The sequence below is a fragment of the Miscanthus floridulus genome, chromosome 2 (genome assembly GCF_019320115.1).
Source record: "Miscanthus floridulus cultivar M001 chromosome 2, ASM1932011v1, whole genome shotgun sequence".
In the NCBI taxonomy this organism is placed as follows: domain Eukaryota; kingdom Viridiplantae; phylum Streptophyta; class Magnoliopsida; order Poales; family Poaceae; genus Miscanthus; species Miscanthus floridulus.
In genome coordinates, this window is record NC_089581.1 from 42,572,255 (window position 1) to 42,642,508 (window position 70,254).

The following is a 70,254-nucleotide window of genomic DNA, read 5'->3' on the forward strand; positions in this document are numbered from 1 at the left end:
GTACCAAGTCTATAGGGGGTACCATGCCACCATGAGGATGTCTGGGGGTGCAGTCTATCCATAGCACACCTCATGGAGCCTGACTGGCTGCTCCTAAAGCCTAAGAATCTCCCTGACCCTGGTGCTCGTCAACCGATAGTCTCTGCCACCAAATGCAAAGTGAATGAACCTATGGTGGGGGTCAATCCAAAGAGATGCGTAGAACTGACGGACCCAAGATGGAACATATAATCCGGTCCATCCAATCAGATCTATCAGCCCTGGCAGATATGCAAGGAAGGGGCGAATATGCTCTCCAGCTGCTGCAACAATAGACTCTATGTTGCATACTCTCTATGGTCTGAAGACTGCTCCACTGTTCTAATAAGCATTATAGAAGTCCTCCTGTAGGGGTGTATAGAATCCCTCTGCTGCTCTCTCATCCCTCCTGGGTGGAAACCATACCTCAAAGTCAACAAACCTCAACTGTTGCACCTGCTTGGCTGTGGCGGCCCTCAGGTCAAGATGGGTCACTGGAGGCGGACCCTATGGTCGAGGCGGTGGACGAGAACCCCTCCGCTGAGTGACTGGCCTCGATGAAACTGGGACACGAGTACGACCAGAGCAATGTAACTATGGCTATGGTGCCATCTCTATCTCCTTGGCCTGCTGGACCTGCTCACCCTCCTAAGACTGATGTGCCTACTGTGGCTCCTGAGTCTGCTAAGCTGGCTGAGGCTGCTGCTGTGGCTCCCCCTGAGGCTAAACCTGGTCAATGGCAACACGTCATCCTCCAATCATGAGGGTCCCAGCTGGACCACCATGAAGACGCTCAACACGCTGAAGTGTAGCCATCGCCTCTGGTGAAAGTGGATCGGCAATCTAGACTCCACTGCGAGCGCCTCCTCTCTCAGCATGCTCTGCGACCTCTGCAACTGCGGCGGCTCTCAATGTATCAGCATCTGGATACTTACGCTTCCTGACTGCCAGCTTCTTGGTCACCTTGCCTTCAGGTTCTGCAGGCTGGCGAGGCAGGGGCCTCGGATCCTCGTCACCGGGACCACCACCGACATTCTTTGTACGAGCCATCTGAATCAACTGCCTCTGACAAAGATCAACTATCACTGACACTTTTGAGGCTTGGCCTCGTTCTGTACTCGCGAGCTTGGCCCCGAGTTGACTGACAACTGCCACTGACACCTCAACGGAACCGGCTCGCTGCACGATGGAATAGATAGGATATACAAATAAATACAATGTATCTAGTAGATGCGAAACCCTAGGAAGCAAGCAATTTAGATATGAAATTGAAACGCGGGGCTTGCTACCTGTCGAAACGGCAAAACGGTGAGAGGAGGAATAGATCGGGGGGCACCGAATCGGCTAGGGTTGCTGGTCGGCGAGGATCGACAATGTGCGGGTGAATCGATGGCCCTGGATTGCAATGGGTGCTAGGGCACAAATTAGGTCTTTATCGGCACTAGATGTGGGCAACACTGCTGCTGTGGAGGATAGGGCACTGGTGGCGCTTAGGTGCGGGCACACAGCGAAATTGGTGGCTAGGGTAGAGGCGAGCTCGCAGCGGCGCTGGTGCAGTGGAGTGCGGCGGCATGCTGAGCAATGGTGGCGCGCGGGTCAGTGGTGGCGCAGGGAACGGAGGCACGGCGGCGGTTGTGTGGGGAGGCGCTGCTGGTGGAGGCTGCTCGGCGTGAACATGGTGGCAATGGCGTGCGCGGTGGCTCGGGGAAGACAGCGCGGGATTAGGTCATGCGCTGGGATTATATGCGGGTCCCCCAGCGGACCAAAAAAGGTAACGGGAAAAGAGACCTGAAACCGCACGCTTTCTATTGACCGGATGCTTCGGTGGTAGCGACCGGACGCTGCCACCTAGCGTCCGGTCGATTCCAGAGAGGTCCAATTCCTCTGGAATCACGACCGGATACGTCTGGTGGACATCGACCGGACGTAGCCAGAGTCCGGTCACCTAGCCTTGATGTCTTCATGATCGACCGAACGCTGAAGCTCCTCCTGACCAGATGCTGGGAAAACACTGTTTCAGTGTCCGGTCACTCCTGCTCGGCAGCTGTTCACCTCGTGTGAATTGACCGGACACTGGACATCAGAGTTCGGTGCAGCGTCCGGTCACTCCTTCTTTAGCAAATCTTCAAAGTCCTTCACGCTGCATGTTCCCAATCAAGTCCCAACTTGAATAAGATCCAAATAAATACCAATTGGGACTGATGTGAGTGACCTCTCTCAAACCCTCAAGTTTTTCAAAATATTTTGCCTTAGGCTATAATTCTTTTTAAGAAATTAGGCAATAAGAGGGCAATTTGAAGACAAACGACAAACAACAATCATGCATATGCAATGCAATACTCGAAAGTAAATCTAGTTGCTTGTCAAGTTTGATCCAAGGTTAAGCTTCTTCACATGCTTTACGACGGTTATCTTAACCATGTTAGACAAGCCCTATATGCATTATAAAGCATTAAACATGTTGTATATTATAATGCAATGCAAGGGACAATACAAGCTCAATTTTTAGTGAAGTTACTAAAATCAAGCACATTAAGTTCATTCCGCAATCTACAAAATGTTGCATCATCTAGCGGTTTAGTAAAGATATCCGCCAATTGATCCTCGGTCCTTACACCTTCTAGTGATATATCATTTTTAGCAACATGATCTCTAAGAAAGTGATGGCGGATATCTATGTGCTTAGTGCGAGAGTGTTGAACCGAATTATTTGTAAGTTTTTCCGTACTTTTATTGTCGCATAAAAGAGGTACTTTATCTAGAACTACACCATAGTCTAGGAAAGTTTATTTCATGTAAAGTATTTGTGCACAACAAGCACCCGTGGCAATGTATTCCGCTTCGACGGTGGACAAAGCCACACTATTTTGTTTCTTGGAGGACCAAGACACAAGTGATCTACCAAGCAAATGGCACCCTCTGGATGTGCTCTTTCTATCAACTTTGCAACCGGCATAGTCCGAATCGGAATAGCCAACTAATTCAAATATAGCTCCTTTGGGATACCAAAGTCCAATACTTGGTGTGTGCTTAAGATACCTAAGGATTCTTTTTATGGCAATTAAATGAGTTTCCTTAGGATTAGCTTGAAACCTAGCACACATACACACACTAAACATGATGTCGGGCCTAGATGCGGTCAAATATAACAAGCTACCAATCATAGAGCGGTAGAGAGTTTGATCAACCAGGTTATCTCTCTCATCTAGGTCGAGATGTCCATTGGTTGACATTGGTGTCTTGATTGGCTTACATTCATCCATCTTGAATCTTTTAAGAAGATCATTAGTGTATTTCTCCTGAGAGATGAAAATCCCTTCTCTCATTTGCTTGACTTGAAAACCAAGAAAGAATGTAAGCTCTCCAATCATTGACATCTCAAACTCCTTCGACATCAATTCACTAAATTCTTTGCATGAATCTTCATTTGATGATCCAAAGATGATATCATCAACATACACTTGACAAATGAAGATATGCCCATCAAGCTTCTTGGTGAATAGTGTGGTGTTGACCTTCCCAATGATGAAGCCCTTTTCAATGAGGAAGTCCCGAAGGCGCTCATACCAAGCTCTTGGGGCTTGCTTAAGCCCATATAGTTCCTTGGACAACCTATAAACATGATTAGGATATCTAGGGTCTTCAAACCCGAGAGGTTGATCAACATAGACTAGTTTATTAATAAAGTCATTTAAAAATGTACTTTTCACATCCATTTGATAAAGTTTTATTTCATGATGTGATGCATATGCAAGGAGGATACGGATGGCTTCTAATCTTGCAACCGGGGCAAAGGTCTCTCCAAAATCTAAACCTTTAACTTGAGAGAACTCATTTGCAACTAGTCTTGCCTTGTTCCTCACAACAACACCTTGATCATCTTGCTTGTTTCGGAACGCCCACTTTATTCCAATGACTCTTGCACCTTTTGGCCGCTCTTCAAGAGTCCAAACTTTATTGCGTGTGAAGTTATTCAACTCTTCATGCATGGCATTGATCCAATCTGAATGTTGAAGAGCTTCCTCTATCTTAGTAGGCTTAAAGCAAGAGACAAAAGAGTGATGAATAATAAATGAAGCAAGTTTTTGAGATCGAGTCATTACACCCTTTGATGGACTCCCTATGATGAGATCTTGTGGATGATCTTGAAGTAGGGGTGTATTTCTTCTATTAACCACTTGAGGAGAAGGTTGTGGAGCATCAACATCTTGTGCTTGTACCACCATTTGTTCATGGGAGACATGAGTATCTTTATTTTATACTCTTCCATCCTTTTCACCATCTTGTGGCACACTTGATGAAGAAGGTGGATCAATCACTTGTATATCATCTTCATCATCTTTAGGCTTGAAGTCTCTAGCCGGAATGTTCTTCATAGCCTTCCTCAATGGTTCATCACCTACATCATCAAGATTCTCATGTGCTCCTTAGGAGCCGTTAGATTCATCAAATTCCACATCATATGTTTCTTCAACCAAGCCGGTGGCATGATTAAATACTCTATATGCTTTGGACGTTGATGAGTAACCAACAAGAAAACCAATATCACAACGTCTTTGAAACTTCCCTAGGTGTTGTCGCTTCTTGTAGATGTAGCATTTGCAACCAAACACCCTAAAGAAGGAGACATCCGGCTTCTTCCCATTGAGCAACTCATAAGATGTCTTGCCAAGGAACTTTTGAAGGAATAGGTGGTTTGATGCATAGCATGCGATGTTGATTGCTTCTGCCCATAGAGCTTCGGAGGTATTGTACTCATCAAGCATTGTTCTTACAAGAGTGATCAATGTCCGGTTCTTCCTCTCAACTACACCATTTTGTTGAGTATATGTTGCGGAGACTTCATGTTTAATTCCAACTTCATCACAATAAGCTTCTATGTTTGTGTTGTCAAACTCTTTTCCATTGTCACTTCTTATCTTCTTGAGCTTCACTTCAAATTCATGTTGTGCTCTCTTGGCAAACTTCTTGAAGCAAGATGTAACTTCGGATTTGTCATGAAGGAAGAATACCCATGTATACCTTGAATAATCATCAACAATCACAAGACAATAAAGATACCTTGAAGCATTGAAGGCAAAGTGTCTAGCATGCTTGGGCAAGGGTTGTGGTGGTGGAGTTTGGCACTCATGAGCAAAGTGACCTTCTTGTCCACACTCAAAGCATCTCTTTGGCTTTGGCTTTGGCTTTGATTGTTGTTGTTGAGCTTGAGCCTTCTTCTCTTTGTTCGCCATGTATCCAATGCCACTTCTATCCATCTTCATGACGGTGTTCATTAGAAGCTCACTTTGAAGATACTTCCCTCTAGTGAACTTGCTCAATCCAATCTTGATATGCTCTTTCTCTAACTTGAGATTCTTGTTTTCTTCCTTGAGAGTATCATTGTCCTTTTCTTCCTTGAGCTTCTTGTTCTCATCTTTGAGCTTCTCATTCTCAAGGATCAAACCATCATCATGAACAATAGTTTCTAGCACAATAGGCTTGGTGGTTTTGAGTTCTTCAAGATATTTCTTGAGCTTTGCATTGTCATTCTTGAGCTTGACAAACTCATCATAGTCATCGGCTTCAACCACTTGCTTGCCCTTGCTACTAGAACTTTGCTCAATGCTCTCAATAATCAAGTCATCACATGATGTAGCTATATCAATCTTAACAATATCGTTAGTAGCATCATGTGGCTCATTGGATAAGAATTCTTGAGCAATAACAAGGGTATCATGATTAACCTTAAGAGTGGTATATTCTTCTCTTAGCTTGTTGTGGCTAGTGATGAGCTCATTATGTGTCCTTTCAAGTTTATCATGTTTATCTTTAAGCTCTTTCTTAGACGATTTGAGCTCCATGAGTTTGGATGTTATAGCATCGTTTGCTTCTCTAAGCTCAACACTAGCCTTTTCGGCTATGTCATATTTTTCTAAGAGTGCATCATTTTTAGCCTCTAGCTTTTCATTTTTAGCTCTAGTCTTTATAATGATCTTAGTGTATTGTTTTAACAATCTAGCAAGATCATTATAAGTAGGTGATTCATAGTCATCATTATCACTATCGCTATCATTATCACTAGCATGCTCATCATCACTACTATCATCATTGTTCGATACCTTGCGGTCACCCTTGGCCATAAGGCATAGGTGTGTAGAGGATGATGGCGGTGGTGGCGATGAAGATGATGAAGAGTTGATAACAATTGCGGCCACCTTCTCGTTGTCACTATCATCATCGGATGAGGCACTAGATGAATCAATGTCTGTGAGCCAATCACCGACAATGTATGATTTCCACTCTTCTTCTTCTTGTGGAAATCCTTCTTCTTGCCATCTCTCTTCTTATATGGCTTGTTCTTCTTCTCTTCTTCTTCATTACTTGAGTCATCTTTCTTGCCCTTGTATTTGTTCTTGAACTTGTCTTTCTTGGGCTTAGTGCATTGGTGTGCTAGATGACCAAGTTCTCCACAATTGAAGCAATCCATCTCGAAGATTGGCTTTCTTCTAGAGCTAGTGAAGAACTTCTTCTTCTTGCCATCAAACTTGATGCCACTCTTGTTGAGCTTCTTTAACATCTTGGCGGTCTTCTTCACCATGAGAGCAAGACTTTCATCATCAACTTTATCTTCATTTGAGCTCTCATACTCAAGTCTTGCTTTGCCCTTCTCTTGGCTAGCTTTGAATGCTAAATCCTTATCTTTCTTCTTGGTGGAGGATGAGCCATCTTGTGGCGTGATGTGCATGTACATCTCATGAGCATTAATCTTTCCCAAGATTTGTATCGGTGTAGCGGTGGAAAGATCACCTTGATGTAGCACGGTCACAATATGCCCATATTTTTCAATGGGGAGGACACTCAAGATCTTTCTTACAACATCGGATGGTTGCATTTGAGTAAGTCTAAGCCCATTGACTTCCTCTACAAGAATATTCAAACATGAATATATTTTATTAGCACATTCTTTAAGAAGCATTTCAAAAGAGTTAAGCTTTTTCATGACAAGATGATAGTGTTCCTCACGCTCACTCTTAGTTCCCTCATGGAGCGCACAAACGTCCGACCATAGTGCATAGGTGTCTTTGTGGTTTCTCACCCGATTAAATACATCTTTGCAAAGGCCTCTAAAGATGGTGTTTCGAGCCTTTGCATTCCACTTCTCGTAATTCACCTCATCGCCTTGTAGGCTAGTAGCATCCTGAGGTTTTGGGAAGCCTTATGAGGCGGCTCTAAGTATACCAACATCTAGAGCCTCTAGATACGCCTCCATGCGAATTTTCCAATAAGAAAAGTCATCTCCCTCAAAGATAGGAGGAGATCCATCCCCGTGAGACATCTTGCTCTAGGCGGTTAGATCTAAATACGTGAGCCTGAGGCTCTGATACCAATTGAAAGGATCAAGATGTCCAAGAGAGGGGGTGAATTGGGCTAATTCTAAATTTCTTTCAATAATTAAGTCATATGATTAGCCCAATTAACCCCTTGTGCCTAGAAAGTGTTCCTAATTATTCTACCGCATAAAAGACTTGCAACCTAAGTTCCAATCCTACTCTAGCATGACAATTCTAAGAATATAAAGACATGAATTGAATTGCTCAAAGTAAATGCTCAAAGTAAATGCTCAAAGTAAATAGAGAGGAAGGAACGTGGCGATGTTTTGCCGAGGTATCGGAGAGTCGTCACTCCTCACTAGTCCTCGTTGGAGCACCCGCGCAAGGGTGTAGCTCCCCCTTGATCCGCGCAAGGATCAAGTGCTCTCTACGGGTTGATTCTTCGACACTCCGTCGCGGTGAATCACCCACAACCGCTCACAACTTGAGTTGGGTCACCCACAAGCTCCGCCAGGTGATCACCAAACTCTCAATCACCACCAAGCCGTCTAGGTGATGGCGATCACCAAGAGTAACAAGCACGAACTCTCTCTTAACCACAACAAGCCTAATGAGAAGGTGGATGCACACTATGCTACTCTTGATCTTCACTAATGAGGGCTCTCTTTTGGATACTCAAATCTCAATCACCTCACTAGGACATTGCTCTTCTTGGCACTCTCTAAGGTGTTTCTCAGCTGTTGGAATGAGCAAAAAGTACCCCCACACACGAGTGGAGGTTGTATTTATAACATCAGCTGAAAAACGAACCGTTATGTGCCTCTGCGGGTTGACCGGACGCTCCGGTCATGTTGACCGGACGCTCCGGTCAGTATACCCTGAACTCCAGTGTTTACAGTGTGACCGGACGCTGGCCAGCGTCCGGTCGTTATTTTCTCTCTCTGGAACCTTACTGGAGTCGACTAGACGCTGGCCCTCAGCGTCCGATACCATGACCTAGCAGCGTCCGGTCAAACCAGACGCAATCACCTTGGTCAAATGAGCTGACCGGACCCTGAGCCAGCGTCCGGTTACACCGGAGCTAGCGTCCGGTCAGTATTTGACCCTCAATTCACTTCCAACTCTCGAACATATGTGAATGAAGTTTGCTCCATTGGATCAAAAGGTTGTTGTGGAGCTACCTAGTGCTAGTTTCAATAAGTGTGCACCACACCTAACTCACTAGACTCACCTTGGTCAAGCTGCGCGTTCATACCCCCTTAATAGTACGGCCAAATGAAAAACAAAGTCCTAAACTACTCTAAGTGTCTCTCCAACTCCAATCGACACTTAGAACTAGTCAATCCTTAACCTGGTCGTCCATCCTTTGAAAACCGAAACGATTTCCATCGTATGGGCATGACAACCATGATTGCCCAATTGATCTCCATTACCGTGACCTAACTCAATTGTTTCTGCAAAACACACGTTAGTCACAATAATCACGTATTGTCATTAATCACCAAAACCTAACTAGGGCCTAGATGCTTTCACGGATGAAAAAAACGAATTAAACCAGGTTTAAGAGCACGCGAACAGGACCTGAAAAATTGCCTTTGACCTCCTAAATCTCTCCAACCATAGCTTAACTTAAACTTTTCGTCCTGTTCGTTAATGCTGAAATTTAACACATATTTATACTTATGTTGAAATGTTGTAGTAAGAAAATATTATTTTATGGCTGAGAAGTAGTTTGAAATAAGCTAAACGAACAGGCGTTTATTAAAAACCTTAAAACCGACCACGAAGCTTCTAGCCTTCTACTAAAAATCTTGAGAAAATAGAAAGTCAGAACTAGCTCGGGCTCGAGATCTGAACTCGGCCGATGTCGATGACGTGCTCGCCGCCCTGACCGGCGTCAGAGCCAAGCCGATGAAGCCGCCGCGTGTCTCCGTCGCCCTGCCGCCTTGCCACGCCACGGCCTCGCTTGTTGACACCTCGCCCGCGTCCACGACGGCATGGTGAAGTGGTGAGTGGAAAATGAAAAAAAGGCGCGGGCATGGCGCTCAGGCGCTCACCAATACAAAGTTACAAACTTGACACGGGATGGCAATGGCATCGCTCTGTTTCTGTTTCTGTTTCATTGCAGGTTCATGGCTCTTAAGAACTCGTGCAGCGCCGTCGTAGACGATCCCTCCTCCTGCCGCCTGGCACTCGTCAACACCTCCTGGACCTCCTTGACCCGCCGCCGCATGGCCACCGACGCCACGGTGTCCGCCATCACCGTCTCCACGGCCTCGGCCACCTTGGACCTCTCCACTGCCGAGCTCTCCAGGTTCCCGCGCGCCACCTCCGCGCACACCCCCCACTCCTCCGCCAGCATCCGCGCGTTGTAGAACTGCTCCGCAGCTATTGGCCACCCGAGGATGGGCACGCCGTGCGTCAGGCTCTCCAGTACCGAGTTCCACCCGCAGTGGCTGAGGAACGCGCCCGTGGCGGCGTGCGCCAGGATCCGCACCTGCGGCGCCCACCCGCGCACGACGAGGCCTCTGTTCTCGGCGCGCGCCCGCGCCTCGAACCCCTCGGGTAGCCACTCGTCGCGGAACGCGCCGGCGACGTCGAACCCCACGGGCGGCCGGATCGCCCAGACGAACGGCCGGCCGGTGGTTTCCAGCGCTGCGGCGAGCTCCGTCATCTGCTTGGCTTGTATGGTGTTCTGTGACCCGAAAGAAATGTACAAGACGGACGACTGAGGATGCGTGTCCAGCCACCGGAGAACGCCGCCGTCGTCGGTCTCGTCCATGCTTGAGTCGTTGCCGCAGCGGACGAGAGGGCCGATGGGCCTGACCGGAACCTTGCCGGCAGCACGGCGCATCATTGTCAGCCCCGTGCTCTCGAAATCCTCCACGGTGTTGGCGAGCACCGCGTCCGTGCGATACCCGTGCCGTATGGCCCGCTGGTAGAACGCCGTCCACCGGTCGCTCAACTCGGCGTGGAGGAGGAAGACGGGCGACAGCTGCGACCGGTGGAGCACCACGTCCGGGTACTCTGGCAGGCGGAGCAAGCCGTCGGAGCCGAAAGGCAGCGCCGGCATGTGGTTCCACAGGGCGTGAAAGATGGCCGTCCCGAACGCGCCGCAGGAGACAAAGACCGCGTGCGCGCACCCGTGCCGCCGCGCGACGCCCACCGTCCACGCGACGAACACGTCGGCGACGATGCAGATGTCCGCCTCGCCGCCGCTCTGTCGGCGGAGGCCCGACACGTAGTCGTCGAAGGCGGGCTCCAGGGACTCGAGGGCCTCGAAGAGCGTGACGAACGATGGCACCGGGAGGGAGCTGGTTGACTCGCAGCCGACGGGCAGGCCGTGGTCGGCCGGGACGAACGGCAGAGCGTGGAAGCCGATAGAGATAGTGGTGGCCGACGAGGAGGAGCGCAGGGCGGCGACGTTGCGTGGAGTGGAGACGAGCGTGATGGCGGCGTCCGGGAGCTCACGGGTGAGGAGGCGGGCGATGGCGAGGAAGCTGGCGTGGTGGCCCTGACCAGGGAAGGGGAAGAGAACGACGTGTTTGGTTGTCGTGGTCGCCATGAATGGAATGCGGATGAGGCCACTGAGCTGAGGTAGCTATCCTTCCACGGAGGCGTGTTGGCCTGGTATTATAAGTTGATGAAAGTTATTTTTTTAAGAGAAAAATATTGTAGGTCATAGCTGATAAACCGGCTAATAAATTCAAGCGAAGCGATAGATCATCTCATGTACTCATGTGTGCAAGCTTTAACTTTATTACACGTCTTGATAGGTCAAACACCTTCAAATTTAACGAGTACTCTATCCCTTTGATATTATAATTCGCTTTGACTTTTTGTATCTCTATTTTGCTACGTATATAATAATATATCTACATGCATAGTAAAATGAATGAACTAAAAAATTAAAGTGACTTATAATTTAGAACGGAGGGAGTAAAAGACAGTGTCCAGATCAGTATTTCTAAATAAATTGATTACTCCATCCGTTCTAAAAATTATAAGTCACTTTGACTTTTTTGATATATCAATTTTACAATACATCTAGATATAATAATATATCTAGATGCATAGCAAAATGTATGTATAAAAAAAGTCAAAGTGTCGACAGAATATCGTCGGTAGTCTTCCGAGGGGTACCCCACGAAGGTACATTGATCGGTAGGGGAGCGTGAGATTAAGAACAAGAAGGCAACAGAGACACACGAGTTAGACAGGTTCAGGCCGTCAGTATGACGTAATACCATACTCCTGTGATCTGTTGGATTGTATTGGCTATCGTATAATATTGCGTGACTGCAGATGTATGTATCTTGATGTAGCATGTCCGTTAGGGGACCCTTGCCTCTCCTTATATACTCTGGAGGGGTAGGATTATAAGGAAAGTAATCTATTTGGTACTATACAATATCTTACGGTGCACGTCGAGCAGCGTCATGCACGCCTTGATCTTGTGGGCTGGGCCACCTCTAGTGATGTGGCCCATGTCTTATCTTGTGGATACCGGGGGCCATACCCCCATACAAAGCGGCTTATAATTCGGAACGAAGGGAGTATAAAATATATTCTCCTATCAATACAATGATGCTTATTATAATCATATATATTAGTACTTTTGTATATATAGATGTTTATTAAAATTAAAAGGTTTAACTTCTCGATAGGTGATAGGTGTACTTATTTTGGTATAGAGAGTAGAAAAGGTGTCGCTTTTATTCAATTAATGGGACTATGTAACACCCTCGGTGTTACGTTCTATCGGTGTTTCGAACAAACACCAACTAGTAAATTTATATTTGTTGCGTGTTAGGTTCGGATGGTGTACTAAAAGACACAAGGTTTATACTGGTTCGGACAGAATGTCCCTACGTCCAGTTTACTGTTGGTCGTGTTATTAGTACCAAAAAAGGTTCGTAGTAGGGGGTACAAACGGTCGAGAGAGGAACATGTCCTAAGTTTCTAATGGAAATGTCGAAAGGATGCCAAGAGCTCGGTTGCTGCTTGGCTGTGTGTTGTGTGTGAAATCGATCTGTCCTCTTAGTGGGGTACCCTGCCCTCCCTTTTATAGACCAAGAGGGAGCATGGATTATAGATGGAAGAAAGAGAAAAAAACTAGAGGGTAGAGAAGGTCCTTCGAAGGAGTCGGGTCTTCCTTTTCTCTTGTGCCTGCCCTGCTGACATGGCAAACCGTGTCAGGGATGGCGTGTTTGCTGATCCTTATAGGGCCGTGCCCTGTCCTCATTTAGCAAGTGGGTACGTCCCATCCTACACCGGCGGACGGTGCGGCATGCCGGAAAGCCGAGCTATGACCCTACGTGAAGTAGACGGGGAAGTGACCATACGTCTGTCACTGTAGATGATGTGAGTTTCCTTCTAGATTGTAGTGGTTGTCGTATGCTTATGTTAGGATCTGTGTCCGAGGGCTGACGGCAGCGCCCACAACACTGTAAGACAAAAGTCGATGCCTACAACACTATTCGGGCTCTGTCAGGCTAGAAATGGCTTAAAGCACCCGTCCCATCGTATCCTGATGGTACCTTCTCGTAGGTGCGCAGGGCATGGTCCTAGGTACTACGGTTGACCTGAGTGTCCTGTCCTACCCAGTGTCCACCATTATGAAGGAGCAGGGCGTAGTCGTCGGGCGAGGCAGAGCCAACCCCAAGACGTCGGGCGAGACGGAGCCTGTCCCAAGACGTCGGGCGAGACGGAGCCAGCCCTCTGCTGTCGGACGAGGCAGAGCTAGCCCTCAGCCGTTGGGCGAGGTGGAGTCTGCCTCCGAGGGTCGAGCGAGGCGAGGCCCATCCCTGGTCGTCGGGCGAGGCGGAGTCTGGCCCTCGGGGGTCGAGCGAGGCGGAGTCTAGCCCTCGAGGGTCGAACGAGGCACGGTCGTATGGATAAGAAGTGCAGTTGCGTTCTTATCTGCTTGAGAGCATCAATGTTTGATGGTTATTAGCTCCACCTCATTGGGTACCCTAGTATTAGGTCCCCAACAGTAGCCCCCGAGCCCCCGGGTGATTCGGATAGAATCACCTGGGGGTGTTTTGACTTTGCCAGAGGGTGCGCGTGAGCGCACCCGACGGGTGTAGCCCCTGGGTGATTTTGATAGAATCGCTCGAGGGGGGTTCAATTCGCCAGAGGGTACGCGCGAGCGCACCCATCGCGTGTAGCCCCCGAGCCCCCGGGTGATTCGGATAGAATCGCCTAGGGGTATTTCGGACCCTTCACGGGTATGGCTGTGAGATTTGGTATTTTGACAACTGGATAGCATAAAGGGAACCCTAGTATCCCGTTTATGGGGATTTGTCTAGGGTTAGCCTGGTTGAGACTCAATCGTAGATCAAAATTCCTTGAGGTTCGTGTGCCTAAGTTCTGGCCGCTTGCGGGCCCATCCCTCGTTGGGACAGCTGTCGAAACTATTGGGCCAGCCCTCGAACTCCTAGGCCCGGGCGGGCCAAAGAAATGGTTCTTGACCCGTATCCCCTCCGTGGGAAAAGAGTCCTAGTCTGTCCAGGAAGGCGAAATGTCCGGCGCGACTTTTGGTGGGAAAGGATAGGGATTGCGGGCGCATATCCTGTGACGTCGCGTAGTGGTGTATCATGGTAGGCATGGAGATCTAGAAGGACGGTTGCTCTTCTCGCATCCGTCGCCCCTATAAAACCAAGGGGTTCGCCCCCAGGGTTCCATACTTTGCCATCTCGTCTTTGCATCTACAACTTCCACCGCCAATTGCCTTAGCCTCCCGTACCCGCATCGCAGCCGCTATCAAGCTCGCATCCACCCCCTCCCAATTGTTCCATGGAGCCATGGTGCAGATCCGATATCACCCCTTAGCGCATGGAGGGCCTCATTCACCGTGGCCTCCTTTGCCCGCTGACCGCCGCCGAGGAGTGGTGGCTACCTAGCAATGAGGACGAGCCGTCGCCGCCCGAAGGTTATGTTGTGTCCTTTGCTCGCTTTCACTAATGGGCATTCACCATCCCCGCCCACAAGTTCCTTCAGGGGCTGCTGGATTACTATAAGGTGGAGTTGCAGCACCTTACTCCCAATGGAGTCCAGCACATTGCGACGTTCGTCGCCCTGTGTAAGGGGTTCTTGGGGATTAGTCCCCACTTCGACCTATGGCGGTATCTTTTCGCCGTCAACCTTTTGAAGAAGCAGGTTGGGAAGTAAGAGCTGAGCGTGCCGGTGGGATGTGCCAGCATTCATCTCCGCAACAACCGGTTGAACGAATACCCATCGATGTGTCTGTCGACCTCCAACAAGGGGTGGCATTCGCATTGGTTTTACGTCAAGGACGACGTTGCCGCCCCCTTGCCAGCATTCTCCGGGCGCATCATCGAAGAGGTCCTAGAGTCATGGAAGTGGAGTGTCCCGAACAAAGCCAAGAAGAAGATCAAGGACCATCTCGCCGCCCTACAAATTATAAAGGAGAGGGGCATGAAGGGATCGGGGATCATCGGTGCCTACCATACGCGGTGGGTGGCGCCACTGATGAGCCACACGCTTCCCCTGTACCTGATGGTGCCCAGAGTGTCACTCGAAGGGACGGCGCTCGTCGACGAAGTGCTCCCTCCTCCAAAGTGGTGTAGCACATCAAGGAGGAGATGGAGCCTTCGAACGACAACACCGACGTTGTCCTTGATTTCGTGTATCCGGTGTCGAGGCATCCCCCAATGCGTCTAGAACCGGGGTTCATCGACTTCGTAAATTCTCTTTCCCCATGTCTCCTTTTTACTCGAATTCCCGATCCCTTGATGCTGACCTTGGGATAGCAGGACCAGCCAAAGAGACTTGTCTTCACGGATAGCCCGGCTCCGCTGCCGAAGGACCCGCTCATGGCGACGGCGAACCGCACTGCGGCCGAGTGGGATAGGAAGACAAAGGAGTTCAAGAGGAAGAAGATGCTATAGAAGCAGCAAGCATGGGAGCGAGGAGAGGAGACAGATAGTGACGACGATGACGACGACAAGGAGTATGACAAGGTAGTTGCCGATATTGAGTGGGGCGACCTAGGAGGCGAGGATGCGCTGATAGGTGCCCACTCATCAATGCAGGGACCCTTCCCATTTCACACGGGGGAAGATGCGGCCGTGAGGCCAAGGGAGGCAGGCCAGACCATTGGCCTATCCTCAGGACCAGTGGGAGCAGATGGATCCACCACCATGCTTGGGGTGTTGGTGGAGGGGGGGTGGCTCCACTGTCGTGTCCCACGAGCTGATATGGGTGGATGGATCTACCGTCGTGCCTGAGGTGTTGACAGAGAGGGGTGGCTCCGCCTCCGTGCCCTTGGAGGCAAGGGAGACGAGCCCCTCTACCCAAGAGCAAGGGGCAAGCTCAAAACGGTCCCGCCCAGATGAATTGGAGTAGGAATCTGGGGGTTTGTCCCTAAAACGTCCCTACCGTCCAACAGCGCTAGCGTAAGTCACTGATTCCTTAGTTTTTTTGTTTTTTTTTGTTTTTTAGTGTGACCTTATGCCTTGTAACTCTTGCAGAGTCTTGAGACGGGCCATTCCTTGGCGCTGGCGCCCAAGAAGAGCGTTGCTCTTCAGGCAGGACGGGCATCGTTGCTCGACGTTGCTCTTGTTTCGGGCAGGAGCGGAGCTGATGTTGTGGCCTCATTGGCTAGACAGGCGTCGCCTGCGGCGGTGCCCGTGCCCTCGGCGGGTCAAGCAGACACCGGGGCTGACAGAGCGCCCTCTGGGGTCGCTGAACAAATGACGGTAGAGGTGATTTCACCGCCTATGTCGGAGCGGATGGAGCTGTCGCTCGCGCTTGCGGCACCCTCTGTGGTGGGCACGACGCCACAAGCTGAGGCCCCAGCATCGCAAGCGGAGGTGGCCACGGCCATGATGAGCCAGGCGCAGCCGGACGTAGCCATGGTGGAGTTCGAGGGAGCGGGGCGATCCATGCCACCGGTGGCCTAGGCGACAGCGCCCGAGGCGGGTTGGACGGAGGGGGATAGGGTCAGAGGGTCCCCGAGCATCGTGGCAGTGGTGGAGAGGACCAGCGGGGTTCACCCTTGACCCTAATGTTGGGGGGGGGCAGCCACTAGCCCACGTGGGGTGAGCCGCTGCTCCAGTGGATGGATCCTCAAGAGCCAACGTCGATTCTTTTCTTGCTCGACTATGCTACCGAGAGCATAGAGCGGGAGAGTCTCGATGAAGGGATCTCGGCTATGATGGATGTCCTGAACCAGACTAGGGGCGTCCTACATGACGTCATCGTTCCTAGTGGCCGGGTATCCGCTTGATATTCCCTCTTGTTTTCTTCTTTCTTTATGTATTTTTGACATTGGTCTTCTTTTCAGTCCCTCATTGCTCGTAGCCGAGAGAAATCCTGGTTCCTCCATGAGCAGAAGGTGGAATGGGACCGCCTCATCAAGGAGGCCTGGCTACACAGAGATGTGAGCGCCTAGCTTGCTGTCGCCCAATAGCAGGAAGCTGAGGTGCGTCGGGACGCGGAGGAAGTCCATGGGAAGTTCTAGGATCTATCGGTGAGGGTGCAACAGGATGAGGAGGCGGCCGCCAGGGTCCAAAAGGAGAGGAATGAGCTACTCCAGAAGGATGCCGAGGCCTACCAATAGGCCATCGACCTCCTAGCTGAGCTAGAGAGGGAGCAGGATCTCAAGCTAGAAGCCAAGGAGAGGTCCGTAGCCCTACAACAGAAGGTGAATCTGGATGTCGAGGTGGTTGCCTAGCTACATAGGGAGCGAGACGAGCTACGCCAGACTGCAGAAAGACTCCGCTTGGAGCGTGGTATGGCCCACGAGGAGCGTGACCAGGCCATCTGAGAGCGCAACGAGGCGCGTCAGGGGGTCAGCTCCCTCCGAGCGGATCTTGGAGACATGGTGGCCCAAAGGCTGGAGGCCGAGAGCATCTCTACCAAGCTAGGCACGGAGCTTGCCGAGGTGCGTGGGATTCTTCAGGCCAAGAGTGATGAGCACGATCTCCTATGCGCTGCCATTGGGGTGGTTTTCGATGACCTAGGGGTGGCGCGGCTGGAGGAAAATGGCTCACTTGTGGCCCATGCCGTAGATATTACAGCGTGGGTGCGCCAGCTTGAGGAGAACGCCTTTCATGCCGGGATCACCCAAGCCTTTGCTATTGCCCACTCTCATTATGACCAGGAAATTAACTTGGAGGTAATGAGCCTCGACTTCGTGCCTGGCTACAAAGCCTCCGAGCTAGATGAGATTGAGAAGGCGGTGACTCCTATTGCACGGAACCTGGCAGACAGGATGAAAGACATAGTTCTCCCCCCAAGGAGGTAGTTAGTCGAATAAGTTTGATAAAACATTTATCTGTAATCTATGGACAAGTGTTGGTACTTTTGTGTCCGAAAATAGATTCGTAATTTTGTTTCGCAATTTTGTTTTGTTTGTTTGATCTTACTTTCTTCCCTTTTGTATTCGAGAAAAAAGGTTTATGCGACCCAACCCTTCCGTTCGTTAAGACCATAGGGCCCTAGGTGTATAAGGTGGAAATTTCAATTATGCTGGTGAGCAAAGTTACCATAGCCATCGGGGCGTGGGTTTTTTGTAGTCTTACCAGGCATGCTCGTTTATCTATTCCCACAAACCTTGCCGCTAACCTTAACGCGAGGAAGAGGTCTGACGCAATGACTGTTTCGAAAAAAGGAGGTGTTCATACCTTTATCAGCCCCTGAGTGAGATCCGACCCCTTGCGGTCGCTGGGGCCAGATGTTACTGGAGACCGAAGTGAGGGTAGCGAACTTACTCTTGTACTCGCACGTACCCCTTACTTAGGATTTTAGAGATTGTTCCATCACCGTGCATTTGGTCTCATTGCTGGCCCGGCCTTCCTCGAGCCCCCGTGCGTGGCGGGGATTCGGTCAAGGGTTGGCTTGTTTTATGACTGTCGCTCCGTTCGTGGTTTTCGCAACTAGAGATGTTGAGGCAACGTCGCCTGCCTTGACGGTGCGAGGGACGCGCTTGATGAGCTTGCTAACGGGGATGTTCAAATGGAATCTGGTCCCGTCGCTCATGATAGGGTCGACAAAGCCCTCGGGTGGCATTCTGTTGTTCCATAACCCACCTTCCAACAGATTCCCCCTCAATGGGGATTCGATGGGCTCGGCTAGAGGTTAGATTAAACTAGAAGGTTGAGATGACCCTATCCGCCTCTATGCGGGTTGGGCAAAGGCCGCTGAGGCTCATCTATGTTTTCTCCTCTGGCTCTTGTTCGACGTGAGGTGGCCTCGGGCCCTTCGTGGGCCAGCCTTCGAACCTCGGTCTCCCGATCTAGGATCTGGTGGCTCGAGGCCCCGAGCCCCTTGGGGTCTGATACGGGTCGACCGTGAGTCATGCGTCACCCCATCCTCGGTTTCTACAACCGGAGAGGCTGAGCTAACGACACTTGCCTTGATGGCTCGAATGTCGTGCTCAATGAGCTCGCTAACGGGCAAGTTCATGTGGAATCCAGGTCTGTCATTCGCTGACGGGGTCGATAGAGCCCTCATGTGGCATCCCACTACTTCTTAACCCGCCTCTCGGCAGATGCCCGAGCCGTTCGATAGGCTCAGGTGGCTCGTTGGCCTCTCCTCGATGGAGATTCTGTGGGTTTGGCTTGAGGTTAGAATCGAACAAGAAAGGTCGAGATGTCCTTGTCCGCTTCTGAGCGAGGTCGGGCAAGGCCGCTGGGGCTCATCTTGGTTTTTCTCCCCTAGCTTTCTTTGACACGAGGTGGCCTTGAGCCCCTGATGGGCCAACCTTCGAACCTCGGTCAGTTGCCGCTCATATCGAGTGAGGCGGGTGCCGCTTCATGACGCGACACAAAGCGTTGAGATGCAATGATTGCATATGCAATGTTTGGATGTATGGGATTAATGTATGATTTAATTGAAATGAAAGCGAGGGTCGGTAATGTTACCTTGGTGGCATGAGCGACGAGAAGCTCTTACCAGACATGTTCGCGCGGGGTTCGGGTCTGACGTTTTGCGATAGGGCCGGCGTGACCTGTACGAGCATCGCAATTTTTCATTTATGTCTCTCGGCGGCGATTCGAGCTGTTCGATTGACTTAGGAAACCTGACAACTTCTCCTTGAAGGAGATTCTGTAGGCGGACCCCTCTGAACCCTTCTCAAGAAGGCGGATGCTAAAGCTTGGGGTGTGGGGAACTGTGAATTCGATTATGCCGGTGAACAAAAACATCGTAGCCGCCGAGGCGTAGGGTCTAGCGGTTCATCTAGTTTTACTCAAGGTTTTACACCCACACCCTGTGTCTCCAGTTTTCAACATAAGGAGGGGTCGGGCGAAGAGGATGTCTAAACAAGTAGACACTCTCGGCAGCCCTCGAGCGTTGTCCGTGCCCCTGCCATTGCTGGGGTCGAAGGCTCGGTAATGAAATTAGGACACAAAGTAAGTAAACAGATGTGCTTATCTTTCGTTGGTCGTTCGTTTATCGTTTTACCTAGGCCGTCCGATCGACCCAGGAGGCCCGTTGGGCCCCCCTTGATAGGGGTTCCGTCATCGGGTCCTTCTAGGTCCTGCCTGGGGAAGCGGAGAGTCGCCTGCATGCGGGTGCGCCTTGTTTCTTGCGCTCAGCGTGTGGTAGTGGCGGGCCAAGCCCGGGCCATGTCCTATTTGACCAGGCATTGTATCATCGAGCAGGGTGCGTCCCATCGGTCAAGGCACATCCCCTCGAATTCCCATTAGCATCGAATTCTCATCTGCATTGAATAGGGGAAGGGAGAGGGTTTTTCGTCCCAACCTTTTGCCTTTCACCCACCTCTACATCTCATCCTTAAATAGGGGGGAGAGGAGTTATCATCCCATTCCTCCGCCTATTCCTGAGCTGCCACTTCTCCTCCTTCTTCCTTTTCACCGAGCGCGTTCGCATGTCACGACGGTTCCTAAGTGAGAGATGGTGACACGAGGGAGAGGAGAACTCATAGATCCGTTCGTGAAACCGAAGCGTGATGTCGAGCTGGAGGTCATCCAATGTAGATGAGATGGTGCTGGCCACCTTCGCCGAGAAGGGGCTGCTTCCACTGAAGGAGGAGGCGTACTGGAGGGTGTCGAGCGTCGTCGGCTTTGTCATTGTCCGCAAGGCCTTCACCAGGATGGACCCATACAGGGGCCTCCTCCGGTGAACCTTCGCCGGACGAGCCTTGTTGGTGGGGAAGCCGCGCAGGACTACGTCGATGGGGGGTTTCAGCCTTGCAGCCACTCAAATCGGCCAGTTCATGAAGTTTGATGAGATGCTAGAGACATCCATCAGTCACAGCGGCCTTTCTTTGGTAGGGAGCGCCCCTAGTCCAGGTGCCGTTATTAGGGTTGCGGCTGATCATGATGGTATAGTCCCTAGATGCCCTGGCGAAGGTGCCACAATTACCGGCGTGGTGCTCGATGTTGCAGACGACGGCACCCTCGAGGATCCCTCGGAGTGGTAGGACGTCGCCGTTGGAGAGCGTGGCGCGGCGACCGTAGTAGTACTTAGAGTAGAAACAGTCAACAGATGTAATCGTTTAATTTGTGGGGAGCCCCTGTGTGAACTGTTTTATGTACTCATGAATACATCAGTCCCTTTTCATGATGAAATCACTTTGTAAGCGATGAATTTGTGCAAAAATGAACATGTTCTCAAATTTCATTATGGCAAACAGCTTTTCAGCTCTTCTCCCTCTTTTTGGCAAAAGAGGTTTAATGCCTTCCGACCCTTCCCATAGTTACGGTCGCAAAAGACTCAGAGTGCGGGTGAGTCAATTCTGATCACGTTGGTGAGCAAAGAGACCGTAGCCGCTGGGGCATGCGCTTCCCACAGTCCTACCAGTTATACTCATATTTTGTGCCCGAAATCCTAGCCCTTAGGACTTACCGTGAGAAAAGAGGAAAAACACAGAGAATGATTGCAAGATAACACATAGAATGTTTTTGCAAGGTAAACGTGCTCATACCAGCCCTCGAGTGAGGTCCGACACCTCACACTTGCAGGGGTCGGATGTCATGAAAGATAAGGGATTTTGATGACAAAACTGATAAGAGAAAGTATGCGTTTATTTAAGGGTAAAAACGACATAGCTGCTCAATGTTCCAGGCGTTGGTGAAGACCTCGTCATCGATGGTTTTCAACTTGTAGGCGCCTGTCGGAGTATTTCTGCGACAACATACGGCACCTCCCAGGGCAGGGAGAGCTTGTGGCGGTCCTTGTTGCTCTGCACAAGGCAGAGAACTAGGTCCCCGAAGCTGAAGGCTCGGTCCTACACCCGTCAGCTGTGGTACCATCGCAGTGCCTGCTGGTACTTGGCCGAACGGAGGAGGGTGACGTTACGAGCTTTGTCTAGCTAGTCCATGGCGTCTTTGTGGGATGCCTCAGCTCCCTGTTCGTCGTATGCTCTGATTCTTGGCACTCCATAGTCGAGGTCGGTTGGAAGGATGGCCTCGGAACTATAGACCATGAAGAAAGGCGTGTAGCTGGTGGCCTGGCTGGGAGTCGTCCTTAGGCTCCAGAGCACCACAGGGAGCTCGGTGACCCAGCGTGCGCCAAACTTGTTCAACCGGTTAAAGATCCTAGGCTTAAGGCCCTATAGGAGCATGTCGTTTGCGCGCTCGACCTGCCCGTTTGTTTAGGGGTGCATGACGGCAGCCTAATCGACCCGGATGTGTTGTTCATCGCAAAATTGAAGGAATTTCTTGCCGGTGAACTGTGTGCCGTTGTCCGTGATGATGGAGTTCGGTACTCCAAAGCGATGGATGATGTCGAGGAAGAATAGCATAGCTTGCTCAGACTTGATCACGGAGATCGGCCGAGCTTCGATCCATTTTGTGAACTTGTCTACGGTGACAAGCAAGTGGGTGTAGCCCCCGGGCACCTTCTTGAGAGGCCCAACCAGATCATGCCCCTAGACCGCGAAGGTCCACGTGATGGGGATCATCTGGAGTGCCTAGGCCAGGAGGTGAGTTTGCCGAACATAGTACTGACACCCTTCGCAGGTGCGTACGATCTGCTCAGCGTCAGCTACTATAGTGGGCTAGTAGAAGCCCTATCAAAATGCATTCCCAACCAAGGTTCTAGGCGTGACGTGGTGACCGCCGATCCCACCGTGGATATCGCTCAGCAAAAGCTTCCCCTATTTGATGGGGATGCAGAGCTGCAGGATCCCGGTGTGGCTTTGTTGGTAGAGTTCGCCTTCTACAAGAACGAAGGATTTGGCGCGATGTGCGAGCCGTCGAGCTTCCGTCTTGTCCATTGGCAGCGTGTCACAGAGGAGGTAGTCGAGGTAGAGCATTCTCTAGTCGACCAGAGGGTCGAGCTCTATCGCTAGATCCTCTTCAAGCTCTATGACCTTGGGGCCAAACGGAGCCGTCGGTTGGTTAGCCCCCGAGGTTGGATCGAATGAACCATCATCGGACCATTCTGACCCTTCATAGGGCATCGATGGCTTGTGTTGGTCGCTGGCGAAGACACCCGTTGGCACCGGCTCTCAACTAGACGCTGCTTTTGCAAGCACGTCTGCCGCCTCGTTGAGGCACCTTGTGATGTGATTGAGTTCGAGGCCGTCGAACTTGTCCTCCAGCCGTCGGACTTCTTGGCAGTACACAACCATCTTGGCGTCATGGCAGCTCGGCTCTTTCATGACTTGGTTGACAACTAGCTAGGAGTCACCCTAGATGTCGAGGCGTCGAATGCCCAACTCGATGGCGATGTGTAGGCCATTGATGAGTGCTTCATACTCAGCCACATTATTGGATGAGGGGAAATGGAAATGGACCATGTACCTCATGCGAACCTTGAGGGGTGATACGAAGACCAGCCCCACATCGGCGCCCTTCTTCATCAGGGATCCGTTGAAGTACATCGTCTAGTACTCTTGATCGGCAACCGCCGATGGTGTTTGGACCTCGGTCCATTTCGTGATGAAGTCAGCCAACACCTGGGACTTGATCACCGTTCGAGAGGCATACGTGAAGCCCTGATCCATCATCTCGAGTGCCCACTTTGTAGTTCTTCCTGTGGCGTCTTGGCTCTGGACAACCTCGCTAAGGGGGAACGACGTCATGACTGTCATGGGGTGTGACTCAAAGTAGTGGCGTAGCTTCCTCTTGGTGATGAGGACGGTGTATAGGAGTTTCTAGATTTAGGAGTAGCGGGTCTTGGAGTCGGATAGTACCTCGCTGATGAAGTACACAGAGCGCTGCACCTTGAGGGCATGCCCCTCTTCCTCCCACTCTACTACCAGGGCGGTACTGACCACTTGCGTGGTGGCCACTATGTATAGCAGGAGGGATTCTCCATTGCTTAGAGGAACTAGGATCGGGGCCCTTGTTAGAAGCAGTTTGACCATGTTAAGTGTCTCTTGGGCCTCGGATGTCCACTCGAAGTGGTTGGCTTTCTTCAAGAGTTGATAAAGGGGAGACCTCGTTTGCCGAGGCATGAGATGAATCGACTGAGTGCGATGAGGCACTCTGTGATTCGCTGAACCCCCTTTATGTTCTAAATTAGGCCCATCCTTGTGATGGCTGAGATTTTCTCCGGGTTGGCTTCGATGCCATGCTTAGAGATGATGAAGCCGAGCAACATGCCCCTCGGGACCCCAAAAACACACTTCTCGGGATTGAGTTTGATGCTATTTGCTCAGAGTTTTGCAAAGGTCTACTCAAGATAGACAACGAGGTGGTCAGCCCATTTGGACTTAACTACGATGTCATCGGCGTAGGCCTCAACAGTCTGCTCGATGAGGTCCCCAAAGTATTTGAGCATAGAGCGCTGGTACGTAGCCCCATCGTTCTTCTGTCCAAATGGCATTGAAACGTAGTAGAACGATCCGAAGGGGGTGATGAAAGACGTCGCGAGCTGGTCAGACTCTTTCATCATGATTTGATGGTAGCCGGAGTACGCATCAAGGAAGCAGAGGGTTTTGCACCTTGAGGTAGAGTCGACTATTTGGTCTATGCGCGGCAAAGGAAATGGATACTTTGGGCATGCCTTATTGAGACCCGTATAGTCAACACATATCCTCCATTTCCCACTCTTCTTTCATACAAGAACGGGATTAGCTAACCACTCTTGGTGGTACACTTCTTTGATGAATCCAGCCGCCGAAAGTTTGGCTATCTCCTCATCGATGGCCCTGTGTTTCTCCTCATCGAAGCGACCCAGGCGTTGCTTCACCGGACTGGAGCCCGGGTGGATCTTCAAGGTATGCTCGGCGACCTCCCTTGGAATGCCTAGCATATCCGAGGGTTTCTACGCAAAGATGTCTTTGTTGTCATGGAGGAAGTCGACGAGCGCGCTTTCCTATTTAGAGAAAAGCGTGGTATCAATGAGTACCATTTTGCCCTTGGAGCTATTGGGATCTATGAGGACTTCCTTAGAGCCCTCTGCTGGTTCGAACGACCCGATCGACCTTTTGGTGTCGGGTGTTTCTTTGGTGACCTCTTCCCTAAGGGTGGCGAGCTCTCCAGAGGCGACGATTGCTGTGGCGTGACCGCAGCACTCGACTTCGCACTCATAGGCGCGCTGGAAGGAGGTGCCGATGGTGATGACCCCATGGGGGCCCGGCATCTTCAGCTTGAGGTATGTACAGTTGGGGATGGTCATGAACTTCGCGTAACATGGACGTCCTAGGATGGCGTGGAAGGTTCCGGGGAACCCAACCACCTCTAAGGTGAGGGTTTCAGTCCGGTAATTGAATTGATCCCTGAAGGTAATGGGCAGATCGATCTGCCCGTGTGGCATGGCCTGCTTCCTGGGCACGATGTCGTGAAAAGGTGCTCGGGTTGGGTGGATGCGTGTTCGGTTGATGCCTATCTTGTCGAGCGTCTTAGCGTACATGATGTTGAGGCCACTGCCTCCATCCATCAGTACTTTGGTGAGTCACTTTGGGCCGATGATCAGGTCGACTACAAGCGGATATCTCCCTGGGTGCGGGACGCTATCCGGAGGGTCGGTCTGATCGAAGGTTATGGCGGACTTAGACCACCGGAGGAAGGCAGGTGTGGCCGGTTCGGTCGTATAGACCTCGCGGTGCGTGACCTTCAGACGACGTTTGGAGTAATAGGCCGCTGATCCTCCAAAGATCATAAGGCAGTAGTTCGGTGTCGGAAAGCCATCGTCCTTTTCCTCGGCGTCGTCTATGGTGGGGGCAGGGTCCTTTCCTTGCTCCCCTTTGTTGGAGCCTCTGGACAGGAACCGCTGCATGAGGCTGCAGTCCTTGAGTAGATGCTTTACCAAGAAGGCGTGGTTCGGGCATGGCCCCTTGAGTAATTTTTTAAAGTAGTTTGGAGTGCTTACCTAGAATGGTTAGCTAAGGAAGTAATCATGACTGCTAATAAAACTTGACTGTAATGATGAACTATTAGTAATGCTTTCCGCAAACAAAAAGAAAACAACAAACCCATATTACCTATCATATTCTTGAGAGTCGGAAAACTATTCCCACTAGTCGGGTAAGTCTTGTGAGTACATTGTGTACTCAGGGTTTATTTTACCCCTGTTGCAGGTGCAGCTTGAGGAGTAGCTCTTGTATGGAGGATTCTTCTGGTGGGCACAGATGGATCCTTGTATCATTTCCGCTAGATGTTTATTTTTATTCCGTTGTTTAATTATCGCACTCTGAACTCTGATATTGTAATAAATAATTTCTAAGAACTCTCGTTGGATGAAATGGACTAAGTATTGTAAGCTCGTACTCATTATTGGATCCTGGATGTAAAACATGAATTGTTTCGAGTTCTTCCTTGGGGTGTGCTCGACGGAACTGTCCGATGTAGCTCACTTTTGAGGTGTTTAGTGTTTAGTGGAAGATGAACGCCTCTGAAAGCGTGTTATTTCGGGCTTACAGGTGCAGCTTGAGGAGTAACTCTTGTATGGAGGATTCTTGTGGTGGGCACAGATGGATCCTTGTATCATTTCCGCTAGATGTTTATTTTTATTCCGTTGTTTAATTATCGCACTCTGAACTCTGATATTGTAATAAATAATTTTCAAGAACTCTCGTTGGATGAAATGAACTAAGTATTGTAAGCTCGTACTTATTATTAGATTCTAGATGTAAAACATGAATTGTTTTGAGTTCTTCCTTGGGGTGTGCTCGACGGAACTGTCCGATGTAGGTTACTTTTGAGCTGCTTAGTGTCTAGTGGAAGATGAGCGTCTCCGAAAACGTGTTATTTTAGGCGGTTCTACCATAGACTAGTTTAAATTATATACTTCCTTGGTCAAAAAAAGAATACAATTCTACAGTACCAATTTAAAGTATCTTAGGTTTGACTAACTATATATAAAAAAGATAAATAGTTATGATACAAAATATGTATCATTAGGTTCTCGTGAGATATAGTTATCCGTCGACAGATTTTATATGGTCAAATATATCATATTCTTTATAAATACAACCCATTAGTAAGTTATAGCACAAATCCTAAAGCACAATCAAACATATAGAAATATGACAGATTTAGTAAAAAAAATCTGTCAATAGATAAATAGTAAAAGTCTATACTCATTTGACGTCATAAACATCAATACTTCTTTCTATGTATTTGGTTAGCCTTTGAGCACTTTAACAAGAATGGACCTATAATTCTATCTTTTTTAGACAGACGTAGTACAATATTTTTTTGGCATTTATTGAAGTATAATCAATACTCACACTGTCCAAAATTGAGTACACTTATTGTCTGACTTAGCATTATATATCTAGAAATACATTTTGTCCGTGTTTTTACCACCAACTTTGTGCGCTCTAGTGGACCAAGAGAGTAGATGAAGCCCACATGTTCTCTCTCTTCTTAAAAATGTTAACGTGTCATCAAAAGTACCTATGGCCACGTTTAGATTGTAAATATTTTCAACCCGATAAATAGTAGCACTTTCGTCTTATTTGGTAAATATTGTCCAATCGTGGACCAACTAGGCTCAAAAGATTCATCTCGTGATTTCCAACTAAACTATGCAATTAGTTATTTTTTTACCTACATTTAATGCTCCATACAAGCGGCTAAAAATTGATGTGATGGAGAGAGAGTGAAAAAACTTGGAATTTAGAGGTGATCTAAACAAGGCCTATATATATATGGTAGTCTATTAAATACAGGTCAAACTTACATGAAACTTGTACCAGGACTGACCAGACTATTTAGAGCAAGGCTAATAATACATCCGGCTTGCCGGCTGTAAGATTTCTTGCAGCCTTCTCTCATCCCACTCATATAGTAGTTGACTCTTTACAGTTAATACATGGCCCACTTGTCTCTCTCACAGACTTTTTTGGTTCTTGTGCCCAAGCCGGCTGTAAGCTTACAGCCCGCTTCTCCTCTCTCTCCTCCCATCTCTCCTCCACCTCAGCATTTAGTCGGCTTACAGCCTGCTATTATACTTGCTCTTATATCACACACAACTTTGGTAACCTCTCTGGAGTAATTACCTAGGTCCAGTCCAACTCTTGATGCAAGAGTTCAATAAAATATTTCGTCTCGTATTCCGATATATGCAAAAGAGCAAAAAAAAAGAGAGAGCAAACTTTCGAATAGATCTAAAAATAATTGCTTTACGGTACACAAAAATCAACACTCGTAGATTTATCGTATCCATGCATGATCTCGTATTCATTGAACCTTATGAATACAACAATAATACAATCCCTACTAGAAAATGGGGCAGCATATTTTGGAATCCCACACACGTTTATTTAGGCGTAGTGACATAAAACGCGAGGACAACGGAGCGATCCACAGACGCGCTACGTACTCCTCAGTACCCTTGAAAATGTCGTCTTTGACTTGACTGTTCGTCTTATTTAAATTTTTTATGTAAATATTATTTATTTTATTATGACTTATTTTATTATTAAAAATATTTTAATAACAATATATTTATTTTATTATTTATATTAAAATTTTAAATAAGACGAACGGAGCATACAAGTAAAAAACGATGCTATGACTGGAACGGAGGAGGGAGTAGTCTGACTGACTAGGGTCACATGGCAATATGGCATGTAGGCCAGGGCGACCCACGGTCTATTCGTTTGGCTGTGGTTTGTCGTAAACGATCGTAAATTTTCAGTTAGAATATTATTTTTTTCTCATACAAACCAGCCAGCAGTACTTATTCACAAACCAGCAACGATACGAAATAGCCAACCGAACCGGCTGCCAAGTGTCAGTGACAAGTCGTCGCTTGCAGTACGTCGAAGAAGTGCGTCTCAGAGGACACAGCTGGATGAGACTTGGTGCGTCGTGCCGGGGGCTCTCCGTGCTTTGGGATAGCAAGCATGCACGCACTTGTTTTACAAAAATCTAGGAGAGCAGAGCACGGTTCGATTATCTAGGTCCAATTGAAGTATAGTAGAACATTAGAACCAACGCAAAACAGCAGATTATCTATAATCTAGTCATTGTAGTAATTTTTACTATGCCAGATTCTCTGTGTCTCGTAGGAGTATGCCTGTTTCACATCCAGTCGTGGAGTGGCCGAGTGAGAGACGCAGACAAGATGGCCATTTGGTTCATTGGTTGCTGGAATCTTTAGGCCTTGTTTAGTTGGCGAAATTTTTTGAGAAATGATACTGTAGTACTTTCGTTGTTATTTGGTAATTAGTGTCTAATTATAGTCTAATTAGGCTTAAAAGATTCGTATCGTGAATTTCGTCTAAACTGTGTAATTAGTTTTATTTTTTATTTATATTTAATGCTTCATACATGCGTCCAAAGATTCGATGTGACGAGAAATCTTAAAAAATTTTGCAAAATTTTAGGAACTAAAGCACTCAATGGTACCCAGGCTCCGTGGGTGCAGCGCGGATGGCCACATGCAGCGTCACGGGCCGGGTGCGGGTGCGGGTGCGGCCAAATCAAGCGTGTCCGGGGAAAGGCACAGATTGCCGGTTTTCTGTGCGTTGCCTGGTCTGCAAATGGACCTCCCAGAGATGGCAAGAGGGGGCCGCTAGCTCGTCGTTGCGGCTCGCTGGTGCTCGCCGTGGCGCACCGCGGCGTCGCTCTTTCTGCGCAGAGGCCGGAGGCGGGCGCGGAGGTTCCGTACGGTGTCGGCATGGTCTGCCTCCACGCGGAAGTGGATGAATCGCGGCGGGTAGATCGGCGACAGGGCCGGCGACGGGCGACGAGCGACTCGCTACGGTGGCGGCGGCAACAACGGCAATGGCGACGGTGATGGCCCGTCGTTGGGCCCGGGGGGCCCACCTGGTTCCGGCCTCCTGAAGCGCGTAAAGCCGTTCTCGTTGGAGCCGTGTCGTCGTGCCCGCTGCAGCCTGCCGAGGATAAGGACACCGCAAAGCAGCTAATCTGTCATGCAGGGCCGGACCGACGGGCTCGAGGAGGTTGCAGGTTCTGGCTCTCCTACGGACGCTGACCTGCCTAGGAGCTTGGCGTGCACGCTGCCTTTCCCCTGTCAGCTCACCTGTCGTCGACCCCAACCGGCCAACCCCATGCTCGATGAGGCAGCACTGGGAAAGTGGGAACTATTGCCCCTCCGTGGTCTGACAGTCTAGGGATTCTTGGTCTGCGCCTTGCACCGCTAAGAACTTTACTCTTAATGAAAAACTTGTTCCCCGGCGCATGTTTGCGAAAAAAATCAATTGTGTCTGCCAGACCTGGCTCTCGGTGTGCATAGCCTGTACAGTGTAAGATACCCACGCGTCTTAGACTATCTCCGACGAGAAAGATCCATTCCAAAGACCCATTCCGGAATTTGGGTGATGCACAGTGAATGAGTGTCATACCCAAATTCCTCCGTTTCCAACGGCGAAGGCAAATATCTTCGGTCCTCTCTCCCACGCGGGCATGGCGACGGCGACGACGTGGGGCGACGGCGCGCTCTGGCGCTGGCGCGGCGCCCGGATCCGGCCCCCCTCCCTCTCCTTCTTCCCCGAGCCCGGCGGAGCTCGCGCCCGCGTCCGGCCCCCCTCCCTCTCCTTCTCCTTCTTCGCGCCCGCGGTTCGGCGGAGCGTCTGGCGGAGGTCGCGCCCGGCCGAGCTCGCGCCCGCGCCGGCGGATCTCGCGCCCGCGGCTCGGCGGAGCTCGCCCCCGCGGCTCGGCGGAGCTCGGCGGAGCTCGCCCCCGTGGCTCGGCGGAACTCGCCCCCGCGGCCCGGCCGAGGTCGCGCCCGGATCCGGCCCCCCTCCCTCTCATTCTTCCCCGAGCCCGGCGGAGCTCGCGCCCGCGTCCGGCCCCTCCCTCTCCTTCTCCTTCTTCGCGCCCGCGGTTCGGCGGAGGTCGCGCCCGGCCGATCTCGCGCCCGTGGCTCGGCGGAGCTCGCCCCCGCGGCCCGGCCGAGCTCGCGCCGGGATCCAGCCCCCCTCCCTATCCTTCTTCTTCCCCGAGCCCGGCGGAGCTCGCGCCCGCGTCCGGTCCCCCTCCCTCTCCTTCTCCTTCTTCGCACCCGCGGCTCGGCGGAGCTCGCGTCCGGCGGAGCTCGCGCCCGGCGGAGCTCGCCCTCGCGGCCCGGCCAAGCTCGCGCCCGCGCCGGCGGATCTCGCACCCGCGGCTCGGCGGAGCTCGCGCCCGGCGGAGCTCTTGCATCGTCTTGCCCCGACGGCCGCGCCCTGCCCCGACGGCTCCCACCATTTGCGTCGTCTCTCTTCGAAACGCATATTTGCCTTACCAATCGCAGAGGACCCAGAATGGGTAGCTGGTTTCGGTCCTCTGTTGGAGGAGTGTTTTGGTACCCAAAAACACCGTGCCGAACGCATTTTTGCGTTTAGGTCGTTCGTTGGAGACAGTCTTAGGTACACGCTCATCCTAATACATGCAGCCAAACGACACCACCTTCTAACTGCTTATACAACCTCAGCTTTCAGTCAACTAAACATAAACTTAGTTCAATTTGCATCACACCAGCTAAACACTCTTCTCACTACTCTAGATCGGCACAGCATTTTAACTGCCGAATTTTGAAGCGACGTAACCAAAATAGGACCAAAATAGCAGCGATGGGGTTCACATCCAAACCGGCACAACCAAACTGAAGGTTGAATCTGCAATAGTATCTTTTCTAAAATATGATACTCATAGCCTACACACCACCTCTGGAAATATACAATATAGATAGCCCCCATCTAGCAACTAAACATATCCTAGGAGTATATCTTGTGGTGACAATATAGATAGCCCCCATCTAGCAACTAAACATATCCTAGGAGTATATCTTGTGGTGTCACACTCACAGCACATCAATACCATCGAAACCAACCCATCAAATCCCTTGTGTTCTACCTTTTAAAAAAATCCATTTTAAATTTGCATCTATGAATTATCATCATGGTCTGATTTTTCTCATTAAACTCTAAGACCGGACATCTTACTCCCTAATAAGTTCTCAAAACCATTCAAATTACCTCCCTAACCTAGATTGAAGTAGTTTAGGCGGTTTCAGCCTTTTTTAGTTAATAAAAATATGATAAATACATGATAAGATTTTTAAGCCACAAGAAATGTTTTGTCGGTGTTTCATAGCACCAACTAGTAATTTAAGAGCCATGTGTCGAGTTCGAATGGCTTATCACTTAGAGACTCAAGGGACTAATTATATTAGTTCGGACAATAAGCACTACATCCAGCAGCTATTGGTTCGTAATCCTAAGCACGAGTCATGAGTGCTCTATGTTTGCGACAGGGGTTACAAATGAGAGTGAAAAGAGTTGAAGATTTTGTGGGTGTGACTAAGGCTGTGTTTGGTTCCGAGGACGGGATGGGACGGGGCGATCCCAGTTTGTGCGATGTTTGGTTACGAGTCGGAGAGAACAAGGACATCCCATCCACTGAATAATCCTGGCATATTCGTGAAAAATGGGAGCGACCCCGTCCCCAAAAAAAGCACGGACGGGGACGTTCCACTTCAACGCCGTGGAGTCGCCATCTCTGGCTGATTCGTCTTCCTCTCCTCCAGTGAGCGCCATGCTTCTTCTTCCTCTCCTCTGTTCTAACCGCGGACGGGCATAGCGACGCGAGCGGATGCGGTGGCGGCGTCCGGATCCGGCGCCGGCGGTCAAGCTCCGCTCGGCTCCCGCACGAGCGAGCGAGCTCGACCCGACGAATAGGGGAGGGCGGTGCCGGGGGCCGCGGCGGCATGCTCCCGCTCGCTGGGCTTAGGGCCGCGGCGGCGTGCTCCCGCACGCTGGCTTGGGGTGCGGCGGCGAGCTCGCCCGCTGGGTCCGGGAGCGGCGGCACGTGTGCGTCCGAGCGCTGAGGCGGGTGCGGCAGCGTGCGCGAAGCCATGGAGGCTGCGATGCGATGCCGTCAGCTCGTGGCCCGTGGGGAGTTGGGAGGATTTTTTTATATAATAAAAAGAATTATTCCTAAAAAATACAATAAAAATTGACATGGAGGTCTCACTGAACAGAGCTAACGGCGTCAAATTGACTATCCAACCCATTCCTATTTATCCTTTTAACCAAACACAAAATGGGTCGATCTTGTCCCATGTCAACCAAACAAAAAATAGAACCGTCCCATCTCAGAAATCAGAGACGGAACCATCCCACTCCACCTTGACTCTCAACCAAATGCTACCTGATCGTGACAATTTGTACAACAATCTCATTCTCGTAGCACATTACACTCCTATAATTTGTTCATTGCTCTATACATCAAACTGCAACAATGTCATGCCCTTGTGCTTGTGCTGCAGAGACTTTCAGCACAAGTTCTTCAAGCCCTCTAACACAAGCCACCTGGTACTTTCAGTTTCAATCTCGCCATTCGATTTAGCTAGTAGGTTCCTCTCTAGTTTCATCAGGAACACCTGAAAACATAAAAGGGAAACACCCAAGTTTCAGTATTTAGTCTAGATATATCAGATATGACACAATGTAACATGAGAGAGTTGCAATTTCGGGACTGTAATTTTAGCTAAGGCAAAAGCTGAATTACTGTCCAGTCTTTGAGCACTGACAAGAAAATTCAGTTTCGGTTATTCACCAATACAGGTACTATACACTTTAAATATCTAGACTGCAATTCAGTCTTAGCACTGACAAGAAAATTCAGTTTCGGTTATTCACCAATACAGGTACTATACGCTTTAAATATCTAGACTGCAATTCAGTTTTAGCACTGACAAGAAAATTCAGTTCTGGCCAACGTTCTGCACATTGCTAGCTGTTGCTATCTGAAACCTCGTCCTTTTCTTATATATGTTCAACCATGATCAGAATATCCATTACAAAATTGCCATCTGGGCCTTGTTTAGATCACCTCCAAATTCCAAGTTTTTTCACTCTTTCTTCATCACATCAATTTTTAGCCGTTTACATGGAGCATTAAATGTAGGTAAAAAAAATAACTAATTGCACAGTTTAGTTGGAAATCACGAGATAAATCTTTTGAGCTTAGTTGGTCCACGATTGGACAATATTTACCAAATAAGACGAAAGCGCTACTATTCATCGGGTTGCAATTTTTTACAATCTAAACATGGCCCTGGCTTCTTGTTAGAAACATGTTTCCAAGTCCATTCAAGTTTCATCACAGAAAGCAACGTGATAGTTAAGGGGGTGTTGGGTTCTTTAGTCGCTTCTAAAATTTATGTCACATCGAATATTTAGATACTAATAAAGAGCATTAAATATAGATTAATTACAAAACCAATTATATAGATAGAGGCTAATTTGCGAGACGATTTTTTAAGCCTAATTAATCTGTCATTAGCACATGTTTACTATAGCACCACATTGTCAAATCATGGACTAATTAGGCTTAAAAGATTCTTCTCACAAATTAGTCGTAAGTTGTGTAATTAGTTTCGTAATTAGTCTATATTTAATATTCCATGCATATGTCTAAACATTCGAGTCACAAACTCACAAGTCTAAATTCACAATTTTTATAGAAGAAGATTATAACCAGTTTCTACCTGGAGAGTGAAATCATCAACCAATACATTACCTGCAGGTGCGATTACCTGCAGGTCTGTTGGTGTATGGCGTGAAGAGCTTCATTTGCAGCGAAGTTTAAATCCAATTGTCTGCTGGTATATCGAGCCGACATCACTGTGGTGCTCGCCGCCATGCTCCGCGGGCGTGGTGGAGGCTCGCCTGCGACGGGTCCACGCGCATCGCCGCAGTCAGAGGCGGCGGCACGCTCGGGACACCCTTCGGTGGCTGCCACCACGCACGTCAACAAGAGCGAGTTCTCGCTAGCCGCTAGCGTCGAGGACGTGCTCCAAGCTCGACTCCACTCTCGCCGCCCGCCTAGACGGCTTCTCGGAGCTCGATTCGATCTGCTTGTCGAGGAGGACGCGGCGGCAGCGGTGGCGATGGGTCCATGTGAGGCGGCGGAAGAGGCGGCGGCAGCCGGCAGCATGTGATTAGGAGAGACGGATGCCGTCCACGTATGCGGAGACACGGATGGGGACACGCAAAGGAGACACACAAGCTGCAGCCGCTCGCTGGCGTTCGTCCTGTCCAATGGGGATCGCTGGCGTGAAAGGATAGCTACCTCAGCTCAGCAGCCTCATCCGCATCCCATTCATGGCCACCGCCCGCCTCCTCGCCCGTGAGCTCCCGGACGCCGCCATCACGCTCGTCTCCACTCCAGGCAACGTCGCCGCCCTGCGCTCCTCCTCGTCGGCCACTTCTCTCTCTATCGGCTTCCACGCTCTGCCGTTCGTCCCGGCCGACCACGGCCTGCCCGTCGGCTGCGAGTCAAACCAGCTCCCCCCGATGCCATCGTTCGTCACGCTCTTCGAGGCCTTGGAGTCCCTGGAGCCCGCCTTCGACGACTACGTCTCAGGCCTCCGCGGACAGAGCGGCGACGAGGCGGACATCTGCATCGTCGCCGACGTGTTCGTCGCGTGGACGGTGGACGTCGCGCGGCGGCACGGGTGCGCGCACGCGGTCTTCGTCTCCTGCGGCGCGTTCGGGACGGCCATCCTTCACGCCCTGAGAAGCCACATGCCGGCGCTGCCCTTCGGCTCCGACGGCTTGCTCCGCCTGCCAGAGTACCCGGACGTGGTGCTCCACCGGTCGCAGCTGTCGCCCGTCTTCCTCCTCCACGCTGGCTTGCGCGACCGGTGGACGGCGTTCTACCAGCGGGCCAAACGGCACGGGTATCGCACGGACGCTGTGCTCGCCAACACCGTAGAGGAGTTCGAGAGCACGGGGCTGACAATAATGCGCCGTGCTGCCGGCAAGATTATGAGACTGGAAATAAACGCGCCCAAGTTAACTTTTAGTGATATGGAGAAATTTCGTATCTTTCACAAGCAAGCTCATATCTTGACGTTGCAGTAGCTAATTGCATCAAAGCAGAAAGAAAAACATAGATGGATTACAAGTGAAACAGTCATGGCTTGACGTTGCAGTAGCTAATTAAGTACATCACAGCAGAAACAAAAACACAGATGGATTACACGGGAAACAGTCTGGAGTGCCGAGTCTGGACTTAGGCAGAACATGAGTTCACCAATTGCCCGAACAGGGGATGGACAAGCCATGGATATCAAGCTAGTCGCTCTAAATTAAAATCACTTCTACCACCATACTGCAAAAGCTAAGCTTGCACCAACAGCATCAACTGCTTGCCAAATTTCATTTTGCGCGAATGATATGCACATTCATCGTGTACTTCGTGTTTTCAAGTAGCTCAAAGAGGCAGAGATCTCCCACCTGCAACTTGTTGTCACGAGCAAACTGTTTCCACCCTTGAGCAAGACTTTTGCCTCTGAGTCCGCCCTTATGAGGTATACACCGCACGTCCCAACTCTCGCCACAGCATTGAAGCATCAGTGTTTGGTTCTCAAATGGTAGATATACATCAGCATATACTCTTGGTATGCCCTGATTGCAATAGGAAAGTGTAAAAGTCAACTGAGAAATATCTCAAACTGGAAGTACTTGCATCAAGATTGTAAATTTCTTCAAGGAAATTTGTTTAGAGCTAGTAGTACTTCAAATTAAAGATTAAAAAATTGAATCTTAAAATTAGATATTCTTTCTACTTGGTTTTCTGATTTTATTCACTAATGTCATATTGACCTGGCCAAGAAAAAATGGGAGAAGGATTAGGTGGTTTATTTTATTTTATTTTTTTGCTTTGCTTGCAAGGGATTTGCTGGGCTATGGCTTTGTAGGAAAAAGATGGTGATTGGCTGATTGCTAAGAAGTCCAATTCTCCTCCCACTGGTACTTCAGTTCCCCTATCCCTGTTTCTGAAATCGTAGCTCGCTCCCTCATAAAGCTGGGAAACGTCTGTTCTACAACAACATGCTTTCAAAATGAAGCATAATTGCAGTAGAATATCAATCCAAGAACAAAGTTTCCAAGCTCACCATAGCCTGAGATCCCCTACGAAGATTGCTCTTCTTCACGATGCATCCGTAGATGGGGATAGTAGAAGTACTAGTTCGGACTCTCTCTTTCAGTTTCTTCATCTGCACACAGGTGAGATAGGTTCCCTTTGGGAGGATGTAACCTGGAACATAATGTGATTTCTGGTCTTCTGGAGATACAGAATCTCCTACATAGAAACAAAGAGAAAGAAATGTGAGGTCATGATCTGTAAAGTAAATCCTACTCAAGTTGGTTCAATTCAACATAGTGACTCATAACCTGATGAGTCGGATGGGGAGGTTGATGAACTAGCAGTGACATTCAAGGGAAGATCTCCACAACTGCTTGAAATTTCAATGTGCATTTCCCTTGTTTCTCTGCCACAGGTATGATTTCTCTTGACAAGGCATGGAGGCACTTTCTCGCAACAACTAAGATCAAATATGAAAACCTTCAATCGAGAAGTCCCGTCGTACTTGAAAACCAAGAAGTCCCCCATGTTCAAGTCATGGGCAGTAACAAACTCCTTCCATCCCGTTTGAAGGACTACTTTGCCCAGATTCTTAGCTACTTCAACATCAAAAGTGTGTCCACAGCGTGATTCTATCTTAACACTGTTTGCTATTAGCCTTCTGAAATGTTGCATGAATTTATCAGGTATGGCCTGCAGCAATAAAATGCAAGAAGTTGGCTGATACTGACATCAAAACAGATACGGAGTAGTACTTTAGTTGCCACATGTTCAAGAACCGGGCCAATAAATATTCTCAGGTTGCACAAGCATTCCTGTCAAAATCTAGTATTTATTACAAATGAACAATATTCTAGCATATATAGCTTCAGAACAATAATACGGCACAAATTATCTATAAGAGACCAAATCTTTGCATTCAGGTTTCTTCCGGGACTAGGGACTTAGTTTTGGAGCAGATGAACAAAGATGGGAGATGATGGAATTGCTAACACAATGTTCCCACTTCTGAGCAGGCAGAGAAGAACAGTTCCCAGGAAGACAGTGGACGGACTTGAAAACTTACCAATCGTTCACGAAAATCACCGACCAGAACCTTGAAGAAATACTTGTCCTTCTCATCCTTGTGATCCGGATAGAAATATGCATTGCTCTCCCTGCTTCTCTTACCAGGCTTTCTCATCTCTACCACACCGAAGCATGCCGAGGACATGCCAGAGAACAGAACGAACGAAGTTGGAGAAGTACTACTTAATCGCAAGCTACGGAAGATGAAACTTTTTTTCGAAAATTGCTGGCAGGATTATGCCAGACAAATATATTGACAGAGAAGAGAAAACAGTCAAAGTACAAGAGAAAAGTCCAAAAAAACAAACCAATAGGCCCAAACGAGGGATTTAGGCCCTCAAGGCAAAAGAGGCAAATGGCCTAATCCATAGGCAAAATTTCTCGTAATCGCTTGGCTCCGCACTACACCATAGTCGAGCCTGATCTTTGCCATCTTTTACGGAAGATGAAACTGATGAATGATAATCTTGGATCATCTTGGGAAACCCAAGCTACGGAAGGAAGAAATATGGAGTACCTGCAGCTTCCTCTGATGCCAAGCCCAAGCTTTGATGAATGATGATCACTAACACGCGCCTTTCAACCGTAAAAGAGACCAGCCATGAATCAACTGATGGAAGAACCGAGAACGGAGACGCCAAGGGGGGTTTATGTCTCTTAGCCCTCTGAACTTGTGGAGCTTCCTGATTGGTTGCTCCTGCACTAGATCTCTACTCTAGTGTGTGCATTTATGCTCCTGCTCTACTGGACCTATACTCTGCTAATTGTTTTAACTCTCAAAGCGGGGGTACAGACGTGCAGTACACTGCGATCCAAGGGGCTATTTAGTTTTCTGGACTAAATTTTAGTCCATGTCACATCGGGTTTGATGCTATTTAGGAGAACTAAATATGAGTTAATTATAAAACTAATTATACAGATGGAGGTTAATTGACGAGACGAATTTATTAAGCCTAATTAATCCGCCATTAGCATATATTTACTGTAGCACAACATTGTCAAATCATGGACTAATTAGGCTTAAAAAATTCGTCTCGCAAATTAGCCACAATCTGTGCAATTAGTTATTTTTTTTGTCTATATTTAATACTTCATGCATGTGTCAAATATCTGATAGGACAGGGACTAAAATTTTCCAGTAGGAACAAACACCCCCTTACACGCAAAGACGCATGAATACGTCACCGGCCCAACTGTTGGTTCTTTGACTCTTGGTCTCGTAATCATGAGCCAGTGGCAAGCAATTCAGGCTTCGTCAAATTTTTTTTTTGAAAGATGGCAAGAAGCCCCTACCGGTTAATGTATATTAAAAAGACAATTTTTATTATGGTCGGGAAAAATAAGACGGCGGGTGAGGAGCGATCCTAGAAAAACAGAGGCATCAAGAAGCAATGAGGGAGAAAGCACCAGGTGCCTACTAAATTGGTGGGATCATACGCACCAGTTGCGTACTAAATTGGTAGGACCAGCATAAAAAATATTATTATTTTTTTTGAATTTTTATGTAATTAAGGGTAGAATGGTAAATTTATAATAGAAGGATATTGTTTTGAGTAGTTAGTGGGGTGGATGATTGAATTACTAGATGAATATCTTCTTCTTCTGACACCGGTAGTTCATTCTAGCTCCAACACTCGACAGTCGACGTCATGGCGATAGCTCCGCCACACCCACCCCGGAGTTTTCCCGGCTCATGGTGATAGCTCCGACGAGCCCGCGGCTGCGGCAGTGTGTGAGGGCGAGGGTAGGGCGGCGACGGCGAGGGCACGCAGACCCCTCCTCACTAGTCCCTAGCGAACGGCGGGACCATGTAGATCCGGTGAAGGGTTTCGCTCTCCACCATCACTGAACAGACTAGCGAATAGGGATGGCGGCCGCGCAACACCTTAGATCCAACCTCCCCTCCCCATCTTTCCACGCCAATCTTGCAGCCTCCAAATCTGTGGCCGTTGCCTAGGTCCTTGCTCCCCGACTCCTTCTTGTGGTTCAAACAAACCAATTTTATCATTTTCGATTGGCCTTGGATTGGATCTATGGAGGCAGCGGTGGTTGATGCTAAACTGCTAGTGATCGATGTGGGTGAAGAGGGCGTCGCAGCGGAGGCCGAGGGTCCGGTTGAAGAGGATGGACTTCCATGGTAGTGATGGAGCCCGTCCGAGGATCCTGATGAAGACGAATGTGGTGTAGGAGGAGACTACGGGTGATGGGCGAGGACGATGGGGCGTGCCTTCTGGATCTTAGACTCATCACCGTCGTTCCCGATGGTAGTGGCGGTGGCAGGGTAGGTGCTGAAGCTGGGATGCACCTTCGACACCAGCGTCATTCGACAGGGCGCCGATGTTGGCAGCAGGGTGAGGGTTGGGCGGCTACCGCGGTAGATGATGGTGAGGGCAGGGCGGCGATGGCGGGGCGAGGACAGGGAGGCCGCCGCGGCCGGCGACGACAAGGGCAGGGCGGCGGTGGCGGTGTGTGAGGAAGAGGGGCGAGGGCAGGGTGGCTGCGGTTGTGAGGGCACGAAGGCAACAAACCCTTTGCGTGGGCTATCAAGCAGGTGACCCCTTCGGCGTCGGCGGGCGTGGCAGTGGGGGGACAGGGGGCGGAGGTTAGGGCTGCAAATATAGGTTCACTTTTTATCGATCGAGTTGTTTCAATGAATATATCCAGCTGATGAAGTTAACTAGCGTGGCGGCCTGTACAACTTTGTTTTTTTAGTCATTATTTATTTCGTGTACCTGAGAATTGTTCTTCATTAATTACTTGGAGTTAGATTTTTTTTTCATATTATGTAAGGCTAAGCCATCCCTTTGTCACTTATGAATATTATATATGCTTTGTATATCGCTGTAGTTCCAGACTAGGACATTAGTTTATTGTCATATGTCATTGTTATTCTTTGTTCTATTATATATCTCGGTTTTTAAGGCACATACATGTTGGACCTATGTGCGGGCAGGGTCAGATTGTGCATTGGTTTTGTATTTTGTGTTAGCACTTAATCAAGTTTGCCTCTATTGGATCAATCCAATAGTTCTATGCATTCCATCTGGTGTTGGTTTTGTAAAAAAAAAAAAAAATCTTTGATACACCACAAAGTTATGCCGTCTTTTAATTCGCGGGAACATCAGTTGTTATTCTAGGAATGTTGGGCAAGGATCATTGGCAACGCACAGACATTCATCTAGTAAAAATAAAATATTATAAATGTTTGGACACATATCTATATTATCTGGCCCATAATTAAGTGCCATTAGTGTCTAATCTAGTCCAATGTTTTAAGTTTTCCCAAGTTACATCTTTCTTTGCTCCAAACACGTCTTCTTATATTTTTCATGTGTTTTTCCTATTCTATTCCTACGTTTCTTTCTATTTCTATGTTTTATAGTCCTGTATTTTAAATAGGACCTAATTTTGTAATCTCTATGCCACTACCGTCTAGTGTAGCTAACGAATGGATGAAAGACTATTTTGTCATTGGTCAATGGTAGTCAACGGCCTCTTCTCTCCTGTCCTCCTCTAATTTAATTACTTATATTGGGGACGGAGGGCGTAGTGTATGTCGTCGGACAGGCGTCGCGTATCGCTGGAACTTGGAAGCACCCACCACTCACGCCAGGCGTAGTGTGGGTGACGACGGGGAAGCGGCGCAGCGCGGGCGGGCCGGCGCATGTGAGTGAGGCAGTGAGAGACATGCAAAATCGTTTTTTAAAAGATGAGAAGTCTGGTCCGGCAAGCATAATATTTTATGCATGCCTGCAACAGCTTTTATCTTGCACTCAGTTTTATTCTTACCATGGGCCTTGTTTAGTTGTAGGAATTTGGATTTTGGGACTACTGTAGTATGTTCGTTTTTATTTGATAAATAGTGTTCAAACATGGACTAATTATGCTCAAAACGTTCGTCTCGCAATTCCCCACCAAACTGTGTAATTAGTTTTTCTTTTCGTCTACATTTAATGCTCCATGCACGGGCCGCAAACATTCGATGTGACAGGTACTGTAGCAACTTTTTGGAAGTTAGGGTGGAACTAAACAAGGGCCATGTTCAGATGCCAATTCCTTAGATAGTGCGCCCAGACATCCGGACGCTTGCCCCCATTCGGAGGCCCGTGCCCGCCTGGTCCGCTGCATCCATCCTGCCTGCCATGCATGCTGCTAGGCTTGCCCCACCTTTTTTCCAAAAAAAAGCCTGGCCCGTATGCAACTTTGCGCCTACACGTCCTACATGCAACTCTGCGTCTACACACCCGCTCCTGCATGCTAGTGCGCCTACGCATGCAGTTGTGCGCCTCATGCCTGATGATGCCCGCCTCGTGCTTGGTGATGTGCATGCGTGGGGACCGCTACGCCCGCAGGGACCGCATCTGCATGCGCCCGCTTCCTACGCCTATTAATGTTGCAACATGAAAGTACTTCTGCAACATACGTCTGAAACAGGTGAAACATTTACAAACATAAGTTTGCAACATATGTGTATAGCAACTACAACATCCAGATAAACACATTTACAACATATGTCTGAAATAGATGAAATATTTTAAATAGACGCTTGCAACATATGTCTGAAACATATGCAACATTGCAACATATGCAAGATCTAGATAAAATACTTGCAAATAGGTCTGAAATAGGTGAAACATTTGGAACATACACTTCCAACATATAGTATAGCCACTCCATCATATGCAACACCCAGATAAAACACTTGCAACATATATATGAAATATTTGAAACATACACTTGCAACATACGTGTATATCCACCGCAACATATGCAACACCAGATCTACTTTTACAACATCCAGATGAAACATAATAACATACATTTAAAACACATGAAACATACGTTGTAACATGTGCTCATCTACTTGTTGCCACCCAATGGAGGCTAGTTGTCGCGGCGCGGGGGAGCGCAGCGCGAAGCACGAGTGGGGGCACGAGGCATGAACAGCATGAGGCACGGGCGGGGCACGCGACATGAGGCACGAGGCGTAGGGCGCACACGGCGCAAGGTGGATCTGGTGCGACCATGCGAGGCGCGAGGTGCAGGGGCGCACGTCACGAGGCGGAGGCATGATGTTTTTTTAGAAAAGGTGCGAGACGCGAGGTGGAGGGGCGCACGGCGTAAGGCGCGAGGCACAGGTGCACGTGGCGTGAGGCGGGTCTGTCCCGTCAGACAGACGGAAGTCATGATAGGGGCTAGCACCCGGACGTCCGGACGCTAGCCCCCGTTTTGACGCCTGCTCCTGCCCCACCTGCTGTGCCCGTCCCACCTGCCACATATGCTGTTAAGCCTGCCTCACCTGCAACTCTACGCCTGCACGTCCCGCATGCAACTGCTGAGCCTACACACCCGCCCCTGTATGCTAATGCGCCTACGCATGCAGTTGTGCGCCTCGTGCCTATTGATGCCTGCCTCGTGCCTGCTGATAGGCATGTAGGTGGGGACCGCTATTCCTGTAGGGACCGTATCTGCATGTGCCTGCTTCCTACTCCTGCTAATATTGCAACATGAAAGTACTTCTGCAACATACGTCTGAAACATGTGAAACATTTACAAACATACGTTTGCAACATAAGTGTATAGCAACTACAATATCCAAATAAACATATTTGCAACATACGTCTGAACCAGATGAAACATTTCGAATAGACGCTTGCAGCATATGTCTAAAACATATGCAACATCCAGATGAAACACTTGCAACAAAGGTCTGAAAAAGGTGAAACATTTGGAACATACACTTACAACATACATCTATAGCCACTGCAACATATGCAATATCCAGATAAAACACTTGCAACATACAGATGAAACATTTGGAACATACACTTGTAGTATACTTGTATAGCCATTGCAACATATGCAAAACTAGATCATTTTGCAACATCTAGATGAAACATATATCTGAAATGCATGAAACATACGGTTGCAACATATGTTTATTTATTTGCTGCCGCCCAATGGAGGTTAGTTGACGCAGCGCGAGGCGCGGGTGGAGCGCGACATGAGACGCGAGCAGGGGCGCGAGGCACGGGTGGGGTGCGTGGCACGAGGCGCGAGGCGCGGGGCGTACGCGGCGCGTGGCGGATTGACGTTTCATCTTTTAGCAATTTGGTAAACTTCATATCTTTCACAAGCAAAATCATGGCTTGACGTTGCAGTAACTAATTGCATCACACTATCACCCCAGCAACATAAACATAGATGGATTACAAGTAAAACAGTCTGGACTTAGGCAGAACATGAGTTAACCAATTGCCCGAACAGGGGATGGACAAGCCATGTATACCAGCAGGGTAAGCTAGACACTAACCTAAAATCACTTCTACCACCATATTGCAAAAGCTAAGCTGGAACCAACAGCAGCAACTGCTTGCCAAATTTCATTTTGCGCGAATGACATGCACTTTCATCGTGTACTTTGTGTTTTCATGTAGCTCAAAGAGGCAGAGATCTCCCAGCTGCAACTTGGTGTCAGAAGCAAACTGTTTCCGCCCTTGCAAAAACCTTTTTGTTCCGGGGTTTCCCTGAACTCTTGCCACAGCATTGAAGCATCAGTGTTTGGTCCTCAAATGGTAGATATACCTCAGCATATACTCTTGGCATGTCCTGATTGCAGTAGGTAAGTGTTAAAAGTTAACTGAAAATAGCTAAAGATGCTTGTAGATTGTAAATTTCTTCAAGGCACTTTGTTTAGAACTAGTAGTACTTCAAGGATTCAAAATTTGCTTGTAGATTGTAAATTTCTTCAAGGCACTTTGTTTAGAACTAGTAGTACTTCAAGGATTCAAAATTTGATCTTTCAGAAAAAATCTAAAATTCTTTTAGGTTTTCTGATTTTATTCTATTGACCTGGCCAAGAAAAAAGGCGAGATGGATTATGTGGTTTAATTTGCTAGTAATGGATTTGCTGGGCCGTGGCTTAGTAGAAAAAAAGATGGTGATTGGCTGATTGGTAAGAAGTCCAGTTCTATTCCCACTGGTACTTCAGTTACCCTATCCTGTTTCTGAAGTTGTAGCTCGCTCCCTCATAAAGCAGAGAAATGCCTGTTCTCAACAACATACATTCAAATTGAAGCATAACGCAATCGAATATCAATCCAAGAACAAAGTTCCAAGCTCACCATAGTCTGAGCTCTTCCTTGAACATTGCTCTTCTTCATGATGCATCCGTAGATGGGGATTGTAGAAGTACTAGCTCGGACTTTCTCTTTCAGTTTCTTCATCTGCACACAGTTAAGATATGTTCCCCGTGGAAGGATGTAACCTGTGTCATAACATGAATTCTGATCTCCTACACACAAAAAAAGAGAAAGCAATGTGAAGTCAAAAGTCATGATCTGTAAAGTAAATCCTACTCAAGTTAGTTCAACATGGTGACTCATAACCTGATGTGTCGGATGGGGAGGTTGATGGACTAGTCTTAACATTCATACTTCCCTTCCTTTCCTTCCAAGCTTTCCTTTTACTTCCATGGGATTCCATGGGGAGATCTTCAGAACTGCTTGAAATTTCAATATGCTCTTCCCTTCTTTCTCTGCCACGGATATGGTTCCTCTTCACAAGGCATGATGGCACTTTCTCGCAACAACTAAGATCAAATATCAAAACCTTCAATCGAGAAGTCCCGTCGTACTTGAATACCAAGAAGTCCCCCATGTTCAAGTCATGGGCAGTAACAAACTCCTTCCATCCCGTTTTAAGGACTACTTTGCCCAGATTCTTAGCTACTTCAACATCAAAAGTGTGTCCACAGCGTGATTCTAGCTTAACACTGTTTGGTATTAGCCCTCTGAAACGTTGCACGAATTTACCAGGTATGGCCTGCAGCAATAACACGCAGCAAGCTCTTATACATATCTTCAATTGAAGATACAGAGTAGTACATAGTTGCCCACATCTAAGGATCAAGTTTTATAAACTGATTATAACTATATTAATACGTCCAACATGTTAAAGAACCAATAAACGTTCTCAGGTTGCACAAGCATTCCTGTCAAAATCTGCATATATAGCTTCAGAAGTTCAGAACAATAATACAGCAGATATATCTTGGGTTTCAATCTGCGTCTACAACTACATGAGGCCAAATCTTTCCATTCAGGTTTCTTCTGGGACTTAGTTTTGGTAGCACATATAATTGCTAGCGCAATATCTGCACTTCTGAGCACGCAGAGATGGTGGTGACAGCAAAAGTTAAAAAAAGAACACTTTCCAAGAACATAGTGGACTTGTAAACTTACCAATCGTTCACGAAAATCACCAACCAGAACCTTGAAGAAATACTTGTCCTTCTCATCCTTGTGATTCGAACAGAAATATGCATGCCTCTCCCTGCTTCTCTTACCCGGCTTTCTCATCTTTACCACGCCTACATCAAAGACAGTTGCATTCCGAGGGCACTTAATACTAATCGCAAAAAAAAAGAATAAAAGTTCATGAGTGATATTTGATCATTTGGGAAGCCCAAGCTTCGTAAGAAATATGGAGACTACATACCTGCAGGTAGTTGATGCCCAAGCTTGATGATAGCACGCGTCTGTCAACCGTGGTAAAACTGACCAGCCTTGAATCACCTGATGGAAGAATGGAGACGCCAATGGTTGTTTATGTCTCTTTTAGAAGGTGTGGAACCGAGCGAACCCTAAATCCCTGTTCGCTTCGCTGAAAAGCCAGGCTGAAAAGTACGGTTCGCTAATTTGTTGTGAGAGAAAAAAAACTATACTATGACTGATAAGCCAGACCGATAAGTTCAAGCGAACAGGGCACATTGCCAAGTCCCAACTCCCGGTTGTTTTAACTCGCAAACGGGTAACGCTCTGCGTTCACATCGTCTCAACTCTCAAGGGGTGCATTATAGGTACAGCCTTGAGTCTTGGCGCATGAGCTAGTGGCAAGCAATTCAAGCGTCGCCATTATTAGACATACATATTCCACTAATCATCGGGACCATTAGCAATTCAAGCGTCGCCATTCTAACAGCATATCTGGAGCTAGCATTGAAGCACATTGATCGACGGTACTGCACCTTTTGCATGAGGATGTATTGATCACCGGTATTGTTGCACGTATTCTTTTTCCCCTTTCATCCATCCGAATTCTGGAGGAACCATGCAGCATGGCATTTTCCAAGCCCATATTCACAATGCTCTAGTGTACTATTCTCTAATTTTTTGAGTGGCAGGATCTCTTTATTTTTTTCCCGGCGACCAAACATGTTGGAGTAAACACCCCAATTCCATTTCGACTGTCGTTCACCCGTTTCCAATTAGGCAAATGATCCAACCGAACGAGTCCACCATGGTCCCACGCGCACACGTTGCTTCTTGCCTTTTTCTGTTACATATTGCTCCTTGCCTTGCACGCAAACTACAGGTGCGTCCATCTTTCTCTTTTTTTTTCTACTTTTTTCCTTTACCTTTTTTCTTTTTCACTATTTTCTCTCTCTTTCACTTTTCTCTTCTTCCAATCTAATTGAATTTTATGATCACAAATCTATAAAAGAGAAATTTGTGATATAATTTGTCATGTAAAAGTTATGTACATAAGATGTGGGTATAAGTTATGATGATAAGTTGTTCTGTATAATACGTTATGCACATAATTTATTTGTACAACTTGGAACTTTACAACAATGAAAAGATGGAATATTTTTCCTTTTATTTTTTTATTTCTACTTTTTTCTTTGCCTTTTTTTACATTAATTAATCTAGCTATTTTACATGATTGTATATGATTCATATGCTAGTTGTACACATATAATATAATGTTGTGCACCATTTTTTCTTTTTCGCTATTTTTTCTCTCTTTTTTCTCTCTTTTTTCACTTTTTCTCTTCTTCCATTCTAATTGAATCTTATGACCACAAATCTGTAATGTGTAATGTGTGCATGAGATGAGTTCTTTCTCACACAAGATGGTGCACGTTCAATCTCTCTGGAAAACATAATTTAAGCTGCAAATCTCTTGTCCTTGCAGAGAAAAGAGTATGGGACCGGAGATGAATGCGCTCAAGTTAACTTTTAGTGATTTGGAGAAATTTCATATCTTTCACAAGCAAGGTCATTTCTTGACGTTGCAGTAGCTAATTGCATCAAAGCAGAAAGAAAAACTTAGATGCATTACAAGTGAAACAGTCTGAACTTAAGAAGAACATGATCAGGGGATGGACAAGCCATGGATATCAGCGGGGTAAGCTAGACACTCAAACCTAAAATCACTGTTACCACCATATTACAAAAGTGCACGAATGATATGCACATTCATCGTGTGCTTCATATTTTCAAGTAGCTCAAAGAGGCAGAGATCTCCCAGCTGCAACTTGTTGTCACGAGCAAACTGTTTCCACCCTTTCACAAGCCTTTTGGTTCTGCGTTTATTCCGAACTACACACCGCACTTCCCAACTCTTGCCACAGCATTGAAGCATCAGTGTTTGGTCCTCAAATGGTAGGTATACATCAGCATATACTCTTGGTATGTCCTGATTGCTGTAGGAAAGTGTCAAAGTCCACTGAAAATAGCTCAAGCTGCAAGTACTTGCATCAAGATTGTAAATTTCTTCAAGGCAATTTGTTTAGAGCCAGTAGTACTTCAAGATTAAAAAATTCAGTCTTAAAAAATATTTTTTTCTACTTGGTTTTCTGACTTTATTCAATGTGATATTGACCTCGCCAAGAAAAAAAATGGGAGACAGATTGTGTGGTTTAATTTTGCTTGTAAGGGATTTGCTGGGCTGTGGAGTGGAAAAAAGATAGTGATTGCTAAAGGTCTCAGTTCTCAACCCACTGTTTCAGTTCCCCTATCCCTGTTTCTGAAGTTGTAGCTCGCTCCCTCATAAAGCTGGGAAATGCCTGTTCTTCAACAACATACTTTCAAAATGAAACATAACTGCAATAGAAGACCAATCCAAGAACAAAGTTTCCAAGCTCACCATAGCCATTTTTCCATGAATATTGCTCTTCGTTATGATGCATCCATAGATGGGAATTGTAGAACTATTAGCTCGGACTCTCTCTTTCAGTTTCTTCATCTGCACACAGGTGAGACGGGTTTCCCGTGGGAGGATGTGACCTTGACAATGTAATTTCTGATCTTCTGGATATATAGAGTCTCCTACGCAGAAAAAGTGAAAGAAATGTGTAGTCAATAATCATGATCAGTAATGTAAAATCCTACTCAAGTTGGTTCAACATGGTGACTCATAACCTGATGTGTCGGATGGGGAGGTTGATGAACTAGGAATGACATTCATATTTCCCTCCCTTTGCTTCCATGCTTCCCTTTTACTTCCAGGGGATTTCACGGGAAGCTCTTCCCTTCTTTCTCTCCCACGGATATGATTTCTCTTGACATGGCATGGCGGCATTTTCTCGCGACAACTAAGATCAAATATAAAAACCTTGAATCGAGAAGTCCCGTCGTACTTGAATACCAATAAGTCCCCCATGTTCAAGCCATGGGCAGTAACAAACTCCTTCCATCCCGTTTGAAGGACTACTTTGCCCAAATTCTTGGCTACTTCAACATCAAAAGTGTATCCACAGTGCGATTCTAGCTTAGCACTGTTTGCTATTAGCCCTCTGAAATGTTGCTCGAATTTATCAGGTATGACCTGCAGCAATATCCTCAAGAAGTTGGCTGATAGTGCAACGATTTCCATGTCAGACGTCATAACAAACAAGGAGTAGTTTTAGTACTTAGTTTGTCCATCTAAGGACCGAGTTTATCTCTAGGAACTCTTAAACTATATTAATACGATAACATATTAAAGAATCAACAAATATTCTCAGGTTGCACAAGCATTCATCACAAATGAAAAATATTCAGCATATATAGCTTCAGAACAATTATATGGCACATGTATCTTGGGTTTCAAGTTCTATCACCAGATGTCCAGGTCTGGCTAAATCTGCATCTATAAGAGCCCAAATCCTTGTATTCAGGTTTCTTCTGGGACTTGGTTTTGGAGCAAATATAAAGAACAGAGACGGGAGATGATGGAATTGCTAACAGAATACCTCCACTTCTGAGAAGGCAGAGTTGGTGCTCACAGCAAAAATTAAAAGAGAACACCTCCCAAGAACAAGAACAAAGTTGACTAGTAAACTTACCAATCGTTCACGAAAATCACCAACCAGAACCTTGAAGAAATACTTGTCCTCGTCATCATTGTGATTCGAACAGAAATCTGCATTCCTCTCTCTGCTACTCTTACCAGGCTTTCTCATCCTTACCACACCTACATCAAAGACAGGACATGCCAGAACAGAACGAAGGAAGTTGGAGAAGTACTAGACAGAAGGGTACATAATAACCGCAATGAAAAAAAAAAAAAAAAAAACTAGAGATAAAGTTCATGAATGAATGATAATCTTTGATCATTTTGGGAAAGCCCAAGCTACGGAAGAAATATGGAGCACGGAGTACCTGCAGGTTGTTGATGATGATGCCAAGCCCAAGCTTGATGATCGGCTGTCAGGCGTCAGAGACTGACCAAGCCTTGGACCACCTCACCTGGTGGAATAATGGAGACGCATAGAGGCAGGGACAGTTAAACTCAGTAAATATATTTGCCGTGCCTAAATCTCTGCACTTTCTTCTCATTATGTATATTATTATAGTATTAATACAGCATGAGTAGTGGTGATACTACACGTTCCATCTTCTAGAATTAGGCTCTATCATTAACACGAATTTGGAGAAGGAACTCTAACACCGTCTGATGGGATGGGAGATGGGAGTATCTTACAGAGGAAGCCACCGCCGCCAGTACCCCGTCGGCGGGCCGGCCAGTCGTATGACTCCGACTCCGAGCTGCGCGCCTTCGTCGTCCCCCGCAACTCTCTCTTCCCCCGGTTCCCCGATTCGACCTTCTCCGTTCTCTCGGATCTAACCCTCGCGACCCAACTTAACTCAATTCGCGACTGGCCCGGTGCCCCGACTCACTCTCGACTCTCCCACCGGCGAATGCGCCTTGCAGGGGCTGATCTCGGCACCCCTGAGCTTGCCGCTAGTTACGGCAGCGACTTAGCGGGCACCGTGTTGAAATTAATCTTATCATCGCAGGATCTTAAACCAGTCTAAACATGATCACTAACTCAACTTAGTGTGGAAATTAGATTTTAGATACTGACCAGAGCACGTAGATGCCATCTGAGGTAGCGGGGTTGATGCAGATGAAGTAGTCGTGCTTCCAAACCCCTCGCAGCGAGTCGAGCTTGTAAACCCCTCACAACGTATAATAGATCGGTTTGATAGATTTAGGTGTTTGAATTCAGCTTTGGTCTTATTGTTTATATACAAATGGTGGGGGTGGAACGGAATCCAGATAACACACCGCAGCGCCGGTCTATAAGCCGCTTGTGCTGACTTGTTGGGAGAGAAAAATACTGTACCATGGCTGATAATCCGGATAGAAATATGCATTGCTCTCCCTGCTTCTCTTACCAGGCTTTCTCATCTCTACCACACCGAAGCATGCCGAGGACATGCCAGAGAACAGAACGAACGAAGTTGGAGAAGTACTACTTAATCGCAAGCTACGGAAGATGAAACTTTTTTTCGAAAATTGCTGGCAAGATTATGCCAGACAAATATATTGACAGAGAAGAGAAAACAGTCAAAGTACAAGAGAAAAGTCCAAAAAACAAACCAATAGGCCCAAACGAGGGATTTAGGCCCTCAAGGCAAAAGAGGCAAATGGCCTAATCCATAGGCAAAATTTCTCGTAATCGCTTGGCTCCGCACTACACCGTAGTCGAGCCTGATCATTGCCATCTTTTACGGAAGATGAAACTGATGAATGATAATCTTGGATCATCTTGGGAAACCCAAGCTACGGAAGGAAGAAATATGGAGTACCTGCAGCTTCCTCTGATGCCAAGCCCAAGCTTTGATGAATGATGATCACTAACACGCGCCTTTCAACCGTAAAAGAGACCAGCCATGAATCAACTGATGGAAGAACCGAGAACGGAGACGCCAAGGGGGGTTTATGTCTCTTAGCCCTCTGAACTTGTGGAGCTTCCTGATTGGTTGCTCCTGCACTAGATCTCTACTCTAGTGTGTGCATTTATGCTCCTGCTCTACTGGACCTATACTCTGCTAATTGTTTTAACTCTCAAAGCGGGGGTACAGACGTGCAGTACACTGCGATCCAAGTTTTACGCGCAAAGACGCATGAATACGTCACCGGCCCAACTGTTTGTTCTTTGACTCTTGGTCTCTTAATCATGAGCCAGTGGCAAGCAATTCAGGCTTGTCAAATTTTTTTTTTAAAGATGGAAAGAAGCCCCTACCGGTTAATGTATATTAAAAAGACAATTTTTATTATGGTCGGGAAAAATAAGACGGCGGGTGAGGAGCGATCCTACAAAAACAGAGGCATCAAGAAGCAATGAGGGAGAAAGCACCAGGTGCCTACTAAATTGGTGGGATCATAGGCACCAGCTGCATACTGAATTGATGGGACCAGCATAAAAAAAGATATTTAGATTTTTTGAATTTTTATGTAATTAAGGGTAAAATGGTAAATTTATAATAAAAGGATATTGTTTTGAGTAGTATAGTGGGGTGGATGATTGAATTACTAGATGAATATCTTCTTCTTCTGACACTGGTAGTTAATTCTAGCTCCAGCACTCGACAGTCGACGTCATGGCGATAGCTCCGCCACACCCACCTCGGAGTTTTCCCGGCTCATGGTGATAGCTCCGACGAGCCCGCGGCTGCGGCGGTGTGTGAGGGCGAGGGTAGGGCGGCGACAGCGAGGGCACGTAGACCCCTCCTCACTAGTCCCTAGCGAACGGCGGGACCATGTAGATCTGGTGAAGGGTTTCGCTCTCCACCATCACTGAACAGACTAGTGAATAGGGATGGCGGCTGCGCAGCACCTTAGATCCAACCTCCCCTCCCAATCTTTCCATGCCAATCTTGCAGCCTCCAAATCTGTGGCCGTTGCCTAGGTCCTTGCTCCCCGACTCCTTGTGGTTCAAACAAACCAATTTTATCATTTTCGATTGGCCTTGGATCGGATCTATGGAGGCAGCGGTGGTTGATGCTAAACTGCTAGTGATCGATGTGGGTCCGGTTGAAGAGGATGGACTTCCACGGTAGTGATGGAGCCCGTCCGGGGATCCTGATGAAGACGAATGTGGTGTAGGAGGAGACTACGGGTGTCGGTGCAGAAAGTGACCAACTAATAAATATTTATAGTTTTGTTGTACGTTGTGATCGGAGGTGGCCTAGCACTCAATGATACGGGATTTATATTGGTTCAGACAACGTGCCCTACGTCCAGTGTGGGTCGGTCGGTGACTTTATTCCCGAGCCTAGGTGCTCGAAGTCTGTAGTGGGGTTACAAACGAGAGAGAGAGACGAGGTGTCCGATCGGTCCGGTCGGAAGGGCCGAGATCGACGGGAGCTATGCTATGAACGAAGTGTCCTAGCGTGTGCTTGAGGGGTTGCGAGCTATTGATCTAATGAACCTGAACTTGAAGAAGTCGACTTGGGTTAACCGTCTTGTGTTTGGAGGGAGCACATCCCCTTTTATAGAAGAAGGGGATGGCTTTACAAGTGAGAGGGAGAGGGAGTACGGACATTTCTAAGCCTTGTTGCCCACGCCGATGGGGATGGGATAATGGTGGGCGCCCGCAATACTATTGATGTCACTGCAGAATGTCAGGTACATGTGGGAGGTTGAGCTGCTTTCTTCAAGACTGGAGGACGTCGGTACCTACAAAAATGCTGTCTTGCCGACTGGAGGCATGGCTTTACCATGTTCACCCGGTACGGTGAATTCCGGCGCCCACAATACTGTTGGTGCCCAGAGGCACATGGGGGGTCTTACCGTACAGGTGTTTTGACCGGCGCCTACAATACTGTAGAGGTAATTGTTGGCGCCTACAATACTGTTTGTGGCAGGGCGGCTATAAAGTACTGTTTCCGTAGGGTATGGTCCCTGGTGCCGTGGTTTAACTTGCGAGCCCTGTATTGCCTTCCTTCGTACGCCTTCTGGTTCTTTTTGAGCGGGCGTCCCCGGTCGGATGTCCCCAGTCGGTGGCGTGCCAGTCGGAGAATAGCGATGGGCAGGGTTTTCTATGAACCCCGGTCGGAGACATGGGGTCAGAGTTGGAGGCGGTCCTCGGGTCAGGCTTTCCGAGTGGAGGCCGTGCTAAGGCAGCCGGGGCTTGACACTAGCGCTTCGATCGAAGAGGGCGTTCGGAGTTGGCCTGAGCCTGAGCTAGTGCTCCAGTCAGAAAGATGGGCCGAAGGCGGCCAGGGCCTAAAGCGAGTGCTCCGGTCTGTTGAGTTTAGGCTCTTAGGTCGGTCTAGAAGAAGAAAAAGGCCGTCCTCCTGGGCCGAGCCCTGGCGTGGAAGCCGGTCCCCGAGGGATCCCAGGTTTATGAACCCGACAGGAGCCCCCGAGCCCCTGGGCGATTCGGGCAGAATCGTCTAGGGGATTTTTTGTCTTGCCGGCGGGCGCGCGTGAGCGCACCCGCACCCGCGGGTGTAGCCCCCGAGCCCCCGGACGGTTCGTGCCGAACCGGCTGGGGGTGCTTCTGAGTTTGTCAACGGGGGATGTTTTTCTGTTTTGTCGGCGGGTGCGCACGAGCGCACCCACGGGTGTAGCCCCCGAGCCCCAGGCGGTTCGGGCCGAACCGGTTGGGGGTGTTGTCTCAGCAGGCGTGTATGCGTGTTTTTTTAGTTTGAGATAGAATTTTGTTTAACCACGGTGTCGTTGCGTGCCGTGGGATCGGGTGAGTCGGAGTCATGAACGGACCCTGGCGTCGATGCGCGCCGTGGGTGGAGATAGCTCGGTTCGGTTGTGTCAGAGCTCACTGATCTTTTGGCGTCGATGCGTGCTGTGGGATCGGGTGAGTCGGAGTCATGAACGGACCCAGGCGTCGGTGCACGCCGTGGATCGAAAGAGTTAGTTTAGTTAGTTCAGGAAGCCATTACGCGAGTTTAGGAGTCGTGGTCCTAGGAGCCATAGCCGGATGTCGCTGATGCTGTCGACGCGAGTTTAGCAGTCGCGGTCCCAAAAGCCATAGCCGGATGTCGCCTATCCCGTCGACGCGAGTTTAGGAGTCGCAGTTCCAAGAGCCGTAGCCGGATGTCGCCTATCCCGTCGATGCGAGTTTAGGAGTCATGGTCCCAAGAGCCATAGCCGGATGTCGCCGATCCTATCGACGCGAGTTCGGAGTCGTGGTCCCATGGCATTTGAGCCCCCGAGCCTTGTCGGGCCTTCATGGGGGTTGGTGTGAGTTGTTTTGCGCTACCCTATCCGGTTCCTCACAACCGGAGGGGCTGAGTTTCGTCGCCTGTCTCAATCGCTCGGGCTCGAAGACTAGCTCGGTGAGTTCGCTAACAGGTGTGATCGAGTGGAATCTGGGTCTATCGTTCGTGACGGATGAAAGGGTCGAGATGGCGGACTAGAGGGGGGGTGAATAGTCTTTTCTAAAATTAATCGCGTCGGCTAACCAAAACAAGTGCGGAATTAGAACTATCGGTCTAGCCAAGACTACACCCCACTATCTATGTTCTCTAGCACCTTCCAAAGATACTAATTAATCAACAAAGGTGCCCGGCTAGATAGAGCTCACCTAACCAATTCTAGGAGCAATGTCACACAAACCTATGCCACTAGTACTTTAAGCAACAAGGGAGCTCCTACACATGCTAGTAAGCAAAAGCACAAAGCCAACTAAGCTCACTAGCAATGCTCAATAACAAGGCAACCCATGCTAAATTAGAGAGTGCAATTACTTAGCTACACAAACTAAGCAATGTGACTAACAAGGTTACACAAACCAAATTAGCCACGCAAGGGAGCTACTTCTATGCTACACAAGCAAGAAGATAACTAGCAAGCTACACAAGCTAACTAATTACAAAAGCAACAACACAAGCTCAATGTATATGAAAGTAATCGCAAGATTGTGTAACGGGGATGCAAACCAACAGGAAGAACAAGGTTGACACGATGATTTTTCTCCCGAGGTTCACGTGTTTGCCAACACGCTAGTCCCCGTTGTGTCGACCGCTCACTTGGTGGTTCGGCGGCTAATTGGCATCACCCGCCAAGCCCGCACATCGGGCGCCGCAAGAACCTGCCCCGGAAGTGAGGGTAGCTCAATGACACACTTTACTAAAGTTGCTCTTCGCAACTCCCGTGGGACGAGCACAATGCCCCTCACAAAGCACTTCTCCAGAGCGCCGCACAAACTTCTTGTGGGCTTCGACGGAGACCACCACCAAGCTTTCTAGGAGGTGGCAACCTCCAAGAGTAACAAGCACAACCGGCTTGCAACTCGATCACCTAGTGCCACTCGATGCAACCTCACAATGCAATCGCACTAGAATCGCTCACTCACACAATCGGATGATCACTATCAAGTATGTTGAGATGGAGGGCTCCTAAGCACTCTTAAGCATAGACACAAAGTCCCCCCAAGGTGCTCAGCTCTTCCAAGATCCCGGCCAAAGGCTGACCACGGCTTCTATTTATAACCCCACGAACAAATAGAGCCGTTACCCCTTCACTAGGCATTTTTCGGGTCGACCGGACGCAACACCGGACGCACCGATCGTGAATACCGGACGTGTCCGGTCACCATACCGGACGCATCCGGTAGCTACCTGACCTCCATGTGTCCTGCCGTTGCCTCCAATGGCTCTCTGACAAGACGATCGGACGCTCAGCATGAAATGACCGGACGCTCAGCCGCTGTGTCCGGTCACACCGAATCGAACGCTGCCAGCGTCCGATCAACAGATCTATCGAACACCGATTTTGTTGATTCACATCGGACGCGTCCGGTGTGGCGACCGAACGCGTCCGGTCGCTGAGTACGTCGCAAAATACCGGACGTGTCCGGTCACCATACCGGACGCGTCCGGTCACTCTATAACCAGCGCGACTAACTTGTTTTCAACTCTATCTTCTTCACCCTTGCTCAAATGTGCCAACCACCAAGTGTATCACCTTGTGCACATGTGTTAGCATATTTTCACAAACATTTTCAAGGGTGTTAGCCACTCAACTTGCCACGCTACTCGGTCCTAGCGACGATGCAAAGTTAGATCACTCGAGTGGCACTAGATGACCGATATGCAAACAAGTTTGCCCCTCTTGATAGTACGGCCATCTATCCTAAACCCGGTCATAAACTTCTCTACACACCTATGACTGGTGAAATGAAATGCCCTAGGTTATACCTTTGCCTTGCACATTCCATTCCATCTCCTCCAATGTCGATGCAACACATGCACCAACACAATCAACAATGATATGATCCACTTCATATCATCACATGATCATATTTGTTCATCGATCTTGACTTCACTTGCTTTTCACCGTTGCCTTCGTCCATCGGCGCCAAGTCTTGCTCAAGCTTCACCGCCACGCGGTCCATTGCTCCAAAGCCTCCGACTTGCCCTTCACGCTTACAACCGGTCCATCAAGCCAAGTCTTGTCTTGATCTTCTCCACCTTGATCACATGACTCAATGTCATGTCTCATGTGCAATGAGCTCCTTCATCTTCACATGTGTGAGCTTTGCAACATCTCCAAGCCATTTTCACCTTCATGGCATATGTTGCTCACACATATGTACCTGTGGACTAATCACCTGTGTATCTCACATAAACACAATTAGTCCACCTAGGTTGTCACTCAATTACCAAAACCACACAAGGACCTTTCAATCTCCCCCTTTTTGGTAATTGATGAAAACTCTACAAAGATATGGAAATTAAGCTCTTTTGGATTCATGTTGCTTGCCCAAGCAATTTTACCATGTGAAAATGATTTTGGACAAGTACCACAAACCCGAGATGGTAGTATTAGCTCCCCCTACATATGTGCTAGAGTGTTTGATTTGAAGCTCGCACATATGCATAGATTAAAATTATGGGAGAGTAATTACTACAAAATAATGCTAAGGTGTATAGAATAACCTTTGAAGCGTGTACAAATCGGAGTTGCACCTTTAAGTTCATCCTTAGCACCATGGTTAGCTAGATATCACTTGGACATAAAAACACTAGATACCTCGCGAGATCAACATTAAAAGCAAGGTACTAGCATTACTTGAAAAACATACCAAGTGTCTAGCTATCATCCTATGCATGCTAGTTATCAAATCATCATTCAAGTTCTACAACTAGCATACACCACACAAGCATGCATATTGAATTTGAAAGCTTATGCAATGCAAGCAAGCACATGAATATGCACATATCAAATGCAATCAATCAAAGTTCATGAGCTTGCTCCCCCTACTTGTGTGCTTCTCTTGTCCAAGAATTTTGATCCATCTCTTTTCTTCAATGTTGCTCCCTCTTTGTCCATGTCCATGTCCAACCTCTACTTCTTTGAGCTTTTATATCTTATCTCTCCCCCTTGTACAATCTCAATCTTAAGGCTTTCATATCTTTGTACAATCTCTCCCCCTTTGTCATCAATTTCCATAAAAGGTGAGCTTCTTATTGATGCAAAGGTATACGTTTGGGGTAGATGGTTGAGGCTTGAATCTTGCATTTTTATGGACATTTCTTGTTTGTTGGAATGACACCACTTGTAACTTGTACCCCTTGTATCTTGTGTAGGGCTTCTTGAGATACCACACATAGGATCTTTGATCTTGATATCAATTTGTGGGACACCTCCCCCTATGTGATAGCATGGGTCATCCATTTGATATACTTGAGCTCTTGTAGGTGAGGGATGCATTCTTCATTTGATGATCACTTAAAGTTGAGGATCACTTGTGGAACCATTTTCTTGCATGATTGATATTATGTATAGATACCACTTGTAGGAAGTGAATACCATTTGAAAGAATCTTCTAGTATGGAACCACTTGTTTGATTTATCAATAAAGACTATTTCTTGAACATTTGCTATCTTCATGAGTACCACTTATAGGATATCACTTGTGAGTTGATCTAGACATTATTTGTAGATTCTTGATAAAATACTTGAGTCTAGATACCATTTGAAACATACAAACTAGATATCCATTTGCATTGTTGTCTTGTGCTTGTACTCTTATCACTATCATGAGCTTCTATGATTGACTTGAACTAAAATGATTTGCCTAAGCTTCCAAGTTTGGTTTGAACCAATGACAAGCTTCTTCACACCTTTTGCAAGGGTTATCTTGCTAATGTTGTACTTGTCACTTGTTAGCAATCCAAATTGAGTCAAGTACTTGGGTTTACTAGCTCATGAACAAATTCATGTACTAACCACTAGATCAAGTAATCATTCAAACAATAGTGGTAGGCTATGAATTTAAGCATTTCATTTGTTATGCATGATCCTATGAAGCATGTACTATATGCACTAACCACATACTAGTAAGGGATGAAATGATCATGCACATTATAATGATACCTTTGCTATGTTGGAGTAGAGGATAGTCACATAGATTCCAATTCATTACTCCAATAGCAATGTGAAGTCCAATTATAAGCTTGGTGAAGACCAATAGATACCATGTTGAATTTCATTCTTCACCCATATGAAATGAATACCACTTATGATCAAGTGCACTTTCTTGTTGTGGTTGACTTGCTTTATCTTTTGATCTTTACTTGTATGAGAGTATCAATTTGAGAATACCACTTGAAATATCATGATTAGCTCTCTTTTGGGTGTTGCTTGCTTTTCTTGATCAACCCTTTTTGATTGCTTCAACTAAGCATCTCAAATGTTCCTCGGATCACCACTTCCATGTTAGCCTTCCAAGTACCACACTTGGTTTACCTACACATAGGCGGCAAGCCCCTACACTAGGGAGAAGTGACCTCTCTCCAAGAATCATTCTTGATACTCACTTGAAATGACTTGATTGAATGATCCAAGTGATGGACTTAACTTGGTGAGTAACCTTGATTCCTTCTTTAAGTCCTTTTCTTTCTTCTTGTTTAAGTCATTTTCTTTCTACCAAATGATTTCCAATAGTCACTAAAACTTAAACTTCAACTTCATCTTGAGTTTGATCTTGATCTTCCAATTTGAGTACCAAATATATGCAAAGTACACTCCACAATCAAATGACCTTGTACTCTTTGCTTGTCATGCTTTTAGATCATCTCAAAACCAAACTTAGGTACCTCAAACACTTGTAAACATGTTTCCAACTTGAGGACCTTTCAATCAAAGTGACTCTAGATCAATCCAACATTTGTCACTTTTCTGACAGATTTTGTAAACTTCAAAGAAATAAGCATATCTCCCAAAGTACAAATCCAAATACCACTAAATTTGGTGGAGGTGTGCAATACTAAGTTATCTAGCAGCTGTAAAAATTTGAGCTCCATTTGACTTCTAGATTGCTGCTATATTTCAATTCTTCCACCACTGCTACATGCTGAAAACAGCTGCACTATAGCTGACAAGATCCACTCCAAAACCGAAGCATTTCTTATCCAATTCTCATGAAAATTGTACAGCATCTTATACCTTAAGTATAGAGCATGTACACCAATTTTTATGCCAATCCAATAAGTTTTGATTTCTCAAACATGGCTAAGTTCACAGCTAGCTCAGATTCTCAATTATAGGACAGATTTCAACAATTGAGCTATACTTCATCATGTATGAATCAAACTTGAAACTAACTTGTTTGAATACTTCCATAAGACATAAATCCATTCAATCCACTTACTAAATGTCATCTTATGAACTTATCCAACACAAATCAATCCAAACTTGATTACTAATCAATTATCCATTCAATCATCTCATAGCAAGCAATATTGCGTATTTATCCAATTCAATCAACTCATATGCACCCAAATGAAATGATCAACAAGAGATATACCTTGGTTAGATCATGATCATCCAACTAGCAAGCTTCAACTCAAATATTTGCAAGCCATCAAATAATATCCAATGAATCACCAACAACTTGAATTATAGCACTTGTATGTTGATAGCGTTTAGACTTCACTCAATTTTCTCTTGGCATTGGGTTAGGATGTGCACTAAGCTTCATAACTTGATTCAACATATGATGAACAATGTGAGATCAATTGAATCAAGTCTCCAATGCCGATGGTACCTACAAATAATCATCTACTTTTTGATGGTACCCAAACAACTTTGGGTCCTCTCAAGTTAGGAACAACATACTTAGGCAACGCCTTAGTATGAGTAGCAGGATGCTTTGCAATAGCAACCATAGAGGTACCATTACCATCCTTTCTAAGCACATTATTATCAACAATTGAAATAGGCTTAGAAATGTCACCTAGGGGACATCAATGTGCCATGTGTCCCCTTTCCCGGCATGAGTAGCACTTTCTCTTTGCTTGAGCCTTCTCTTCTTTGCTCATGTGGTGCTTCTCATTGCCTTGCCTCTCATGGATTGCTTGAGCCTTCTTCTCAAGCTTGGTAGGACACTTAGAGGCAAAGTGTCCCACACTTCCACACTTGAAGCACTTGATGTGAGCATAATCTTTCTTCTCATCTTCATTCTTGCTCATCATCTTGGCATCTTGAGTTTGCATTGGATGCCTTGCCTTTCCACCCCTTCTTGTTTTCTTCTTCTTTATCATCAAATCAACACCATCTTCATGGTTGATCTTGATTTGAACTTGAGGTGTCTTCTCTTGCTCAACTTGTGGCTTTGGTTGAGGCTTCACTTGTTGCTTCACCAATTGCTTGGTTGGGCACATTGAGGTAAGATGACCCCAAGTGCGGCACTTGAAGCACTTGACATGCTTGAGCCTCTCATCTTCTTTTATCTTCTTGAGCTTCTCAATGTTAGGGCAACCATTTGCAAGGTGTCCCGCTTCATGACACCGGTAGCACATGGTATGAGAAAGCTTTCTTTGTTGTAGCTTCTTCATCTTTCTTTCTCTCTTTCTTTCGCCCTTTGTCATCTTCTTCTTGAAGCCAAGGCCACACTTGTCACCATAGTTTCTTTGGGTCTTCAACATGTGCTCAAAGGTGACTTTTGAGTTGTAGCACCTCTCTAGCTTGTTGCTCAATTTCTTCACTTCATTTTTGAGCTCATTGTTCTCCTTCAAAAGGTTAGTCTCACAAGACATAGAAGTAGAACAAGCATCTAATTGTGAAGAGCATGGCATATCTAATAAATCATCACAAGAGGTGGATACATGCTTCTTGCCTACATCACAAGGGTTAGCAGCATTTTGCAATTTATCATTTGATCCATGTGATGAGCTCTCATTATTTTTAAGTTTCTTTGTAAACACTTTAATGAGAGAAGCATGTTGTTCTAATAACTCATCATGAGATGCAAGTAGTGTCTCATGATTCAATTTTAGCTCATCATGTGAAGATTTATAAGCATCAAGTAATTTCTTATGTTCTTCACAAGAGTTCTTTAGAAATGAGTTTTCATTTTCTAAGTTCAATGTTTTAGCTTTCTCATTTTCTAAAGACATGGTCATGCTAGCAAGTCTACTAATAAGCTCATCATATGAATCAACATGATCAACCACATTATCATTTGTCACCTTGGTGTCACCTTGTGACATGAAGCAATGTGGTGATGTAGTTGGAGAGCTTGTAGTAGTATCTTCATCATGGCTTGAGCATGAACCATCATTACCATCAAGTGTGCATGGGGTAGCATCATCACTTGCAACACTTTTGGCATCATCATCAACCTTGTCAAGTGAACTTGTAGTAGATCGATCATCATCATCATCACTTGACCATGAGGTGGAGCAATCTTCCACAATCACCAAATTGTGTTTATGCTCAACACACTCATGCACCTCCTTCTTGGGCTCATCCTCCTTCTTGAATTTGCCATCATCCCATGTGGAGGAATCACCAAAGGTTTCCTTGATGGACTCCCATATCTCACGAGCGGTTCCCTTGATGTTTACTTGTTTCATCAAATCAAAGCTTAAAGCATCCATTAGAAAACAACAAGCATGTGCATCAAATTCATAGAGAACTCTTTGAGCTTTGGTGAGATTTCTATGGTCCAAGACATGGGTGAGACCACTTGTGACAACCCACCAAAATTTAGGTCCCTTTGCACGAAAATGATCAAGCATGTGATTTTTCCAAAGTGCAAATTTGTGCCATAAAAAATGTGTGCCTCACAAACATCTAGCCCATTAGACGCTATCCTCTCGGGTCGGTGAAGACCACAAATGAGAGACCTAGCTCCGATACCAATTGAAAGGGTTGAGATGGCGGACTAGAGGGGGGGTGAATAGTCCTTTCTAAAATTAATTGCGTCGGCTAACCAAAACAAGTGGGGAATTAGAACTATCGGTCTAGCCAAGACTACACCCCTCTATCTATGTTCTCTAGCACCTTCCAAAGATACTAATTAATCAACAAAGGTGCCGGGCTAGCTAGAGCTCACCTAACCAATTCTAGGAGCAAGGTCACACAAACCTATGCCACTAGTACTTTAAGCAACAAGGGAGCTCCTACACATGCTAGTAAGCAAAAGCACAAAGCCAACTAAGCTCACTAGCAATGCTCAATAACAAGGCAACCAATGCCAAATTAGAGAGCGCAATTACTTAGCTACACAAACTAAGCAATGTGACTAACAAGGTTACACAAACCAAATTAGCCACGCAAGGGAGCTACTTCTATGCTACACAAGCAAGACGGTAACTAGCAAGCTACACAAGCTAACTAATTACAAAAGCAACAACACAAGCTCAATGTATATGAAAGTAATCGCAAGCTTGTGTAACGGGGATGCAAACCAACGGGAAGAACAAGGTTGACATGATGATTTTTCTCCCGAGGTTCACGTGTTTGCCAACACGCTAGTCCCCGTTGTGTCGACCGCTCACTTGGTGGTTCGGCGGCTAATTGGCATCACCCGCCAAGCCTGCACATCGGGCGCCGCAAGAACCTACCCTAGAAGTGAGGGTAGCTCAATGACACGCTTTACTAAAGTTGCTCTTCGTGACTCCCACGGGGCGAGCACAATGCCCCTCACAAAGCACTTCTCTAGAGCGCCGCACAAACTTCTTACGGGCTTCGACGGAGACCACCACCAAGCCATCTAGGAGGTGGCAACCTCCAAGAGTAACAAGCACCACCGGCTTGCAACTCGATCACCTAGTGCCACTCGATGCAACCTCACGATGCAATCGCACTAGAATCGCTCACTCACATAATCGGATGATCACTATCAAGTATGTGTGAGATGGAGGGCTCCTAAGCACTCTTAAGCATGGACACAAAGTCCCCCAAGGTGCTCAGCTCTTCCAAGCTCTCGACCAAAGGCCGACCACGGCTTCTATTTATAACCCCACGAACAAATAGAGCAGTTACCCCTTCACTGGGCATTTTTTGGGTCGACCGGACGCAGCACCGGACGCACCGATCACGAATATCGGACATGTCCGGTCACCATACCGGACGCGTCCGGTAGCTACCTGACCGCCATGTGTCCTGCCGTTGCCTCCAACGGCTCTCTGACAAGACGACCAGACGCTTAGCACGAAACGACCGGACGCTCAGCCGCTGTGTCCGGTCGAGTCCAGTAAGCCCCCACTGACGACCGGACATGTCCGGTCACACCGGACCGGACGCTGCTAGCGTTCGATCAACAGATCTACCGAACACCGATTTTGCTGATTCACACCAGATGCGTCCGGTGTGGCGACCGAATGCGTCTGGTCGCTGAGTACGTCGTCAAATACCGGACATGTCCGGTCACCATACCGGACGCGTCCGGTCACTCTATAACCAGCGCAACTAACTTGTTTTCAACTCTATCTTCTTCACCCTTGCTAAAATGTGCCAACCACCAAGTGTATCACCTTGTGCACATGTGTTAGCATATTTTCACAAATATTTTCAAGGGTGTTAGCCACTCAACTTGCCACGCCACTCGATCCTAGCGATGATGCAAAGTTAGATCACTCGAGTGGCACTAGATGACCGATATGCAAACAAGTTTACCCCTCTTGATAGTACGACCATCTATCCTAAACCCGGTCATAAACTTCTCTACACACCTATGACCAGTGAAATGAAATGCCCTAGGTTATACCTTTGCCTTGCGCATTCCATTCCATCTCCTCCAATGTTGATGCAACACATGCACCAACGCAATCAACAATGATATGATCCACTTCATATCATCACATGATCATATTGGTTCATCGATCTTGACTTCACTTGCTTTTCACCGTTGCCTTCGTCCATCGGCGCCAAGTCTTGCTCAAGCTTCACCGCCACGCGGTCCATTGCTCCAAAGCCCCCGACTTGCCCTTCACGCTTTCAACCGGTCCATCAAGCCAAGTCTTGTCTTGATCTTCTCCACCTTGATCACTTGACTCAATGTCATGTCTCATGTGCAATGAGCTCCTTCATCTTCACATGTGTGAGCTTTGCAACATCTCCAAGCCATTTTCACCTTCATGGCATATGTTGCTCACACATATGTACCTGTGGACTAATCACCTGTGTATCTCACATAAACATAATTAGTCCACCTAGGTTTTCACTCAATTACCAAAACCACACAAGGAACTTTCAACGAGGTCAGCATAGCCCTCTTGTGGCATTCCACTACTCCTTTACCTGCAGCCCGACAGATGCCTAGGTCGTTCCGGAGACCGACCTGGGTGGCCTTATGGCCTCCCCTTGATGGAGATTCTATGGGCTTGGCGAGAGGTTTAGGATCGAACGAGAAGGTTGAGATGACCCGGTTTGCCAGACCGGGCAAAGGCCGCACGGTGCTCATCTACGGTTTTCTCCCCTGGCTCTGTTCGGTTGCTCATATCGAATGAGGCAAGCCGCCGCTTCATGGCACAACATGGAGCGTTCTGATGCATTTCGTTGCATGTGCGATGCTTAGTTCCCGAGCCCCTGGGCGGTTCATGCCCTAACCGTCTGGGGGGTTCAGGCGTATGGTATGAAATGTACGTATGGATGTATGAAATGATTATAAAGAAATAGAGGGGGTTTTACAGTGTTTACCTTTGGTAGTTTTGAGTGATAGGGCTTGGAGAGCTTCAGTCGGAAATGTCCGACCAGGACCTGAGCTCGTCACTCTTGACGGAGTCGGCGTGGCCTACATGGGGTGTCCCTTCTCTTCCTACCTATGTCCCGGTGCTTATCCTGAGTGAATTGATCGACTCAGGAGGCCGGTTGATCTCTCTTGGTGGAGATCTTGCTATTGGATCTCTCCAAGTCTGGCCTTGACGACTGAAGTGACGAGGTTCGGAGAGCTCCAGTCAGAGACGTCCGACCGGGAGCTGTGCTTGTCAATCGTGGGTTAGCCCTTGTGTGAATAGTTTTGTTTTAATGAACATATGCTCACCTTGGTGACCTAAGAGACGGGGTTCGGATAGCTCCAGTCGAAGACGTCCGACCGGGACCTATATCTTAGGTGCTTATCCTGAGTGAATCGATCGATTCAGGAGGCCGACTGATTTCTCCCGACGGAGATTTCGCTGTTGGATCTCTCTAGGTCTGGCCTAGGGAGACAGGGAGTCATCCGCGTGCGGTGGCGCTTCGGTTTTTGTGCCCGATGTGCGGTAGTGGTTGGTCGTGCGGTAGTGGTGGGCCATGTCCCGGTCACGTCCTGCCTAATTAGGAGCCGTTTCGTCACGCTGGGCATGTCCCATCAGTTAGGGGGCATCCCATCTGCATTAAATGGAAAGAGAGAGAGAGAGAGTTTCTCGCCCCGCCGCTTTGCCTTGCCAATCGACATGTCCTTTCCTAACTGCTATTCCCCTCCTTTAAGTAGGACAAGAGAGAGGGTGTTCGCCTCGTTCTTTTGCCTATTCGTCGTCTGCTGCCGCCGCCTTTCTTTTTCCTCCTCGTCGAGAGCGTCCCTAAGAGCTGCGGAGGTCTCTAGGAAAGGAAGGGAGAGAGAGCGAGGGAGAAGAGGAGAACTCACTGATCCTTTTTGCAAGCCGGAGCAAGATGTCGGACTGGAGGTCATCCACCGTGAGGAAGTCGGTGATGGAGTCTTTCATCAAGAAGGGTTTTCTGCCGCCGCAGGAGGTGGCGCACTGGAGGGTCCCTGAGGAAGAGGAGTTCCCGTGACCTCGTCCTGGTGAGGTGGTGTCCTTCCTTACCTTTCATGAGCGCAGGCTAGGATACCCCGCGCACTAGTTTCTGCGTGGGCTCCTTAATGAGTGGGATTTGGAGCTGCAACACCTCAATCCGATGGGGGTGTTGCATATCGCCGGTTTCGTCACCATCTGCGAGGCTTTCCTCGGGATAGAGCCGCACACAGATCTCTTTCGGCGGTTCTTCTCTGGGAGGACCTTAACAGCGGGGAGCTCGGTTGAGGTCGCGCTGGTGGGGGGTTTCACCCTTCAGAGGAAGCCGAGCGCAGGAGGTTCATACCCCGCATACACCCCTTGTAGTTCCAACCGGGGGTGGCATGGGAAGTGGTTCTACATTAGGAACCTAGAGGCTGTACTGTTCCCGGCGTTTACTGGCAGGAGGCCAGAGGAGCGGGAAAGCTAGTCGTGGGGTTGCGGCCATAAGGAGAGGCACAAGGTGGAGGCCATCGAAGAGGAGCTCTGGAAGCTTGTGAGGCGCGGCCTTGATGGAGTGTGGGTGTTCTACACCCTCTACCACCGCCGAATAGCGCCGTTTGCAGAGAGGACACAGTCGATGTGGGAGTACGGCGGTCGGTCGAACCTGAACTGTGCGTTGCCGGAGGAGTTGCCGGATGATGAGGTCTAGAGTCATGTCGATCAGGTGCTGCAGCTGAGGCCCAGGGAGACGGTTGTGGGAAAACTCGTACCGCTCAACGCCTCGATCGCGTCCACATTGGTGCGTTCCCTTGTTTTTGTTCATGCTTTTTTTTTTCTGCTCCTTCCTATTTCTTTGATCTGGTTCATTCGTTTCGTAGGGGCTTGGGAAGTATAAGTCCCGACCGCACCTTCCCAAGGGACCGGAGGGTGTGGCTTGGCAGACCGCTCAGAACAAGGCGGCCGAGGCTCGGAAGAAGAAAAAGAATAAGGAGATCCTACGGAAGCAGGAGAAGGAGCAGGAGATCGTCTGGCGCATGAGGGCCGGGGAACATAGGAGCGACGTCGAGTCAGAACTCACGTCGGATGATCCTACGGATCCGGATGATATGGTCTTCTCCGACGAGGAGGAGAGCAGGGGGGTCGTTGCGACCTCGGTGGAGTGTCGTGACACCGCGACGTCGTCCGTTGGTGACGAGATGGTGGCCGCACGTCGTGCGGTGGATCCCTCATCGAGGAAGCGCGCAACGAGCGCGTACATCGTTGGTGAGCGAGCGTCGAAGCGGACGTGGTCACCATGCCCCTTGACAGCGTCGCCGGCCCCATCCCCACCTGTCGTGGACGTGGCAGAGCAAGGCGGGCGGTCTGCTGAGGAGCAAACTGACACCCGCGCGTTGCTCGGACCGGTGCCGATGCCTGACTCGCGGCGGGGGGAGGACCTGCCTGCTGCGGGCGTAGTCGAGCATGCCGAGCGATCTAAGGGGCGGACTGGAGCATGTGTGCCGCGTGAGTCACAGTCGGAGGATTCTGCGGCTATTGCTCCGGTCGAGGATTCCTGAGCCGGGGGTCGGGATGACCCGCATGTCAGGCAGGAGTCGGTAGGGACGACTTTGCCCCCTACCGAAGTAAAGGAGCACGGGTTGCGGTCCGGGAGCGGTCCTCGACGGGCAGGCGCATCGAGGTCGGGGTCGGCCTTCAGAGTTGTGCTGGTCGCCACCCGGTATGTCTTTCTCTGTTTCCTTTTGTTTTTTTGTTGGTTGAGTTTTTTGTTGGAGTGTGACTGACCCATACCTTCCGTCAGCGGTCTAGGGATGCCGGGGATGAGTATTGCCCCGACTACCATGCAGGAGACCTGGAAGCCCGTTCTGCAGCGTGTCACGGTGGCAAGACCTTTCGTTCCGGGGATGGTGCCCTCCGGTTTGGCTGTTGATGAGGCAGCGGCTATGGCGTTGGTGTTGGCGGCGATCCCGGTGCCGATGGTGACGGTAGCGTCGGAGGTGACTCTCACGGTGGAGGCAAGGGATACCGAGCTTCCTGCCTTGTCGGGTGGAGGGTTGCACGACTCACCCTTGCCATCAGAGCTGAAGGCGCCGGGGGAAGACATGGCTGGGCAGGGGTCGGGATGCTCGACGGTGGCCTAGGTCAACAAGGTGGAGATCCCGTCTGATGACGAGGCGAATGTCCCGGCGGAGCCATCGGTGCCGTTGCGGCAACCCGCCGGTGATGTCATGGCGGAGCCGTTGGTGCCATCGCGGGGCCTGGCAGTGGTCCAGTCGGTGGCTGGGACCTCTAGCGGGCCGGTGGTGTCACCACGGGACCTGGTGGTGGCACGGTTGGAGGCTGGGCCCTCCAGCGAGGTGCCGAAGGGTGACTTGGAGTGGCCCTGCCCTGAGCACCCAGCAAGCGCATGGTTCGTCCTTCGGGACTCCTAGGAGCGTCGGCTCTAGGACATCTTTGGGGGGCAAGGGCACGTCGCGGTATCAGAACTCACCAAGCTAACCACGCAACTTGAAAGCGCCCAGAAGCAGGCTCTATTTGCCCGACAGTTGGTTGAGGGTGACATGTAGCTCGCGGCGGAGGTGAGTTTCTTGTACTTGTCCTTTACCCTTTGAATCCCTTGTCAGTTGTTTTTAGTGTGCTTACCTTTCGTAGGAGATAAGAAAGACATCGTCCTGCAAGTCCCACTTCCTCCGGTCAGAGTACGCCCGGATGGCCGAGCTCAAGCGGCGGGCGGAGTCTGCTTGCCGCGAGGCCTAGGACCGGACGACCGAGGTGGCCGCGGTGCGGGCGGAGGGGCAGCATGCGGAGGAGTAGGCGACTGCGGCTGAGCAAGGGCTCGAGGTGGCAAGGGCCCGCTAGGCGGAGACTGAGGTGGAGTTGCGGGCGTCCCTGGCGAACACCAAGGTGGTGCTTCAGGAGGCTTTGGTGGCCCTTGATCCAGAGCGCGCTGCCCTAGAGTCGGCGGAGAAGGCCCTGGAGGTGGAGCGGAGGGCCCGGTCGGAGGCGGATCGAGAGATGCTCACGCTCCGAGGCCGGGTGATGGAGACGGAGGACGTGAGTGCCGGGCTACGCAAGCAGGTGGCCCAGCTGCATGAGCAGGTGGCTCGGCAAGCGGAGGATCTCTCCACCCTTGAGGCTTCTCACGTCGGTACACACCATTTTTGTTTTTTGTTGTTTTGGCTTTTCCCTCAGCCTGTTTCTGAGCTTGTTGCTCTTCTCGCAGAGCTGGGTAGAAAAGTGGAGGTGCTAGAGTGGGACCTAGAGACGACCAAGGCGACGCTTGGCCGGCGTACGGAGGAGCTGGCCAAGTCCCGTGAGGAGCGTCGTGCTCTTGAGGGGGATCTTGACCAGATCCGCAATGTTGCCCAGCACATTGTTTCGGAGATCTTTGGGTCGGCACCGAGCACTAGCGCACCCGCTATCCAGCTAGCGGAGGTCCTGGGGGAGGTCCGGGCTGTTCTACGGAGCGTTGAGGGTGCTGACCGCGGTGGAGACGCACCATCCGCACCTAGACTTCACCACCATCTGTAGTGGATACACTGAAGGCATGAGCATGGCGGACATCCAGTCCATCGGGGAGAGCTTACTGCTGTATGCACGGTCGGTGGCAGACCAAGTCTCCGCCGAGTGGGTGATGGACGTCCGCCGTGAAGATCTGGCCAAAAGCGC

The 70,254-nt window shown here is 48.3% G+C and overlaps 5 protein-coding genes and 1 pseudogene across 11 annotated transcripts; 2 read left to right on the top strand and 4 right to left on the bottom strand.

Annotated features, from left to right (window-relative positions):
• Window positions 1–9,067: 9,067 nt before the first annotated feature.
• On the bottom strand, window positions 9,068–10,909 carry LOC136538607 (UDP-glycosyltransferase 92A1-like). The gene has a single exon (XM_066530562.1). It carries the CDS (start codon window positions 10,894–10,896, stop codon window positions 9,451–9,453), a length of 1,446 nt encoding a protein of 481 aa, XP_066386659.1. The 5' UTR covers window positions 10,897–10,909; the 3' UTR covers window positions 9,068–9,450.
• A 19,185-nt stretch (window positions 10,910–30,094) lies between these two features.
• Window positions 30,095–31,085, top strand: LOC136536413 (uncharacterized). The gene is made up of 2 exons (XM_066528720.1): window positions 30,095–30,937; window positions 31,065–31,085. Exons 1-2 carry the CDS (start codon window positions 30,095–30,097, stop codon window positions 31,083–31,085), a joined length of 864 nt encoding a protein of 287 aa, XP_066384817.1.
• A 3,694-nt stretch (window positions 31,086–34,779) lies between these two features.
• Window positions 34,780–35,541, top strand: LOC136536414 (crocetin glucosyltransferase 3-like). Its single transcript, XM_066528721.1, has one exon. It carries the CDS (start codon window positions 34,780–34,782, stop codon window positions 35,539–35,541), a length of 762 nt encoding a protein of 253 aa, XP_066384818.1.
• On the bottom strand, window positions 35,089–38,219 carry LOC136538608 (putative B3 domain-containing protein Os03g0621600). The gene is made up of 5 exons (XM_066530563.1): window positions 38,136–38,219; window positions 37,617–37,735; window positions 36,859–37,243; window positions 36,579–36,766; window positions 35,089–36,087 (listed from the first exon to the last, which is right to left on the bottom strand). Exons 2-5 carry the CDS (start codon window positions 37,731–37,733, stop codon window positions 35,839–35,841), a joined length of 939 nt encoding a protein of 312 aa, XP_066386660.1. The 5' UTR covers window positions 37,734–37,735; window positions 38,136–38,219; the 3' UTR covers window positions 35,089–35,838.
• A 5,782-nt stretch (window positions 38,220–44,001) lies between these two features.
• On the bottom strand, window positions 44,002–46,215 carry LOC136538609 (putative B3 domain-containing protein Os03g0621600; annotated as a pseudogene).
• Window positions 46,216–47,948: 1,733 nt separating this feature from the next.
• On the bottom strand, window positions 47,949–51,616 carry LOC136538610 (putative B3 domain-containing protein Os03g0621600). 7 transcript variants are annotated; one of them, XM_066530571.1, is made up of 6 exons: window positions 51,481–51,616; window positions 50,047–50,133; window positions 49,731–49,858; window positions 48,826–49,231; window positions 48,551–48,732; window positions 47,949–48,107 (listed from the first exon to the last, which is right to left on the bottom strand). In XM_066530571.1, the coding sequence occupies exons 3-6, from the start codon at window positions 49,845–49,847 to the stop codon at window positions 48,078–48,080; spliced, it is 735 nt and encodes a 244-aa protein (XP_066386668.1). In that variant the 5' UTR covers window positions 49,848–49,858; window positions 50,047–50,133; window positions 51,481–51,616; the 3' UTR covers window positions 47,949–48,077. The 7 variants fall into 7 exon arrangements, with proteins under 7 accessions (XP_066386668.1, XP_066386667.1, XP_066386664.1 ...); XM_066530570.1 differs by having other exon boundaries at window positions 48,052–48,470; XM_066530567.1 differs by adding an exon at window positions 50,754–51,081 and having other exon boundaries at window positions 48,052–48,732; window positions 51,481–51,512.
• Between the last annotated feature and the right edge of the window lie 18,638 nt (window positions 51,617–70,254).

Excerpts from the sequence above, each read along its gene's own strand:
- LOC136538608 (XM_066530563.1), bottom strand. The coding sequence starts at position 37,733 with ATGAGAAAGCCTGGTAAGAGAAGCAGGGAGAGCAATGCATATTTCTAT. Across the intron at positions 37,244-37,616 it reads GTGATTTTCGTGAACGATTG|GCCATACCTGATAAATTCAT; the intron begins GTAAGTTTTCAA and ends TTATTGCTGCAG. Across the intron at positions 36,767-36,858 it reads CTCCCCATCCGACTCATCAG|GAGATTCTGTATCTCCAGAA; the intron begins GTTATGAGTCAC and ends GTTTCTATGTAG.
- LOC136538607 (XM_066530562.1), bottom strand. The coding sequence starts at position 10,896 with ATGGCGACCACGACAACCAAACACGTCGTTCTCTTCCCCTTCCCTGGT.
- LOC136536414 (XM_066528721.1), top strand. The coding sequence starts at position 34,780 with ATGGCCACCGCCCGCCTCCTCGCCCGTGAGCTCCCGGACGCCGCCATC.
- LOC136538610 (XM_066530565.1), bottom strand. The coding sequence starts at position 49,847 with ATGAGAAAGCCTGGTAAGAGTAGCAGAGAGAGGAATGCAGATTTCTGT. Across the intron at positions 49,232-49,730 it reads GTGATTTTCGTGAACGATTG|GTCATACCTGATAAATTCGA; the intron begins GTAAGTTTACTA and ends ATATTGCTGCAG. Across the intron at positions 48,733-48,825 it reads CTCCCCATCCGACACATCAG|GAGACTCTATATATCCAGAA; the intron begins GTTATGAGTCAC and ends TTTTCTGCGTAG.
- LOC136536413 (XM_066528720.1), top strand. The coding sequence starts at position 30,095 with ATGGCGACGGCGACGACGTGGGGCGACGGCGCGCTCTGGCGCTGGCGC. Across the intron at positions 30,938-31,064 it reads TCGCAGAGGACCCAGAATGG|CCAAACGACACCACCTTCTA; the intron begins GTAGCTGGTTTC and ends TAATACATGCAG.